This window comes from Myxocyprinus asiaticus, chromosome 6 (genome assembly GCF_019703515.2).
Source record: "Myxocyprinus asiaticus isolate MX2 ecotype Aquarium Trade chromosome 6, UBuf_Myxa_2, whole genome shotgun sequence".
Lineage (NCBI taxonomy): Eukaryota > Metazoa > Chordata > Actinopteri > Cypriniformes > Catostomidae > Myxocyprinus > Myxocyprinus asiaticus.
In genome coordinates, this window is record NC_059349.1 from 35,412,719 (window position 1) to 35,484,807 (window position 72,089).

The window sequence follows — 72,089 nt, forward strand, 5'->3', positions numbered from 1 at the left end:
GTGCAGTTCCGAGCAACATTGCAGTCATGACAGTGATGAGACATATACCAATTTACAATAAACATCAGATTTACACAACACAATTTACAAAACTAATATACACATAATTACACAACACAATAATTATATACAATGTACAGTATACAATACACACAATATAGAATACACATACACTAAAAATAGTATATAAAGTATATATAAAATATACAGTAGGTTGTATTGTACTGTATTGACATTCAGGCTGTCGGTATATATATATATATATATATATCAGTGGTATACATGAACGAGTAAGATGAAGGACTTTTATTTTACAACATACATTTCCGGTGACTGTCAGGAAATTCCTCTGGAAAAAAAATAAATAAAAGTGGATAGTGTCCTGCAAACCCGCTGGTTGCCGTCATATTATTTTATCAACTTTCGACGACTTAAAATTCACTCTGGACCGATTTAATGGACAAATAAGGTAAGGAAGCAATGCCTCTTTTCTCAGTGTGTCTCAAATGAGTATCGCCACTAATAAAAACGGCAAGAACAGTAAAAATCCAGCATTTGAATCAAGCGAAGCTAGTGCTTGTTGACACCCCGTTAGCAGCTGTGTGTACTGAGTCTCGCTCATAGATTAGTATATTTAGAGACTATGAATTTATGTGTACAGTTAAAGTCAGACCGTTATAGTTTAATATGTATAAAGGAGAATACATCTTCTAATGTTGAAGCCCTGCCAGATTGATTACCAGTATCACCAGATATTTAACATTTGATGAGCTATGATTTAACATTTAACTTAACATTTTTGTATAAGAGTAATTAAAAAAATAATTAAAGATTATTTAGTTGTCATAGAGCAGATTTTTTTCATCCAAATTGACATAAAATGTGCATTCAGCGCCTTACTCACAGGCACAGTTGGTGATAGCTCATGGCTTACTCCTTGCTGCAATCAAACCGAATCGAATTTGTGCGATGTTCTGTACAAATAATTGCTCCAAAGGTTAACCAGTTCTTGTTGTTAAATATTCCATTCCATTGTTCATGTTTATAAGGGGTACCAGTGCACGCCTTGATACCACAGGAATGGATATCACAAGTCGCTGCACCTTGGGTGACCCCAACAAACTCCCAGAGGGAGTGCCCCAGCCTGCCAGGATGCCCTACATCTCGGACAAGCACCCTCGGCAGACGCTGGAGGTCATCAACCTGCTCCGCAAGCATCGAGAGCTGTGCGATGTGGTTTTGGTGGTGGGAGCTAAGAAGATTTATGCCCACCGAGTGATCCTGTCTGCCTGCAGCCCTTATTTCAGAGCCATGTTCACTGGAGAATTGGCCGAAAGCAGGCAGACGGAAGTCGTCATCCGGGATATTGATGAGCGCGCCATGGAGTTGCTCATTGACTTTGCGTACACATCACAGGTATGCTCTTAACATTCCTATTGTTCAATAGTGCTGTGAACTAGAGTAGATTGTCTTACAGGGGCCCCAAAAAGTAAAAAAAAGTTCAGTATTAAAGAAGCTCTTGAGTGGTATAGAAGCTATTAAGACGTAAGCTCTTGGGTGGCCTGCAGGTGACTGTGGAGGAAGGAAATGTGCAGACTTTGCTGCCTGCTGCCTGCCTGTTGCAGCTGGCAGAGATTCAGGAGGCCTGCTGTGAATTCCTGAAGCGGCAGCTGGACCCCTCCAACTGTCTGGGCATCAGGGCCTTCGCCGACACTCACTCCTGCAGAGAGCTGCTGCGCATAGCTGATAAATTCACTCAGCATAACTTTCAGGAGGTAATGGCTGCTCTCCACACACCCTCCATTGTGTTGATTCTGAATGTCTTCTGACTTTGATCTTGAACCTTTCTTCTTGTTTTCATTGTTTTGTTTTTGTTCCCTTTCGGTTATGCAGCACAGGTCTAAATGTGCCCTCTCTGGTAACTATAAATGAAATTAATATTTTAATCTTGCATTATTTTTTATTACAAAAAGGGGACACAAATAAACTGGTTGTTCATAAGCTTTAAAGGGTGGTTTCCCCTTATTCCCTTAATTTTAGCCGTATATTCTATTTGATTTTCGTTTTCCATCAACTAGTTTAGGGGTTCTCTGATGACCATGCAGCACTGTTATTTTTAACTCATGGGAAGAGCCCTCTTTGCTGGTATCAAGTTTACACCTCCTTATATCTTTAATGTCCTCAGTACTCAAGAGCTTAAGAGTAGCTATAGCCTATATACCAGTGGTTCCAAAATGTTTTAAAATTATGGCACCTCAATGGAAAAAAAAAATAAAATAATAATATGCAATTGAAAACAGTCCTTTATTTAAAGAGTTGAATATTTATGTAAATATTATCAAATTAAATACAAATAATGTAGCATTCAAGAGTTTCTCCTAAACATTGCTTCAAGTTTTAAAAGTAATTATTCAAGAGCTAGTAATAAAAAATAGATCAATAATATAGAGAACAGAGTATACAGTGCTTTAAGTTTTTCAGTAATAGCAGCAATTAAACAAAAAAGTGATTTAAAACATTTAAAAAGTAATCTAATAAAAAATAGAACTACTTAAATTATTTAATTAATCTTTACTCTGTGGTTGTGTAATTATTAGATACATAATTACTTTTTAATTAATTAATTAGTGTTTGAAAAGCAGACTTGTTATTGAACTTTCTTGGAGTTAAAGCTAATAAAATTACCCAGCCAATGACTGTGAATGCTTTTCTCTACATTGTTGTTTGATTAAAATAAAATATAGCCTTTTAACAGCTGCAGCAGGTCTATTAGGCTGCATTTACACATCGGACAGATCAAATATTTTGATAAAATTTTTGCCCTGTCTGCATCACTTAATACATTAATGGCTGTGTCTACATGAATATTGCATCAAGACGACACATATTTTTGTCCCGGGTCATTGTGCTAAGACCACGTGTATTCTAAACTCAAAGTTTAAACTTCTGGGATGCCACCTGCAGATGATATCAAAGAGCTATCTATCACTTTTAATTAGGGCTGGGAAATTTAAAGAGTTATTTTCTGCGATTAATAGCTGACTGTTTAACTTCACTAATGTTTTTCCCCACTTTCTGTGGCTAAAATTGCCATACATTTTCAGGAGCTGAATGCTCTTTTCAACTGCTACTTCTAGCACATCCTAGAAACTGATTGTGTGGAGCAGAGCACGCTTATTCATTATGGGTGACGCATGTTCCGGGCATAATAAACATGGGAGCGGATTTAGTGAACGGAGAATAGAGAATTCACCCTCAAGTGCCAGCGCACAGCTCGACAATGTTCACTCACAGTCATCTGAACCAGTATCAAAAGCGAAACCGTGCGAGAGAGACCTAGCATATGCATACGCAATAGAGACTGAATGGCACCTAGAGAAAATAAGTTTTGAGTTTGTTTTTGTTTTTGTTTTTTTTTTTCACCCAATTTGGAATGTCCAATTCCCAGTGTGCTTTTAAGTCCTCATGGTCGCGTAGTGATTCGCCTCAATCCGGGTGGCGGAGGATGAATCTCAGTTGCCGCCGCGTCTGAGACCATCAACCCGCGCATCTTATTATGTGGCTTGTTGAGCGTGTTGCCATGGAGACATATCGCGTGTGGAGGCTTCACGGCATCCACGCTCAACTCACCATGCGCCCCACTGAGAACGAACCACATTATAGCGACCACGAGGAGTTTACCCCATGTGACTCTACCCTCCCTAGCAACCGGGCCAATTTGGTTGCTTAAGAGACCTGGCTGGAGTCACTCAGCACGCCCTGGGATTCGAACTAGCGAACTCCAGGGGTGGTAGCCAGCGTCTTTTACCACTGAGCTACCCAGGCCCCCATAGTTTTGAGACTTTAAACTTCAGCAGATTTACTGCTCTTATAAAAATCGGGAGTTCTGGCAAGCTTGCCGCAAATTCGGCACTCATTATTTTCACATGCAAATGAGTTTGCGGCAAACTCCTCATTGTCGCTAAAGGTTTGCTGCTGGTTTACCACTACAGGTGAAGAGCTGCATAGTTCTGGAAAACATTTGCGGCGAATCGCAGGCTCATTTGCATGTGAAAATAATAATTGGTATATTTGCGGCAAGTTTGCAATAACTTTTTTTTGTAAGGTTTCAGCATTCAATTTGTTTTGTTTTTTTATCTGTATGTATAGTGTCTTATAATGCATTGGCATTTACAAGTTTATCTTTCCAATAAAGCTTGACATAAATCTGTCACCATTTGAACCTATAATTATAGAAGTCCACTGGAACAGCAGAAGATTTTGCCCCACTTGGAAAATGGAATATGTAGAAGCAGGCGGTGCAAGAACCTCAGAATTAAATTGGACTTGTCCCAGCACATTAGCACTTTGTGTGCATGATTTCGCCAACCCACTTGCACCTATACATGGCACACCCTTGCATGAAAATATCAAAACTTCATGACCATGCCCACCATTGCGCGTATGATGTATTGCATAGTGCTTCACTTAAGATGTAGTGCTCTTAAAATAGGGCCCTCTATCTCCTCTAGTTTCTTTAGTGTTTAGGGGGAATAAGAAAATAAAACCGAGCTAAATTCGTTAAGAGAATTTTGTGGATGTAGTGCAGACTGATTATATAGGGTTTAGAGGAGAAATCTAGTTGGTTAGATAGAGAGATAAATATTATGTTCCCAGCAAGTGATACAGGTTAAACAATATGGGACCTGCAAAAACTTAATAGGACTACTATTCTTTTGCAGAAAAATGCCTTTTTGAATCCAGAAAATGTCGTTTACGTTATTTGTGCACATCCAAGTCCAAATTTTATTTGGGTTGTGTGGCATTCAGTTTTTACAGTAAGATTAAATTGTATTTGTGAGATCTCCGAAGATTTTATTTTATTTTATTTTTTTTGAAAGTAGAAGTCAATGTTAATGTCAACCTTGTGTAAAAATGCTCCCAGAGTTATTGCTTTTGCTTGGCCAATAGCATACTTGAGTAGACAAAAGCATGAGCACAGGTACTCGGTGTGAGATGTGGCACATTGTCATGTTTATCTGAGGAACATAGATGTTTAATATATAATGCCATTCGGGGGCCTGGGTAGCTCAGCGAGTATTGACGCTGGTTACTACTCCTGGAGTCACGAGTTTGAATCCAGGGTGTGCTGAGTGACTTCAGTCAGGTCACCTAAGCAGCCAAATTGGCCCAGTTGCTAGGGAGGTTAGAGTTATATGGGGTCCTCGTGGTCGCGAGTAGTGGTTCTCGCTGTCAATGGGGCGCGTGGTAAATTGTGTGTGGATCTAGAGTAGCATGAGCCTCCACATGCTGGGAGTCTCCGGTGTCATGCACAACGAGCCATGTGAAAAGTGCGGATTGACGGTCTCAGAAGCAGAGGCAACTGAGACTTGTCCTCCGCCACCCGGATTGAGGCGAGTAACCACGCCACCACGAGGACCTACTAAGTAGTGGGAATTGGGCATTCCAATTTGGGGATAATATATCTATATATATATGCCATTCTAAAATTTGCATATAAATCTGGAGTGTTGTCTTTACCTTTATGCATTTTCTATGAGGTAAATACACCTCCTAAGATTACCTTTTTGAAGCTGATTTGCCCATATTGTTTGAGTTGATTTTCTATACTCTGATCATTAAAATGACTTGAAAGGGGCACTTCAAGATTATACACTAAATTAAATTAAATCCCCAGAACACCTGCTGTGACTCTCTTATCTTTTTCACATCTCATGAGTTTTTTATCCATGAGATTTAATTAAATCCCATTATGTTTGTTTGTTCCTGGCCTTAGGTGATGGAGAGTGAAGAGTTCATGCTACTGCCAGCCAACCAGCTGATCGACATCATCTCTAGTGATGAGCTCAATGTTCGGAGTGAGGAGCAGGTGTTTAATTCTGTAATGGCCTGGGTTAAATACAGCATTCAGGAACGCAGGCCTCAGCTGCCACAGGTCAGATATAAAGGTTTTCAAAATACTATACGCATGCTGTCCATAAATGCTCATCGTTCAGAGGAAAATAAATGATATCTAATGAATTTAAAAATGTAAGCAGGTTTAAAATTGTTTTAACTGTATTTCTAAGTTGTTTACATGCAAATTAATGTTATGATTGCAGCTTAAATCAGTGAGATGAATGAGATTTGTCATGGCAACAGGTTTTGCAGCATGTGCGTCTTCCCCTTTTAAGCCCGAAGTTCCTGGTAGGGACGGTGGGTTCAGATCCTTTGATCAAGAGTGATGAGGAGTGCAGGTGTGTGTATACAGTTGCCTTTGCTATTAATCTGATGCATTGAAATGTTTCAAAGTAAAGTGGAAATTATCTTGCAAATCAACCTGATGTGCAACCATTGGTAGATTTAGCTTTTGTTGTAAAATATTAATGTAAAATAGCTAATTTAAAATGGTTAATTTTACCTCCTTACAATGTACCAGCAAAATTCATGGAAAGTAGACAATACTTTTTGTTTTATTTATAGGGACTTGGTGGATGAAGCCAAGAACTATCTCCTGCTACCCCAAGAGCGCCCTCTCATGCAAGGACCTCGAACCCGTCCCAGAAAACCCATTCGTTGTGGAGAAGTGCTATTTGCTGGTGGGTGTTTTAAAGAACCAACAGATATTTGATATTAGAATTTATCTTTTCCGTTGATTTTGTTTTATAGGGATCGTTCACCCCAAAATAAAAATGGTCACCTTCATGTTGTTTCAGTTTTTTCTGACTTTTTTATGTGGAACACATTGGTAAATGTCTAGCAGAATGTCAGCCTCAGTCACCATTCATTTTCATTGTATGGAAAAAAAGATGTAATGGAAATGAATGGTAACTGAAATTACATTCTGCCTAACATCACTTTTTGTGTTCCACAGAAGAAATCACACAGGTTTGAAATAACATGATGGTGAGTAAACAATGACAGAATTTTAATTTTTGGATGAACTATCCCTTTAATGATATCAGCCCTATTCCAGGTTTTTCCCATGGCATATCAGATTTCCTGCAGTAGTGAGTCCTGTTTGTGTGGCTGTATTGTCCTGTCTGTCAGTGGGAGGTTGGTGTAGTGGCGATGCCATCTCCAGCGTTGAGCGTTACGACCCCCAGACCAATGAGTGGAGGATGGTGGCGTCCATGAGCAAACGGCGGTGTGGAGTTGGTGTTAGTGTTCTGGATGACCTGTTGTATGCTGTTGGTGGACATGACGGCTCGTCTTATCTTAATAGTGTGGAGAGGTGTGTTGGAAATGAAAGTTTTATTTTTTTTCAAATTATTCAGTTCATCAATCTTAAAAAAAACAAAAAAAATAAAACAATGCAGAATCTGCTGCTACTTTTGGAAAAAATTTGTTACATTTTTAAATCAGTTGTAACAGTGTTGCCCTATGCTGGCTCTGTCAGGTATGATCCTAAGACTAACCAATGGAGCAGTGACGTGGCTCCTACTAGCACCTGCCGGACCAGTGTTGGTGTTGCTGTACTAGGGGGTTACCTGTATGCGGTGGGAGGTCAGGATGGTGTCTCCTGTCTCAACATTGTAGAAAGGTTAGTAAATTGTCATTGTACACTAATAGTCATTAGTAATCATGATTGTCATTAGTGTTCATTATTATTTCTGAACAAGTGAACTCTATTGGCTTTTTGAGCATGGCTTTATATTCTCAGTAATAGAGAATATAACAGCATATATTATGATGTTTTGCAGGTATGATCCAAAAGAGAACAAGTGGACTCGAGTTGCCTCTATGAGCACTAGACGGTTGGGTGTGGCTGTAGCCGTATTAGGGGGTTTTCTTTATGCAGTAGGAGGTTCAGATGGCACCTCCCCTCTAAATACAGGTAAATGCAAAACTCAGTTATACTGAAATGAATCCAAAGCATTCAAATGTTGCTATGCTTGCAGTTAATGCTGGACCTGTGTCCCTGTAAGAAAAAAATGCAGCAGAGGTGCATGGAATTTCTACCCGATTTTTGTTTTTATGAATGTGCAATTAACCATCTGGGGAACTTTGACTTTTGTGAACAAGCCTTGTTTTGTTAATACATTCACGGTGTCAAATATGTTATCCAGTTATGTCAATGTCCATATTCTTGTTTGAAGTCTAAAATGTTCAGTGCAATCAAATGTATTAATGTCCCACAAGATCAGTTTGATGTAGTCATTGTACATGGATTGCAAAATTTCAAGTGTTCTAAAGGAATGCAGAATGTTGTTTTTACAACTATTGCTGTATATATCCAGTGGAACGGTATAACCCTCAGGAGAACCGCTGGCATACGGTGGCACCAATGGGTACCCGGCGGAAACACCTGGGCTGTGCCGTGTACCAGGACATGATCTACTCTGTTGGCGGCAGAGACGATACCACAGAACTGAGTAGCGCTGAGCGATATAATCCCAGAACCAATCAGTGGTCCCCGGTGGTTGCAATGACATCCAGAAGGAGCGGGGTACTTGTTTGAGTTTCTCAGGCCACAGCTGTGATCTTATTTCAGCCTCATGTACAAGAATAGCCCAACAGTCAGACTCTCTCTTTGGTTTTTTTAGGTTGGTTTAGCTGTAGTAAACGGCCAGTTGATGGCAGTAGGAGGATTTGATGGTACCACATACCTGAAAACTATAGAAGTCTATGACCCTGATGCTAACACGTGGAGGTAAGTGTGTACTTGCAAAACTAACACCACTTTAAAGGGGTCATATCATGAGGAATCAAAATTCTTGATATTTTGGATAAGGGTTCATTGTACTATTCAAAACATTCTGTGACTGTCAGAGCTCAAACTTCCTTCCCAGTGAAAAAAGAACATTTATTGAAACTAAGCTGCTGACGTCTACAGATAGTTATAATAATTAGAATACATTTGTACACATGCACTCATGATCGCCTACATTTAAGCATTAACAACACCTATTTGGCATTCAGAAACTTGGCCTGCCAAATAAGGCTGTTTGTGAAGGGTGGATTGTTAAAAGATATATTGGACTCAACAGTAAACCTGCAGCTTGTGAGTAAAAGTGCATGAAAGTGCTGTATCACGTTCACAGGGAAAGAGAATGTTTACATTGTGTTCTTAAAGGCATAGCATCAAAAAAATAGCCCATTTAATTCTATGAGTCAGAGAGTGGGGTGGAAAATCATCATAAAGATCTTAATTATGACTTTTTGGTGCTAAAATCTTGGCTAGCATTTTAAATGGACCTCAGGGAATAAAGTTAAAGGGGTCATTTAAATCACATTGTAGTTGATTGGCAGATCACTAATTGTTTGTTTCTGTTTTCTAGGCTCTATGGTGGAATGAACTATAGGAGATTGGGAGGTGGAGTCGGTGTAATAAAAATGACTCACTGTGAATCACATATATGGTAACACACTCCGCATCCATCCCACAGATGCCTCACCATAGCTTGTGCCTCATAGAGACATCGGGCATCATGCAAGAGAAAAGACTGTTTTAAGACTGAATTCTGTCTCTGGTTACTGAGATGGCAAAGCCAAGGAATACCATCTTCTGAAGCTGCTCCGAGGAGACTCACCTGTACGGACAAAGACCACCACTCAATTTTTTTTAAATTCGGTTTCTTTAACATTTGAGCATATCCAAAGGCAACTTCTTAATGGATGGAGAAACAACCGCCAGGAAAAGCATTAACCCTCACTACTAAGCTATTTTACTTCTGTTACAAGGCCATGTGGAGGCCAAACTAAACATTTGTTTTCCTGGAAGGAACTAGGCCTCCGCTGGTCTGACTGCATTGAAGAAGAACTACAGTAACCTAAAACACATTGCTGGGGAGTGATGTGAACGCCTCTTGTTTTATGAGCTCATTAATGTTCGGTTTTTATGAATTGGATGCACTGTAATATCTCTACCATTTCTTTTTCTTCAAAGGGAAAGTTCGCCCAAAATAAAAATAAAAAAATCATTTACTCGCCCTCATGTTGTTTCGGACCTGTGCCCTCTGTGGAACACAAAGAGATGTTAGGCAGAAAGCCTCACAATTCACTGTCATTGCATTGAAAAAGATGTAATGAAAGTGAATGCTGACCTAGGCTAACATTCTTCTTAATATATACTTGTGTTTCACAGAAGTCACAGGTTTGGAACATGAGGGTGAGTAAATGACAGCATTTTAATAACATTCCTCTAATTTTCTTCTGAGTTTTTAAATTGAGCATTATATGTTCCTCTGCATTCTTACCAGATGTATGCAGATTAGTTGATCCAATTTTTTTTTTATTGGTGTACTGAAAATGCATTCCCTATTGCAATCTAATGAAGGCTGTGCAGAAATAAGTTTTTTTTTTTTTTTTTTTTAAGCAGTCCAAAACAGGATTGATGTATCAGTTTACTTTCTGTAACAGAATGCATCAATGAATCAAGTCCATGCACTTTAAACTAATAAGAGTTTGTTTTCTATTAAAGTTTGTAATTGTTTTCTAGGAAAAAATGGTCGGATGTAATGTCTTATCTATTTTTGTTCTTTATTGTTGTGGACCCATGGCAAATTTTCTTTAGTTTTTCTTAATCTGAAATGTGTAAAAAAAAAAAAAAAAAAATCGCAGTGGCCCGCACGTATGGTCAGAAACAAAATGTTGAGCTTGTTATTGAATATAACATGAAACTGCCCTAATTGTCAATTGAACACCATTATTTTCTCACAGGAAAGTTGTGTTCTAACCTCATGTTGATATATTGTTCCATATATCTTTCATGATCTTATTTAATTTTAAAGATGTTCATCAACTGTCATTTCAAAATTTTGAAAATGAAAAACAGGAAAGATAATCCAAAGGTTTGTCACTTCTGAAATTGTATTTGTAAGCGATCAACCTTTACCATGAGGTTTAGATACCTCGAACATACAAAAAAGTAAAAAAAATTTCTTAATCAAAATGTCTTTATTTTTTCCCCATACAAACTGGGGGATTTGTTAAAACAGATATAGGAGAACTCAACTTAGATTTATGCTTTACTGAAGCAAAGGTATTTGTTCTGCACATTCTTTGTCCTTTTATGATGAAAATGTTTAAATGAAGGGTGTGTCTTCAGTGATAATGAATCAAATTTAAATCCCAAACATAGACTGTCAAGGTAAATCAATCACAAAATGAGAAACCAACCTTTTGAAATTCAAAGCAATAGCTTTATCTACTCTCACAACACAAACTTATGCTTGCGAGATTCTGTAACACAATGGGGTAATTCCACAGGCCCTACTGAAATGACTTTGAAGGATACATAAAAATCAAAATTGGTGTCTTTCATCATTAACTGTGTAAAGATCACAGAACCTTCCCTAAGCGTTTTACATAGGGTAGAATGCGTCAATAAAAGAGCAACATGTTACAATATACCAAATTTGAAAGACAAATGTAAACACCAATAAATGTCTCAACTCTATTTATGAACAGCTATACATATAGAGATAACTATTTACACATCATAGACAAGTTGTTGTATCACATTAATCAAAGCCTTGGGGGCTAATATAATGTTATTTGCCAGGAAAAAACCTTTGGCCATTTAAAGGAAAGAAAAAAGGCAGAATAAAAACAAGACAATTACATTTTAAAAGTTTGAAGAAAGACAAACATTTTTTACAGCACATTTCAAAAAATAAATATGAGACTTCAGACAAAAAGATTTAAAAGTTAAGGGGCTGAATATATATCTAAAAAAAGGTATTTACAAATCTAAAATATGCTGCAGATCTTAAGTTGGCATTTTCAGAAGGGCACATTCCGTCAGTAGTGTGAGTAAGGTGGTGATGTAGTCACTGTTTCCAATCTAAAGAGAAAAATAGAAGTCACAAAAAGTTACAAAACATGAATAGTCAGAAAATAAGAAGCAACATTGGGTAAATATACAGAATTAATATAATGACAGTTGTATGATTACCTTAATTTTCCCATCCAGATGTGCTGATCCAAGAGCAGTAGATACTTTTACAAGTTTCCCAGCAGACAGGTAGATCTTAAAATGTCTGAAAAAATGAGTCTCCAGCCCAGCCATGAAAGACTCAACCTCCTTGATATCGATCCTGTCATCTGCACTCTCCTCTGGGTGAACACTGCTCCAGAGCTCCCACGCATCCTGTGGGTTTACTGTATATGAGATATCCAACGGTGGCTGTGTGGGCAGGCTCCAGGCCAACTTCAGGTATCTGATATTGCAAGTGGGATGGCAGCCGGTCCACAAAGCAGCCAGCCAGTTCAGAGTAGTGGAATTCAAACTCAAAGAGCCAAAGTTACAGTCAAAAGCTCTCTTGAACCAGGACTTAACCAGAGCCGTAAGAGACTCTGGTCCACTGGTGAAAAACAAAGGTAAGCTGACAAAATCAGGAGGAAGAGACCTCAGGTATTCAGGATCACCATTGACACACGTGAGCCAACCGCGCCACACCACTTTCGGCGCATCTCCTGCTGCAGCAAACACTGGTTTGGACTGGATCTGAAAGAATAGGAGAGAAATCAAAAACATTTATCACATTTATCTGCCACTGTTCATTGCACACAGAGTTACCGCAGATTGTGTGGGTTCACCCAAACATTGAACAAAACTAACAAGCCTGTCCTCTCTAAAGCTGTACATGAAAACATTGCATCAGGTTGAGCTGATGGGTCCTGCTTTAAAAAAAAAAATTCAAGTAATCACAAGTAATGTTAGACCAATATTTCGTCCAAGCCAAATACTCCTCTTATATTTGGCTATTTTGAGATTATCAGCAGTACCAAACTCTGGCAACAGAAAATTATTAATTGACAAGGTTTTTGGTAATCACATGAATAAATGCTACATAAAAACTTTAATGTCAGCAAAGTCATGTAATTTAAAGGAATAGTTCAATTCTCTCATCATTTACTTACCTTAATGCCATCCCAGATGTGTATGACTTTCTTTCTTCTGCAGAACATAAAAAAAGATTTTTAGAAAATATCTCAGCTCTGTAGACCCTTACAATGCAAGTGAATGGTGACCAGACCTTTAAAGCTCCAAAAATCACATAACGGCAGCATAAAAGTAATACATAATACTCCAGTGGTTAAATCTGTCTTCAAAAGCGATATGATAGGTGTGGGTGAGAAACAGATCAATATTTAAGTGCTTTTTTACTATAAATCTCTTCTGCTTTTGTTTTTGGCGATTCGCATTCTTCGTGCATATCGCCACCTACTGGGCAGGGAGGAGAATTTATAGTAAAAAAGGACTTAAATATTAATGTTTCTCACCCACACCTATCATATCACTTCTGAAGACATGGATTAAACCACTGGAGTCATATGGGTTACTTTTATGCTGCCTTCATGATTTTTGGAGCTTCAAAGGTCTGGTCACCATTCACTTGCATTGTATGGACCTCAGAGCTGAAATATTCTTCTAAAAATCTTCATTTGTGTTCTGCAGAAGAAAGTCATACACATCTGGGATAGCATGAGGGTGAGTAAATGATGAGAGAATTTTAATTTTGGGGTGAACTATCCCTGTAATGCACATAACATAAAATTGTAGTGTGACATTTGTTTATTTATGTGTAGATTATATATATATATAAGTAGGATTCGATTCCCGATTCCATTTCTAGTACATGTACCGATACAGGTTTGTTTTTAAAATTTTATTCTTCTGAATTTCATATTTAACAGTTTATTTCAATTTTATAAACAAAATGGTGTTTAAATAAATGAATTCATTAAAACTGCAATCAAATGAAAACAATAATTTTAATTTAACAATATTGGAGTTATTTTTGTCAAATAAAGTGCTGCACAACAGACCATCACAGATGTGAGATATTGCTTAAATATAAGATCATTATTATTGATTTATTATTATTAGTATTACAGTGAATATTACATAACTAAATACAGTAGTGATATATTTCTGCCATACTTTTTTCCATTTTGGCAGAAGCTTTTGTTTTTGACGGTAGCTTCTCACCTCCGGAAATGCAGGTCACTACATGACCCAGTGTTATTATTAAACCCCAAAAGGCTGCTATTTCATTAAATAAATATGTAGTCTGTATGTGCTGCATGCTATGTAGTGAATTAACATTCTGCAGCTGTCATCTGCTACAAACAGACCGTGCAATGCTCATGATGGTGTTTTAGAGCTCGTTGATATGATCAGTCTGCTTCACGTTTACATTCAAACATTCTTAAACAAGATCTATTTACTTTGAAGCGTGCAGCACATGCAAACTAAGCCTATATATTTATCTCATTAAATTGCATCCTTTGCGGTTAAATAATCATACTAGGACATAACGTGATTGTTTTTGCACGCTGAATGTTTATGCAATCACATTCATACGTCAGATGATATCCTTTTTGGTATCTGAGCATTTTTACAAGCACGAATACAAGTACATGAGCGCAGTATTGGACCAAATTCCTTTACCAGTATCGGGACATCCATATCAATATATAAACCTTATGTCAGCCATCATCAGACACCCTACTCTCTAGATATTGCCATTGGATGTTGAAAAACAATTTAGGTTGACCACTACTAAGAGGCCTTTTCAGACTCACCTGAATGAAAACCGTCTCAGCATCCTCCTCAGTCTCAGCCATTCCAAGAACTGCAGTAAATGTGACTTTGAATCCCAGCTCCAACCCCACTTCAACTGCAACTCCTTGTTGTTTCTCTGCCACGATGAAGGCTGAGAGATGTTTGGAATATAACTTTAGCTGTGTGTGTCTGAAGCCATGCAAAGGGGTGACGTAAGACAGCTTCCACTCATTTTTCACCAGGAGGGCAATGTGCTCAGGGTCAACCTTATTCTGTAGAAAGAGTACATAGAGAGACATTTAAAATTCAAGCCACAGTATGCTGATTACATTGAAATATTTTCAAAATATGGGACAAAATGGATAATCTCCATGATAGCTTACTGTGATGTTTTGTGATTTGGCAGCCCCTCTGCTGGTTGGGACCTTCAAGACTGTTAAATGTCCTGTTGTCTGCCAGAAATATGAGGGTGCTTCCAAACAGCTCCGACCATAACTCTTGCTTCTGCGAGTAACAGGCCTGCCGGCAGGAGTATTGACGGCACTGCAGGGACAATAGAATTAACAGATATATAATCCTGCTGAATGGAACAGTCCTCTGCCTTGCGATGCTCTACAATTTAACTGTCAATGAATCAAAGCTGTTACACATCGTAATTTCACGGTTAAAATATACTTCAAAGGTCATTTTGAGACTCATTAACCCCCTTAATCAAACACATACTGATCAGAAAACAAAGACAGCAGTTCAGAAAGTCGCTCCTAATAGCGGTTAGCCAAAGTGAAGACAGCCATAAAATACTGTTATTTCCGTGTAATAAATAAGAAGCTCATACAAATAGTGTTTAAAATACGTTTGATAATCAAGTCGTGTGGTAAAATCGTCTTGATGTTGAGTTAAACACTTATATTCGCCGTACCTGCCTCTCCCTTCCATGACGAACAAAAACACATCCGACCGAGCCAAAAATACCGGAAGAGGATTTTGAACTTCCCGCGTTCCCATCATACAAGGATGCCAAACAGGAATGCGAATCGATTGATGCGGGCGGATGAAAAGTGTATTATTTATTTCTTCATTAAGTCGACTCAAGATTAAATTTAGCAAGATAAATACATTGTATAAAAAAACTTTAATATTATCATATACACACGTAATATACACCATTAATTATAATAATTCAAAATTCTGAATCGATTCATTTGAGTTTGACTAGTCATGTCGAAGCGTTTCATGCTCCGAGCTAGAGCATGTTAATAACTGTAGTAATCTAAGCTAAAATTCAGTACATTACAAACGGTATTATAAATAAACATGCGGAAGAGTTTATTTCGATATGAATCGGTGTTTGTGGGTTCATGGAATTTGTGGTTAACTTCGGTGCACGTATAAGGAAATGAAAGAAAAAGGGAAGGTGACCGTCAAGGCTACATTACTACAACAATGTAACTTGATTTATAGATATAGATCACTCTTGGCTTTACACATGAACACACAAAACAACTGGATTGTCTAGAGACTTTTCCAAGTACAGTAAGCTTTATTGTAGCTAGATAGAGCTCGAGGCACCACGACCTCGTAGACTTGATAATGGCATACAAGTACAGATCATTATTTCTTAGATCAGCCCAGCAGGTCTTCAAGTACTCACACTGTGAGGTGTGTTTGAGTAGTAAGCGCTCAGTGCCTGCCACCAACCATTTGTATTACATAAAACCAGCTTTCCCCCCACTGGTGTGGACTTATAACTTTTCTAGAAGCTGCTCAAATTACATTTCAGGTAAGATGACCTTCAGTGAACAAGTGCATCCAAAATACTTTCCTGGTTCCATCGATTTCACTCATTTTTTCGATTTAAAAAATAAATAAATAATAATAATAATGGGAGGTAAAGTTAAATCTCATAATAAACAGCTCACTACAACATGTTCTTTGCACTATTTATAATAGCATGTACAACATTTAATAGGTCCATTCTAAAATTAAATCAGTGCTTACATACCAAAGCGCAATGTTTCAATGCCATGAGATAAATCTGAGGGAAGTTTGAGTAGATGCGGCTGTATTTAGAAGAACTACAGCAAATCATCTTGCTAAAAGCACCATTTTACCTAGGCCTACATTGAAATTGTCTGTTACCAGGGCCGTTGCAAGTAATTCTTGGGCCCCTGACCTTTTAAAATAATAAAATTTTGAATTTGTCTTGGGCCCCCCTGGAACTTTGGGCCCCTAGAATCATTACCACCTTTCACTCCACTAGCTACGGCCCTGTCTGATACCACTCATGAGTTCTTGTTTAGAAAGAGGTTTAAATGATAATGTACAGTAATTGTCCACTACCTTTTGTACACTGAATAAAATGTCCAAACAATACACTTCAGTTGAAGGTCTGGGGTTCAGGCCCAAGCACCGCCAAGATACCACTGTTGGGCCCTTGAGCAAGGCCCTTGACCCTATCTGCTCCAGGGGCGCTGTATCATGGCTGACCCTGCACTCTGACCCCAGCTTAGCTGGGATATGTGAAAAAAAAAAAGAATTTCACTGTATATGTGCAAATGTATAATGTGTGATAAATAAATATAATTATAATTATTTTATTTAACAATCCAAGTGGTTGTGGTTTATTTCGTACAGTAAAATATATATATATATATATATATATATATATATATATATATATATATATATATATATGTTTTTTTTTTTGTCTTGTAGGTCAAAGCAGTTTTTCTTTAAGGACCCACACATGTGGAGAATTATGTTCCAGTCATATAGACGAAGAGGTTACTTTATGCGGCTGGATTCAGTACTTGAGGTTTGAGACAACATGATGCTACATCTTTTCCAAAAATACATTCACATTTGAGCTACATGACTATGTAAGTGATGTTCTAATAAACACATTATGTATTGCTTTACATTGCAGACAAGATCTTTTTGTGATCTTGAGAGACTTCAGTGGATTGGTGCAAATTCTGATCCCACAGGATGAGGTAACAGCACCTCTTCTTTTGACTTTTATGAAATAGTTCACCCAAAAATGATTCCCAGATGTGTATGACTTTCTTTCTTCTGCAGAACACAAACAAAGATTTTTAGAAGAATATTTCAGCTCTGTGAGTCCTCACAATGCAAGTGAATGGTGATCAAAACTTTCTAGCGCCATCTAGCACTGGGCATGTGTCACGCACTAGGCAGTAACTGCAATGGCAAAAGAATGGTCTGTTCTCAGCCATAACCGATTGGATTGCTTCAGAAGACATGGATTTAACCACTGGAGTCTTATGGGTTACTTATATGCTGCCTTAATGTGCATTGTATGGACCTACAGAGCTGAAATATTCTTCTAAAAATCTTTGTTTGTGTTCTGCAGAAGAAAGAAAGTCATACACATCTGGGATGGCATAAGGGTGAGTAAATGATGAGAAAATGTTAACTTTTGGGTGAACTGTTCTTTTAAAGGTGCACTGCACAGTGTGTGTATATATATATATATAATATATATATATATAATAATAATAATAATGGGAGGTAAAGTTAAATCTCATAATAAACAGAGAGGTCCCATGAGGGGACCCTCTCCATGTAGAATAACACAACTTTTATAAGGGTACTGATATGACTGGAGTCTTCATCTCATGTGAATAGTCATGTTTTTTTAAAATTACAATTAATTTCTTTATGAGATGAACTGTTATTAATTATGAAATAATTACTGAGTGCACCTTTAATTTGCGTCTCATAGATTCATTTTAGTGCTGTAAACTGTAAATCCTGCCACATTTGTTCATGTTGTTGTTTTGGTCATGAATGTTTTTCTTCACCATTTTAATTCCTTAGTCCAAATCTGAATTGAAGAATGCTTTTCTTGGCCTCACATTGGAGTCCGTCATCATGGTCAAAGGAAGAGTCAGGCGTAGACCAGAGGGGCAGGAGAATAAGGTTATTATGAATATTAAAATATACATAAAGGGAAATGTTTGACACTGTAGATGTCACACATAATATGTGTAGAAGACCATTATGTCATGTTCTTTTCATTATTTTCAGAAAATATTTACTGGAGAAATTGAGGTCTATGCCGAGAACATGAAAGTGTTGAATACATGCCGAAAACTGCCTTTTGAAATTAAAGATTTTGTCAAAGTAAGTTTATATTATTTATTTTTTTTATATTTAAAGAAAGCATTGTATGCATTGCACTTTCGCATATTGCTTCTTCAGTCTGTGGCAGAATAGAAGATACACTACAATCTGGGTGAATCTCCATGTAGAACATGTTTGGATCATATTTCACCCCAAAATTAAAAATATGAAATTATATTTTGCACAAAGAAAATGAAGCCTATATTTAGGATCATAAAGATTATTTGCACTCTGACTTTACTGTCATGACAGTCACATTACCTCCCCAAGTCTCATAACCGTAATGCATCCGGATGTATTTCTCATCATTCTCAAAGACCATTCACATTAGATCCTTACTACTGTCATACATCCTTTCCACATGCAATGTTTTTTTTTTTTTTTATAATTAAAATCAGCATAAAATTAAAAGCAGTACAACAAATACTACCATGATGTATAAGACAAGTACTTTACTGCATAACAGTCATGAGAAATAGGAGGGTGACTGCTTTTAATTTTTACAATATGGTCACAATCAAAATAATCTAAGTGGTCCTATAAATAGCTTTCATATTCTTTATGTAAAATATATGCATATACAGTACTGTGCAAAAGTCTTAGGCACATAAGGTATTGCACAACAACGTTTGTCTTAAGATGGTTATTTATATCTTCAGCTTTAGTGTGTCAATAGGAAAAATACGTTTTAGACTTCTAAACATTCCTTTTGCAAATAGAATAGAATAGAAGAACAGGGAGCCCTGCAACAGATGGCATTGCCCCCACAGAGCCCCCCACTGAACACTGAGTCAGTCTGGGATTAAATGAAGAGACAGAAGCAATTGAGACAGCCTAAATATACAGAAGAACTGTGGCCAATTCTCCAAGACCTTGGAACCTCCTATCTACCAACAACCAAGAAAAACTGTGTCCAGGTGTACCTAGGAGACTTGGTGCTGTTTTGAAGGCAAAGGTGGTTACACCAAATATTGATTTAGCTTTTTTATGTTTACTGGACTTTGTTTGATGTTAATTGATAAATGAAAACTATTTAAGGCATTATTTTTGAAGACATCCTCACTATGCAAAAATTTTCACAAGTGCCTAAAACTTTTGCACAGTACTGTGTATATATATATATTAGTTTTGGTTAAATAAAACCCATAAATGTTTCTTGATTGTTTTTGTATGATTCTTCCACTGTCACTTGCTGAGACAATGAATTTCATTCCAGTGAATGGCTATTTATATGAGGTTCAGTGGCTAACACTGATCATGATCTAGAAAAAAGTCCCCTGATAAGATTCTATGTAAATATGTTTGCCTTGAAGAAATCAGAAGCCCTCCGAATGCAATATCGCTATCTTGATCTTCGATCATCCAGAATGCAGTACAATATAAGACTACGATCACAAATGGTGATGAAAATGAGGGAGTACCTTTGCAATTTGCATGGTGAGGATATAGTCTGATTATTCCATACTCTCCTGTCTGCTTATTTACAATGTACCTTAGTACTCACTGAACATTACTTGTCTTTTTCCAAGGATTTGTGGATGTTGAAACACCAACATTGTTTAAAAGAACACCTGGGGTAGGTTTTTTTTTATGTTACTCTTAGAATAAACCAGCTGCTAAATAAATAAACATAATTTTGTGTTCCATAGGAATCGACGCTGTGCTATATTTTCAATGTGGAAATGTTTAGAAAATGTATATAACTTTTACAGCTGTGCTTATGATTCAGTTACAAATGGCTGTTTTTCTTAGGAAAACAAAAAACAAAAAAACAACTAAAACCAACATAAAGCTGGCTGGCTGGTCTTTGGTGGTTTAGCTGATCCACAGCCAATTTGTCAGTACCAAGTTATTCAAATATGATACAAACCAGATTACAGAGATTCATATACACCCATCTATGTCTGTGTGTCATTTAGAAATTGGTGACTGACTGTGTACCCACAGATGACAGATTTGAGAGATTCGTAACAGAAAACAAGGATGTCTTGCTTTTCACAATTATTGCTTTAATTTTTATGTCCTAGAATGTGTTTTTTTTTTTTTTTTTTTTTTGTAATATTTTTTGCCGTGCAATATTGCCCATGTGGAGGGGGAGGTGGGTGCATCATTGTCGGAGGCACGTGGATACAAAAGCAGAAGGGAGTGGATACAGTGACACCCAGGACGGAGAGGCGCGGCTGTGAGTGGGGTGGCCAGGCTTCTCTCCCTCGACCCCCCCCTCTAGCTCCACCTCTGGTCACAACTGTGTCGAAAATAGAAAAAAAATTGTTTACCCAAATACCAGGTATAAAACTACATTCTGAAAAGGTGACAAAAATTCCTGAATTGTTTGAATTGTGTTGGAAGTCAATCTTAAACTGGAAGTGAGAGAAGTTGGAGCTTTCATAAAGCTCAGTTTGTAATTTAAGCACAATATCCTAATTACAATAACTTGTAATTAAGAGTTTAAAGGAATGTTCCGGGTTCAATACAAGTTAAGATAAATCGACAACATTTGTTGCATAATGTTGATTACCACAAAAATTAATTTCAACTCGTTCCTCCTTAAAAAAAAAAGCATAAATCAGTGAGGTTCAAAAGTTACAGTGAGGTCCTTACAATGGAAATGAATGGGGACAATAAAAGTGAATGTGGCCAATTTTTAGAGGGTTTAAACAGAAATGTGAATCTCATAATTTTATAAAAGCACTTGCATTAATTCTTCTGTTAAAACTTGTGTATTATTTGAGCTGTAAAGTTGTTTAAATTGGTATTTTTACAGTCATTTTGGTAACAGAGTTGTAAAATTGGCTATAACTTTACATAGACATGGTTAGTAAGTGATTTTTATCACACTAAAATCATTTTCACACACATATCCTTTATGTCTTGTGGTTATACTTTTGAAAAAGTGAGTATTTTAATGTTAAAAAATTGGCCCCCATTCACTTCCATTGTAAGTGCCTCATTGAAACCTCGATTTTTGCTTTTTTTTTTAAGAGGAGGAATGAGTTGAAATACATTTTTGTGGTAATCAACAGTATGCCACAAATGCTTTTGATTGAGCTTAACTTGTATTGAACTCAGAACATAACTTTAACAGAGATGGTGAAAAAAAGGTCATAATTAGCAGCACAAGCATATGTGAAGTACAGGTTGAGAAAAGGGAATTGTCCTCATGTTGTGCAGCATGACACTACACCACAATAGCTTCAATTTAACTTAACTGTCATTGTGCAGAATACAAGTACAAGGCCAAGTAAATAAAGTTAGCTTCTAGCTAGAAGTACAATATATTATCAGGTGCAAATGTTATAAGATATAGATTGTAAAAGGAATATAATTAGAGAAGGTGCGATGTACAGTGATAATGAAGCGTAAATTGCAGGTGATCATAGAGTGCAAATGATGTCATGTGCGTAAATGGAGAATAGTCCAAATGTGCAAAAAGGCAGGATTGATATGGTAAATAATGAGGAATAATAAATATGCAAGTAGCCATAGACCTTATTCACAGTAACGCCATATTTAATTTTTTACCTGAATGAAAACAAGACTGTTTGGTATAGACCAACTAGATCACATAAAATTTTCCACAGCTTATATTTTCTGGAGTTTTTTTTGTCAACTGAAATTTCTTGGAAAGGTGTTTTTTCAATGTTTCGTCAGCAGAACAATCCAAAACACTTTAAACAACAGCACAACCTATTGAATACCCTCAGCCTCATTGTCATTCCCATCAAAAGTTAAAGATGGCGCTATTGAAAATAAGGTCCATTGCATTGCAAATGACATGGTGTGAAGAAACCAGAATTGCATTGGATTCAAGTATATTAGGTGGGCCAGGAAGTTGCTGCAAGGTAGTGATCATAAGGGGCAGATGATCATCTAAAATGTTAGAATGTCCCACAGGCTTTTCCCCATTACTGTGACTAAGACAGAGAGAGACTATGCCCGAGGGAAGTCTTTGTTAGAGGAAAGAGGAGTTCAGTCTTGCACAGGTTGAGTTTAAGATCATGAGTCAGATTAGGGAGATATCCAAAATGTGTAGTGTTCCCTGCTGACAAACAGCTAAACATAGCCTAAGCTGGTTTTAGCTTGTCATTTCCAACCAGTTTTATAGGACCAAGTTATCTAAATAGGATACAAACCAGAATTACAAAGATCCATATATGCTCATCTCTGCCAGTGTGTCTATAATATATTAGCTGTTGATCGTGTCTATGCAGCAAACAGATTTAAGGGAATCATAACAGTCATGCTTTTGACAATAATTTGTTTTATGTCCTAGAATCCCCCCCCCCCCTTTTCATTTTTGCTTCCATCTTTTTTATGCAAGTGTTTCATGTATCATACTGTCTTGAGATATGCTGGCTGATTTAGTTCTCAGTAAGAGGCAGGAATTCACAGAGTTTATTCAGCCATAACTGTGTTTCTCAGGGTGCCAAAGAGTTTGTGGTGCCATCTGGAGACCCTGGGATGTTCTACTCTCTTCCACAGAGCCCACAGCAGTTCAAACAGCTTCTTATGGTGGCTGGCATAGACCGGTAAAAACAAATCACATTTTCTCACACTTTTACATTTCCTTGATATTCACAGATTTTTGTCAGATGCTTGGCACATTCATTAAACACTGCTTTCACTGACTGACAGCACATTGAAAAAAGATACATCTTTGTGGCCAACATACGCTCACATTCAAACTGTATTATTCTTCGCTTTTAGCAGCTCAAAAATATGCAGAGCTGCATTTGTTCTAATGCTATGCAAAATGCCAAAACAATGACATGTATGTGGAGTCTGTAGTCTGACATGGATTAGAATGCAGCTTTGGATTCTAGCCTCTTTTTGAAGATTTTTTCAAATTTGAAATTCAAAGCAAAGAATTGTGATGTGGTATTAGCTTATCAGTTACTGTGTAGGTTGGTGCTGTCATGTCTAGCTTTGTAGTTCATGGTTGTGTATTAAAGTGATCTGGGGCTGAAACGAATTGTCGACTTTGTCGTTAAAAACAAATTGACATTTTTCTTGTTGAACAGTTGTTTGGCCTCACTGTTCTCATCAAGTGAACTCTTTAAATACAAAATGAGTAACAATGCTTGCTTACACATTGTGGGTTCCAATATAGTTGTCAGATCCAATATTGTCAGTGCTGATCTGTCCTTCAGTAACAGAAAATGTGCAGCACAAACAAAAGCTGCTTAGACAAACTTTACTGTTGCTCACGTACTTTCTTCTGCTGAACACCAACAAATATTTTATACGAATATCTCAGTTCTGTAGGTCCGTACAATGCAAGTGAATAGAGGCCAGAACTTTGAAGGTCCAACAAGCAAATCGACTCCAGTACGACTCCAGTGGTTAAATCCATGTCTTCTGAAGTGATATGGGTGAGAATCAGATCGGTATATATGTCACTTTTTACTATAAATACTCCTCCCTGCCCATAGGTGGTGATATGTACGAAGAATGCAAATCGCCAAAAGCAAAAGAAGAAGAATGTGAAAGTTGAGATTTATAGTAAAAAAAAGGACTTAAATATTTATGTTTCTCCCCCACATTTATCATATCACTTAAAAAGATATGGATTTAACCACTGGAGTTATATGGGTTACTTTTATGCTGCCTTTTTCTTTTTTTTCTTTTTTTACCTTGAAAGTTTGGCCACCATTCACTTGCATTGTATGGACCTTAAGAGATGAGATATCTTTCTAAAAATCTTTGTTTGTTGTTAGCAGAAAAAAGAAAGTCAGTTTTTAAAAAAAAAAAAAAATCTAGTTTCTGTTAGGGCTGCCCTCGACCAAAGATTTTCCTAGTCGAGTAGTAGGAGTTAATTTAAGCCATTAGTTGACTAGTCACACATTTATGATATTAATTGAATTACTTGAATATATTTTTTGGGGGGGCATCAGAACATGGTTTGAGTTCCAGGGCTGAGAAAGAATGTTATAAGTAACATTGCTAACACTGTTCTACATTACAGAGAATGATTTGACAAGCGCACGCACGAAGCGAACCGCAACGACACCGGCAAAAGCGGTAATGATTCTGAATGTGTCGGAAAAACCAGCAAGGAGACTGTATGAATATTTTGTTAATTTATAGAGAGAAATGCACGTTAGGCTTATGCCAACAGACGATGATCTCGGGGATCGACGATGGTCAGAGTGATCGCCAATAAGCTGATGCCTTTGACCATGTCAAGACGATATTTGGCTCGTTTTCCCATGTATTAAATTATTATTTTATTATTATTAGGCTGTTATTATCAAATTAATATTACAAATAATTTGCCCGTACACACACAGACACGTGCTTGAAGAACACACTTTATTATATTATTAAGAACAGATGACAGAAAAGCTGTCTATGCGCATGTATGACACGCTGTTTCGTGGAACACGTGCATCTAAAAGGTTCTCACTCTTTGTTTTTGTCTTCCGATTTTTTTGTTTTTTTTGTTGCAAGAACAGTATTGTCTATGAGTGCTGCAAATGACCTCAGACATCTCAGCTCAGGAGGTGCTTTGAGTTCAGTTCACTTTATTTCCACAGAGCAGTTCACTGTGAACGCAACTCTGCAGACTATACATCTGTGATTAAAACATAAAATAATACAAAAACACGTTCACCTCGAACCATGATTTATATTTCAGTGATTATTATCATCATTATAATTATTATTTTTACATTTATAATTGTTTTTATGTCTTCATTTGTGCAAGTAATTTTCCGCCATGATGTTAAGACGGATACTTGCCTGACTGTAAAGGGAAAGGTGTATGTATGTATGTGTATATATATATATATATATATATATATATATATATATATATATATATATATATATATATATATTATTCTTTTATCACTTCATTATTTTAATTACTTTTTCGTTTCGTTTGGAGTGCAATTTGAATTTAGAAGTGTATTTGATTTAAGGTTTTATTTTTTTTTTCAAAATAAATTAATTTAATTTTCTATGCAAAATCACTAAAGCAAGAATATTCACTGATCCCTCAGCCCAAGGGTTGCCGATGTAATTGGATATATATCCGTGAAGGAGGGAACAAAACGAATTTATTCACACACATGATGTATTTTCCCGGATAACGAAATACCTGACCAGTAGAGAATGCACAGATGAAGTAGGTTCTTTGCCAGAGAGATGTTGACAACTGTTGTAACAACACACATTTTAATTGCAGTTATTTATTTTTTTTCCAGTTTCATTAGAATTTTTAGTTAAAATAAATAAAAAATAAAGTTCTAAGTTTGAAATCAAGGTGTCTTGCTTTATTGTGTAGGCTTAACCCTAACCCTGCTTAATGAAAATTACCCCATAGTACCACCTAGCGTCCAGCCAGCGCTAATACTGGTGTTCGTCATTTTTATATGGAGTTTTTTCTGTGACCAACTGACCAATCAAAACCTGGTCGACCAAGACTCTTCTCATCGACTAACGTTTGGTCGACTATCAGGGGCAGCCCTAGTTTCTATTATTGACCACAATAATCAAATTTTCATTTCAATTTTGGCAGCATGTCTCTTTGAATTAATAGTTGTGCAAAGCCAAGACTTCAAGCTAGTTTTATGAAAAGTCTGTCGGGAAAATAATACTGTATGCATGATTTAAAATTGTCAGTCAATATTGGCCCTCACTCTCTTACATGCTGGTTATCTCCTGCAATCTCAGGTACTTTCAGCTTGCTCGCTGCTACAGAGATGAGGGCTCCAAGCCTGACAGACAGCCTGAATTCACACAGGTAATGATGTATTAAAGGTTGGGAGGAAATATGCTACAGCACGTCTGACAATATCGCAGAACTGGAGGTCGGAGCTGAGGGGGTCCTGCACCAACCATTAGACTTAAAGGGATAGTTCACCAAAAAATAAAAATTCTGTAATTATTTATCTACTCAATCATTTCCCATCTTAAAATGCAGAGATAGATTGATTTCACCTAAAAGTGTCACACTGTGGGTCTTTGGTGCTATCAAAACATTCCTCTTTTTGAGTGACCTGTCAAGCCAGACATAGCAACATTGGGTCAACCAGTGTTTGATGACTGAAGGACTTTTATGGAATCTGTTTGAAAACTGTGGTTATTTTTGCAATTCTGTTCAATTGTGCAGAAATTACACACTTCAGCTTTCACCACTGTCAAAGAGTTGCAATTTTTCCTGGGTTTTTCCTGGGTAATGTCCTCAAGAACCCTGACACAATTCAAACACTGCCTCTGTGTTGACACATCTTCTCCTCACATAGGTGGATATTGAGATGTCCTTTGTAGACCAAGCTGGAGTCATGAATTTGATTGAAGGCTTGCTCCAATACTCCTGGCCAAAGGACAAAGGACAGATTAATGTTCCCTTTCCCACCATGACTTATGAGGAAGCCATGAGAGACTATGGAGTTGACAAACCAGACACTAGATTTGGGATGAAGGTGACCGCTCGTTCTTACTTTGTACACATCATCCTAGATTGGACATAAGACATTATTGAGGTTGTTTGCATGCTGTCCGTCCTTGGTGTCTTGCTGTGTTGGCATGCTGTTATCTCAGATTCTCATCACAGATTCTCATACGGTGCTCAACAATTAAAAATAAATCTCTCATGTTAACAAGTTCTCATGCAACACCTTGTGTCCTGAATTCATAACTAACTGTGATTTAGAACATTCATGTTTCTCATGCTGTTTGATGAGTTTCGCTGTTGTTAATTTCTATGTGTTTTCTTGTATTTAGCTTGTGGATGTCACAACAGCATTTCAGGGTACACAGATAGATTTCATCAAGGATGTACTCCTTCAGTCAGGGGGCTGTGTTCAGGCTATCTGTGTCCCAGAGGGAACGGTAAGTTCACGATGTGATGATTTGGATTCTCTTTTCACCTACAGTTGGGATGAATGTAGTCTCATCCTTAAAGGGATCGTTCACCAAAAAATGAAAATTCTCTCATCATTTATTCACCTTCATGCCATCCCAGATCTGTACGACTTACTTTCTTCTGCTGAACGCAAAGATGTTTAGAAGAATATCTCAGCTCTGTAGGTCCATACAATGCAAGTGAATGGTGACCAAACCTTTCAAGCTCCAAAAAGCACATAAAGGCAGCATAAAAGTAATCTTTAGAAGTGATATGATAGGTGTGAGTGAGAAACGGATCAATATTTAAGTCCTTTTTGCTATAAATTCTCCTCTCTGCCCAGTAGGCGGTAATATGCACATCACCAAAAACAAGAAGAAAATTTGAAAGTGGAGATTTATAGTAAAAAAGCACTTAAATAGTGATCTGTTTCTCACCCACACCTATCATATTGCTTCTGTAGACATGGATTTAACCACTGGAGTCATATGGATTACTTCTATGCTGCCTTTATGTGCTTTTTGGACCTTCAAAGTTCTGGCCACCATTCACTTACATTGTATGGACCAACAGAGCTGAGATATTTTTCTAAAAATCTTTGTGTTCAGCAGATAAAAAAAAAATCATGAAGATTTAAGATGGCAAGAGGGTGAGTAAATGATGAGAGAATTGTCATTTTTGGGTGAACTATTCCTTTAACTAGAAAACACTTTCTTAATCTGGAAAGCTCTGACCTGATTGGCTGGCTTCATGCAACTTCAAGTAGTAAGGGAACAGAGGGTTTATATATATATTTTTTTCCTGGAAACAAAGCCGTGTTAACAAGATAACACGATACAACAAACTCTTTTGAGGATGAAAAATTCACTGGATTAGCCAAAGTTTGCCAGGTTAGAGGCATCTAATCTTTGAAAAATTCTGATCATAGAGTCAATACACATTTTTTTCTTCTTCTGTACAGCTGTTTATCTTCACATGTTGGTCCGACAGTTGCTTACTGTCTTAAGTGGCCAATTCTTGACCAGAATAAGCTGCAATGTGGAGCAGACCATTTGCTGCTTTGTCAAAGGTCTGGCTACACAAAACTAGGCCCAGGGAAACATTTCCATACAAGTTTGGCCTCAGAAATTTGCTGAAGATGAGGGTGAAATAAAAAAGCAGCTGAAGCTACCTGTGTGTGGTGTTTTATCTGCAGAAACACCTGAAGGGTACAGACTTAGAGTTCCTCAAACAAGCAGCCAAGACACAGTATGGCCAGGTAAGTTCTCTCTCTTTGTCCTTATGTTTGCTCTACTCTGCTGATGTAATTCCACCAGCAGTCAGTGCACATCACGGGAAGGCTACTGAAATATTTATCTGAAAATTGATCAATAAGTAAGAATGATTTAGCAGTAAAAAAGTCAAGTTTAACACACAGCATACTTACCCTGAGGCAGGATAGCCTTTACTAGAGGGACTCAGCTCTGTGTTTGTGTTGTACGCCGTCTATGGAGTCTAATAAAGGGAATATTAAATATATTCCCATGTGATGTAGTACATGTAATAATATAGTTGATCATTTGAAATTGTTAATGAACAGTGTGTAATATGAACCCATATTAATTTAAGGTTTTGTAATGAGATGAAAATGAATACTTAAGAGGTAAAGAGGCATCTTGTCTCACTTGTTTTGCTTTGAGTCTGCTCTGCTAAAGCAAGCATCACTATAACTGTTGCACACAAGGCATGTATGCCACGATTTTCCACATGCCGCCAGTCGTGCACATATGTCGAACACATCCGTACGGTCTCATGGTCTAAAGAGTATACTTTGAAAGGTTAGAGCGCTCGAAAATATTAGAGCGCCCATAACCTTAAGTACTAAAGGTCTGGCACGTAACGCATCCCATTTCCTTCATAGAATGTAACAATAAAACTCTCTTTTTCCTGTCTGAAGGGAAAGTTGTGTTAATATGGTGTTTTATATAAATGTCAAGAGTAATTGTAATAATGAGGAACATAACTTATTGATTGTATTAAGTGATGTGTTCATTAATACTTCTGAAAACTGGCGGTTCTACTTAATATTCATACTTAAAATATTGTCTTCTGTCTGATTGTATAAATGGAAATTGAACTTTGGGCCAGTGTCCCAGGCTTGAACTAAATGGCATTGTCAAAAGTGATTCTCCATTGTGATCAGTTTTAGTCCAAGACTTGGCTTTGCTTGTGTCTGGGAAACCATCCCGCAGCGTTCAAAAGACTGATGATTGCCAGAGAGTTTGTGCCCTATTTTGTCTATGGAAATTGAATATGGGCTAGTGTAGGTAATGGGTGATCATTGCTGTGTATCATACAGGAGGTGAGTGTGGCTCCTGTAAGGGCAGATGGTTCAGTGAAATCCCCTCTCAGCCGGCTGCTCTCGGACACGGCCAGACAGCAGCTGCTCCAGATGGCCCAGGCCAATGCCGGGGACCTGATGTTCATCACGGCTGGACCCCGAGAGAATGTGGTGCGTAACGCCCCCATCATGTTTAATAATGTACAGTTTTGAATTTTTAAATTTAGTTTTTATTTTCAGTTTTTCAAATTCTATGTAGTTTTTACTCCATGATTGTTAGTTTTAGTATAGTTTTAGTTTTAGTTTTATTTATTTATTTATTTTTTTACTTTTCTATAGGGATGTCCCTATACCATTTTTTAAAGTATGAGTGCCGATGCTTCCTTTTCGGTACTCGCCGATGTGATACCAGTTTTTTGGTTTTGTTTTTTTCTGAATTTCATATTCAACAGTTTATTTCAATTTTATAATCAAAATGGGGTATAAATAAATGATTTTATTAAAATTGTGCTGCACACCAGTGCATCACAGATGTGAGATATTCTTTTAAATATAAGATCATTATTATTGATTTATTATTATTATAGTAAATATTACATAACTAAATACAGAAGTGCTATATTTATGTCATACTTATCCATTTAAATTGAGCTTTTTTTATTGTTTTATTTTGAAGTGAAGCCCTTTCCGTTTCTGTGATTTTGACAGTAGCTTCTCACCTCCAGAAAAGCAGGTCGCTACGTGACCCAGTGTGATTACACTATGTAACACAATTTTTGTTCCTGGGTAGTAAGTGTTATTTCCTAATTGCATATGCCTTAAAATTATTTTTGGCTATTGTTCCCCACAAAATTTGCTTTTGTGACCAGGACAGTGATATTTTGAAGTGTACCTATTTCCAATGAGAAAACGGGCAAATTTGGTCTTTTCGTTTACATAAAGTCAGAAAAAAACAACAAATGAATCCAAATTAACATGTATTTATACTAAAGTAATACAAAAATGACTACAAAATATTTAGAAGTGAGTAGTTTTTCGAGATTTACGATTATACTGTAAATCACTTTCACGAATCAGCCCCTAAATGTAGTCTCCCATCATGTTTTCGTTATACTGTCCTTGGTAGCGGCGTTCAAAATCCAGTATATCCTGGTGGAAGTGCTCGCCTTGCTCCGAGTATGCTCCCATGTTCTCCTTGAATTTATCAAGATGAGCATCAAGGATATGGACTCTGAGGGACATCCTCCAGCCCACTGTGCCGTAGTTCTTCACCAGAGTCTCAACCAGCTCCACATAGTTTTCGGCCTTGTGATTGCCCAGGAAGCCCCGAACCACTGCAACAAAGCTGTTCCAAGCCGCTTTCTCCTAATTAGTGAGCTTCTTGGGGAATTCATTGCACTCCAGGAACTTCTTTATCTGTGGTCCGAAGAAGACATCGGCTTTCACCTTTGCCTCAGACAGCTTAGCGAAGAAGTCTTGAAGGTACTTGAAGGCTGCCGACTCCTTATCTAGAGCTCTGACAAATTGTTTCATAAGGCCCAATTTGATGTGCAGTGGTGGCATCAGCACCTTCCGGGGGTCCACCAGTGGCTCCCACTTGACGTTGTTCCTCCCCACAGAGAACTCGGTCCGCTGTGGCCAGTCCTGCCTGTGGTAGTGCGCCTTGGTGTCCCTGCTGTCCCAAAGGCAAAGATAGCAAGGTAAAACCGCCTTGGAGACCTATCAGGAATGCCACCATTTTGAAGTCTCCTATGACCTCCCAGCCATACTCATCATACTTCAAGGCGTCCAGCAAGGTCTTGATATTTATCCACTTAGGCAGCTGGAACTAAACTGAACTGGTGGGCTTAAGGCCCCTGTATTTATACTACTATTTATATTACTGGAAATTTCTAGAAAGTTCTAGAAGTTACTCCAAATTTACTCAGCACTGAATCTATCTGGAATGTTCTGGAAAATAGGTAAATTTCAAAATATCACTGTCCTGGTCACAAAAGCAAAGTTTGTGGGGAATAATAGCCATTTTCTATACTTTTGAGGCATAAGCTATTAGGAAATAACACTTACTACCCAGGAACCAAAAAATAAAAAAAAATATATATATATATATATATATATATATATATATATATATGTTACACGGTGTTATTAAACAGTAAAAGGCTGCTATTTCATTAAATAAATATGTAGTCTACATGTGCTGCGCGCTACATTGTGAATTAGCGCTCTGCTCGCTGTCATCTGTTACAGACAGAGCATGCGATGCTCATGATGGTGTTTTAGAGCTCCTTGGTATGATCAGCCGGCTTCACATTTACATTCAGACATTCTTAAAACGAGATCTATTTACTTTGAAGCGTGCAGCACATGCAAACTAAGCCTATATATTTATCTCCTTAAATCACAGCCTTTGGGGTTTAATAATAACACTAGGATATAGGTGACTTTAATTTGTGTGCTGAATGCTTACGCAATGATATTAATATGTCAGATGGTATCGGTTTTTGGTATTGGAGCATTTTTACGAGCACGAGTACAAATAGGGGGCAGGATTGGACCAAATTACGATACCAGTATCGGGACCATTCTACTTTTCTAGCTTTACTTTTTTTTTTTTTTTTAAGGGTTTAATGTACATTTTACGTTTAGTCATTTAGCAGATGCTTTATCTAAGGCGACTTACAAATGAGGAACATAGGAAGAAATTTGTCATACGAAGTTCAACAACATCTACAGTGCTGTACTGCCAAGCTCTCAAGGTGGCTGGAGTAGTATAGGCGCTAACACAGAAGAAAGAGACAGAGAAGGATTTTTGTGTGTGTGTGTGTGTGTGTGTGTGTGTGTGTGTGTGTGTTCAGTAAGTGCAAGTGCAGATGTGTTTTCAGCTGGTTCTTGAATGTTGAGATGATATCACAGTGGAACTGAGTGAATGATTGTGAAATAGACTTTGAGCCCCTTTGTGATGGGACTACTAGGCGCTGCTCGTTTATAGACCAGAGACAGAGAGCGAGTTGGAGCATAGACCTGGAGAAGTGAATTGAAGTAGGAGGCTGCGGTTCAATTGGCTGTCCTGAAGGCAAAGAGTCAAAGCCTTGAATTTGATGCGGGTAGCTACAGGTAGCCAGCAAAGTGAAATCAAGAGTGGGATGACATGAGCCCTTTTTGGATGATTGAAGACCAGACACGCTGCTGCATTCTGGACCATCTGCAGTGGCTTAATTGTGTTAGCTGGGAGACCAGCCAACAAAGCATTACAGTAGTCCAGTCTTGAAATTACCAGAGCTTGGACCAGGAGCTCTGCAGCATATTCAGAACAGAAAAGATTGGATTTTCCTGATGTTTTAGAGCATGAATTTGCATGTAGTGTAATTAACAGTTTTGAATTTTTAAATTACTTTTTCTATTTTATTTTCAATTTGTAACTCTAGTTTTTTGTTTTCATTAGTTTTCACTCTGTGATTGTTATTTTTAGTTTCAGCTTTTCTAGTTTCAGTTTAATTTTAGTATATTTAATTATTATTTTAGTTTTAGTATTTTTGGCAGCTGATGTTTAACTTAAGATATTTAAAATGTTTTGCACTGTATTCAGTTTTATTAAATTTTTATCTACATTTGACATTATGACTGACACTTTAATTCTGTTCTGTGGCATGTCTTAGAAGGATATATAGATGTAGGGTTTTCAAGGTTTTTAAATTTTTATTTACAATGCATCAGAAACTGAAACTAAAAAAAAGTTAATTTTTTATTTTAAATTTTATTTTAGTTAGTGTTGGAGCCATGACAAATATTTTAGTTAAGTTTCAGTTTTTCCAACTCCTATTTGTTTTATTTTACTTAATGAAAATTAACATTTACAATTAATTTCAGTTTTTGTGTATTAAAATAACCCTGGTTCAACACCTACACAGATCTGTATCATAAACTCATCGTACAGGCTCATAGAAGAAAAACCTACATTAAACTACAGATGGACCACAAGTACATCAAGCATTTTAGGTTCTTTATCTTTTCTTAGTCAAACTGGGGTGTATAAATCAATATCCACCATCCCCATTTAATATCCTCTAGTCCTCAAGTAGCTTACCATCAGTTCAATCATTTCGAAAAGCATATTGTACCCTAAAGTGATTGATGACTAAGGATTTTCAAAAATATGGCTTCGGAAGAATGCTGACATGATCTAATCACTTTTAAATGAATATTCATCTTTTCCTTGCCTCAGTTTGAGCTTGGCACAAAGTGAGACTGTTTTTAAGTCACAATGCAGAGATGTTGGTGATGGCTGGGGATAACTGACAAGTTTTGTTTACCAAGGTTGTGGGATGAATGGTGTAGATAGTGCAGAAAGCGAGAGAAATGATAGCTAAGTGAGATTTTCCCAAGAGATCATGGAGTTCATTTACATGTGCCTGCCTCCAAGCTCTTTACTTCCTGAGCCTGTTTTATACACTATAAGGCCAAAAGTATGCAGACATCCCCTTCTTTTTAATAGATTTGGCTATTCCAGTAATTCCACTGAAGACTAATTAAATGCTACAGAAAACAATGACATTCTTGAGAATTGTGTATTTTCGAATTTGTGCCAGCAGTTTCCATTCCAGCATGGTAATGTCCCTGTGCACAAAGTAAGGTCCATACAGAAATGGTTTACTGAGTCTGGTGTGGAAGAACCTGACTGGTCTGCACAAAATTCAAACCTGAAACCCACAGAAAACCTTTTAAATTAATTGGAATGCCAACTATGAGCCTGGCCCCATCGGCTAACATCAGTGCCTCACTGATGGTTTTGAGTATAGAAGAGAAAATCCCCACATCCATGTTCCAACATCTAGTGGAAAGCCTTCCTAGAAGTGTGGAAGCTGTAGGGGAAGACCAACTCCCCCATTAATGCCAATGTTTTTAAATGAAATGTTCAACAAACACATCAATGGGATTGGTGTTTGACCATATCGTGAATGTGCAATCCACCACAGTAAAATAGCCTCTTGTGGTTTTATTTTTTGATATTCCATGAATTAAGAAAAAGAGAGTGACTGTATTCAGCTTTATTTAGATTTTCTCATTTTCGAATCCAAGTCTGTGTAAATGTTAGATGTTACCCTCAAGTAATCAGTGGCGCCTCAGTACGTGTTTTTTCAAAGGCCATGCTGGATTTTCTGTTAATAAAGCTGAAACATTCATAATCTTTTAATCTCATTGGAGCCGCATAACGGTTATTTTATAAGCTCCAGTCACAATGAGCTGAGGTGATTATGTGGGTGACGGAGGTTCAAGTCCAGCCTGCAACATGTCCCGATCCCATTCCCCCTTTCTCTCCCAATTATTACCTGTTGTTCTTCACTATCTACATGTTTAGTGAGAGGCAAAAATATAATAAAATCTCCCTTTCGTCATGCTAAGCGCCCTTTGCTGGGGAAGATGAGACTGCAGTGTGCAGAGCTGCTTGAGGGCTATGGCGTACCTGTTCGTGACCCCTCAGTTTTTCACTTCCTGTGGGTGGTGGACTTTCCCCTCTTCTTGCCCAAAGAGGACAACCCAGAGATGTTGGAGTCTGCCCACCATCCCTTTACTGCCCCTGTCCCTGAGGACGCCCATCTTCTGTACATTCAAGCACACAAGGTATGCGCATGTTCATTGTTTCTTTCGTAGAGGAAATTTATGGTGTTTCTGAACTCCACACACTTCCCCCACCTGTTTATCTTCTCTCTCAGGTGCGTGGCCAGCATTACGACTTGGTGCTGAATGGCTGTGAGATCGGAGGAGGTTCTATCCGCATCCACAATGCCTCTCAGCAGCTGTATGTCCTGGAGACCATACTCAAGGTAATGGAACAAGAGTGAAAGATTACACACTGAGCAGAGAACATCATTTAATTCTACTCTGACAGGGAGTAAAAGCACTTGTAATGGACATGTCTAGATTTCCCACTGAAGCATTTACTTATTTGTGACTCCTAACACCCCCGCACCTCAGAGTACCCACTTGGTTGCTGTGGCAACCCATCAAGCTATATTTAACTATCTTTAAAGAAAACAAATGCTTAAGATCCTAAGAGCCAGGGAAGAGGGTATTTTTACTTAAGTGTGCCCTGCTGTCTCTACAAAGGAAATTGTTTTGAAGATCTATTTACTCTCTTGACATTGAAGTAAATGTATGGATTAGTACAATTTATATCTATTGAGACTATGAACAATTGCCTTTTAAGCCAAGTCTGTGAGTTATCAACTGGTGGGTCACAGGCCTGTTATGATGGGGTCGGGGACAGCAGGAAAAAACATGTAAAAAAAAGCAATTAAACATATATAGTAGAATAATTGTATAGTGAATATTAACAATATTTAGTTTATATACAGTGTTACAATATTTAACCCAGTATTTATTCCATGTGTTACAAGGCTGGTAAATTACACTGCTTTTGTTTATGCATTGTAATTCTGCTGTTTATGCATTTTGAAATGTATTAAATATTGAAATGTATGTAAATAATTTAGCATATTATTGGGGTAACGCAGTTCCTGGAAACGTTAATAAATGGTAATGTTTGATTTGAATGACATTTTTATTTATATTTTGATTGATAAACAATTTTGGTATTGTGTTGGGTTGCTACTTGATATCTAGGGCCCTATGGACGGATTTGCGGAATCCAGTCATAAAAAACATAATTAACTATAAAATGCGGAATGTCATGGAATTAATAAATACAAATAAAGTGAATGTATGAATGCAAAAATAATCAAATTAAAATCGTGATATGCCCTAGTTTAATGATTAAACCACAAAAGGCTGTGATTTAATGAAATAAATATGCCATCTGTATGTGTTATGTGCTTCAGAATTAATGTGTGAAGCCGGCCGCTCATATACTGACTACACTGCATCGGTCTCTTTCAAGGCTAAATAGTCTCTGATCATAAGCATCACTCACACTCTGTGTGTAGCAGATTACAGAAAGCAGAGTACTCATTAACCTTGAAGTACTCAGAAACTGCAGACTATATATTTATATAATTAAATCGCAGCCTTTCGCGGTTTAATAAACACATTAACCCATAGAGCGAAATGCTTACCCGGAGGTGAGAAGCTACCGTCAAAAACCAACAGAAATTAAAAGGGCTTCACTCCAAAATAAAAGCTTCCACCAAAATAGAAGCTCAATTAAAAAAAAAAAAAAATTGAATAAAAGCTTTTATCAATGAATTAATTAATAATGAGATGCTCTGCTGTGCAGCACTGTATTTGACAAAAAAATAACTCCATTGTTTTGTTTTGGAGTTTGATGTGGGTATCTGTGTACTAGCACTTAATTTGATAAAAAATAATGCAATAGTATGTTTAAAAGATTACATTTGATTAAAGTTCTAAAACTTCATTTCATTAGACAGTTTTTTGATGATAAAATGTTATTTAACATTAAAACATGAAATTCTGAAATAATAAAATGGGAAACACAGAATTTGGGGAAAAATAAAAGTATTTGGAAAAAAATTAAACTGATTTCATATGGCCCTAGATATATAATGTAAAATCTGGATGTTAAGGCACAACCAGTTGTGAACCACTGCAATATATAATTTTTCATTGTTGTTATCGGTGTTGTAGGAAGACCCATCCCTTCTTTCTCATCTGTTAGAGGCTCTGAACTCCGGAGCCCCTCCACACGGTGGAATTGCATTAGGTGAGCAAGCATTCAACACATGCCACCTTGGATGTTTGCAAGGTTGTAGAGGTACCACTGTGACTGAAGGCCTTGTTGATTACATTCTCCAATTGGTTAAAGTGGAACAGTCACGCTCAAAAGCTGAAATTGCTGGTCCAGCCAGGAATGTTTGGCAGCTTTGTTTCTGTCTTTAGACTGTAAACTAAAGCATGAAGTGCCCTTGATCATTCAAGAACTTCTGTTTGGGTTTGTTTCAGTTTTTTGTAGCATTGGAGCATTTTGCATATTTTGTTATGAACACAATTACTTTAAATTTACAAATAATTAGTAAATGTTAAAATTACTAAAATGTTATTGTTTAGGTTATGCAATCTAAGGAGTATAAAATATATCCTTTAAGGTGCAGAGTGTGATTTCTGGATCACCAAACAAAAGCGCAAAAATAATGACACTCCCTCGTATTCCATTGGGTGACAAAACAGATAGTCACGCCCCAATCTTATGCCATTGGTTGAGGCATTGTTGCTGGTTCGGACTGGTTGGGATGCTCTTACAAACACAGCAATGTTTTGATAGCACCACAGAGCCATAGCCTTTACACTTTTCAAGGGAATTAACCTAGGAATGGCTTACTTATATTTGTCACTGCATATTAAGCTGGGAAAGGAGAAAGTATTTAACATTGAAAAAAACCCCCGACAGAAATGTGTGTCTAAAATGTTTGTTTTTATTTTATAGGGCTGGATCGACTGCTCTCAATCATTGTAGGAGCTCCCAGTATCAGGGATGTCATAGCTTTCCCAAAATCATTTAGAGGCCATGACCTCATGAGTCGCGCCCCAGACTTTGTTTCTGAAGATGATCTAAAGCCATACCATATTTCGGTGACCTGGCCTAACAAGGATACAGAGGGACAAGACAATATAAGCGCTTAAATGGTTAGGGTTAGTTCACACTAAAATGTAAATTCTGTATTCGTTTACTCACCCCAATGCCATTCCAAACCGTATTAATTTATTTCTTGAGGGGAAACAAAAGATGTTTAGCAGAATGTTTACTGTGATTTTTTTTTTTTTTACATGCAATGAAATTGAATGGTGACCAGAGGCTGTCATATTCATAAAAGTTTACCAGAAAAATAATCCATAAAGATTAATTCATTGTATTTCAGATCTGCTGTCGCCATACAATAACTTTGTTTGAGGAACAGATTGTAATTTAAAATCTTTAAATTCTTGTTGGACAGCCCTGGTCACTATTAGCTTTCATTGTATGGAAAAGAGCAGATTTGCCATTCTGCTATAAATAGCTCCTTTTGTGCTCCACAGAAGAGAGGACGTCATACAGGTTTCAAGAGACATGAGGGTGTGTAAATGATGCCAGAATTTTCATTTTTTGGTGAACCTTTCCTTTGATATGATGTTCATGATTTCCATTGGGACCATGTGATCACCATCTGTGCCCATTTCTGGTGATGGATTTTTTTTGCCTTCACAACAGAAGAAGCAGGATTACTTTCGGTCCTGTGAGAATTGAGCTCCATCCTCTGAGTGAAGGCAATATCTGAGTCCCTACTGCTTCATGATCCAGGTCGTCTTCTCTGCTACATCAGCACATGAATCATGTACATTCATCATCAAAAACATGCTATATAATTAGTGTTTTCAAGTATAATTTTTAAAAATTAAATTAATTCATTTTGTAAAACGTGTTCTGTTCCAAGACTCCATTCTATGCTTTAGGTTCAGAGAGAGATTGGATTGTGAGAGTGGCTGAATATTTCAGTAGGGGGCAGGGTTGTTCCATTGCAAGTGTTTACAATACCCCCCCCCCCCATCCAGATAGCCTGCGGCAGAGGCAGCATGCACGCATTCCATATCTTACATTTTTCCCACCACCAGACATACCGAATAAAGCTATATTTCAGTTTTTCTCAGTGATGCCTTATCTGCAAAAGCAGATGCTAATTTTTCATGCCCAGGTACAGCTACTCATTACAGCCAGTGTTATTTTGAAGCAGACCAATGTGTTGGATTGGAAAAAGGCTGCCAAGCTGTGAACACAGTTCTGTGTATGACATACTGCTTTTGCTGTTCATCTAATTACTTTTTTCCCTTAAGTATCCACTCATTGCTTATTTCCGGTACATGAACATGTTTACTTTTAAATAAGTGACCACATCCAAAAGCGATACAGTTTAATGCTTTAGAACAGGGGGCTTGAATCTCTATCAGTCCAAAGTCCACATGGTGGATAGAGAGACAAAGCATGGACGTATTACACATTGTATAAAGTTGTGTGTTGCATTTTAAGACTGGCTTATAATGTGTGTACAGTTCCATATTAATGTATTTATTTACGTACTTTGTGATGCTTACATTGCAAAGCCATTAAAAAATCATTATTGATGTACAGAGTTGTATGTACATTTGGCCTTTTACTTAATGCATTTTACTGTTGGTGGGACAATGAAACTTTAGCTCTGGTTGAAGGTAACTTAATATTGTATATTTGTTTAATGCTTATTTTATTATTACCTTAAAGTTTAAGATGATAAAGTGCCGCTAAAAAAAAACAAAAAAAAAACAAGATAAGCATGCTTATCACAATCAGTAAGCCAGTCAGCAGTGCTTTCGTTCAGTCACTTTACCTGTTGATTGCCTGGAGTTTTTGGCAACATGTCCAAGTTCAAAAAGGGATAGTTCACCCAAAATTTAAAATTCTCTCATCATTTACTCACCCTCATGCTATCCCAGATGTGTATGACTTTCTCTCTTCTGCTGAACACAAATTTTTAGAAGAATATCTATGCTCTGTAGGTCCTCACAATGCAAGTTAATGGATACCAAAATTTTGATGCTCCAGAAAGCACATAAAGGCAACATAAAAGTAATCCATACAACTCTAGTGGTTTAATTCATATCTTCAGAAGTGATATGATAGGTGTCTTTTTTTCTTTCTATAAATTCTCCTTTCTGGCCAGTAGGTGGCGGTATGCACAAAGAACGCAAATTGCCCAAACAAAAGAAGAATATGAAAGTTGAGATTAATAGAAAAAAAAAGGACTTTTGTTCAGTTTTTCACTGACACCTAAATGAATTTTCATTTTTGGGTGAACTATCCCTTTAACTATTCATGTGTGACTACCCAGCAAACACATATACATTGTGGCGACGTTGCTGCAACGTTTTATTTTACTTTGCAACATTGTTTGCGACGTGTTCTCCATGTTGTGACAATGTAGAAATGTAGATGCAAGAAGACTGTGACAATGTTGTTGCGCAACTTTCAGCAACTGCAAGAGGACGTTCCAGCTACATTTGTTTATTTCTTATGCCATAGCAACACATTACTCTTGATTACCCATTATTTAACACATTAAGCCTCAAAATAAAATAACACATTATGCAAAAACATTTTAACATTGCTTTCTTCTTCGAAAGTTACGTTTACAGTAAAATATTAAATTATAATCAACACGTGCCAACTTTGGAGAGTAAAAATGCAACACGGGGTCATATCATGATTTTATTAATACATATTACAATGGTATTGACATTTTTGTAATTACACTACCAAAAAGTACATATTAGTAAAAGTATATACAAAACACGTACAGTATAATACAGGTATAATTAAGAATAACAACTTAAAAAATAAAGTAAATAAAAATATAAAACTTCACAACCGTAAACCTAAAATACTGAGCTTATTGTCTCCCTCTCCTTACTGACAGCTCAGACAGTCTTGAGATCACTGAACAGCTGAAAAATAGATACATAACATTAATATAGTGTTGGCATAATAATGTTCTTCCCCTTACAGTTGCACGTTCTTTTAAAGCTTGAGACATTTATACATCTTTTATTTAAACTTCTACAATGTATCAAATTTCAAGTAAATAATTATGTATTTTTTATTTAATTTTAGGCCTTTAATGGGACAGGAGAGAGAAGTGACAGGAAATGACAGGGAGAAGAGTGGGGAGTGACACAACAAGCTGGATTTGAGCTTGGGTCGCCCACACAAGAACACTACCTTGTCAGAGCATGTACCAGCCACGTCAGTGACTACTTACTTTTATATATAATGAGAAGAGGACAAATAAACAATCCTGTATGTCAAATAGTTGGTCACTGTAAAATTAATTGTCAAACTTAGTGTTGTATGAACTTGGGTATTTAACTTAATTTTAACTTGTTGATGCCTTACCTTAAATGTGCCATAATTCTTCACTCTGGACATCCAAAATTGGTGTGCTGCAGAAATCTAAAAATAATATTTTGCTTATATTAATATTGTTAATACATTGACGGTTTTGAGCATTTGCTTTAACTATATGGCTGTCCAATCCAGCTGTTAGATGGCTAGTAGATGGCTTTCCATCTGTGACATGAAGAAAAATGTAACATATATGCATTAAAAAAAAAAAGGAAAGCATTGCCTTCCAAATGTTATGGCATGACTGAATGTGTGCTATTTGTGTGTATAGCTGCTTTATTGTACACTGGCATATATAGGCCAATTATATAGTAAATTATTTGAACCTGTGGTGATGTGGGCATGGCCGAGCAAAGGAGAATGGTAAGGATTGACACCTGAGGGTAATTATCTCTATCAGCTGTTCTGTGTTTCAGTGAGAGCTGGAGGGGGATAAAAAGGGTGTCCAGACTGCCGGAGGGGAGAGAGAGAGAAACGCACAATGCTGACTCTGGGCTCATGCATTTTATGTTGTGCTGAAAAGCAGTTTGTTGATTGACGCTGAAAAGTGTAGAAATAAAACTCATGTTGGATTGTCGTCCGGCTCCCGCTTCCTCCTTCAGAAAGAACTCAAAGTCAGAGACTTTATTACAGTGGTGCTGAAACCCGGGATTGTTTGGAGGAAGGATACGTTGTCATGGAGTCCTCGCCACTGGCCGAAATCTTCAAGACCCTCGCCGGCATCCACCAGGCTCAACATCAAGCCCGCTTGAGCTATGCATGGAACAGTAGTGGCGATTCCAGGCGCTGGTCCAGGCTTAAGCAGAGGACCAGCAGGTGTTACGGAGCTTAGTACTCCAGGAGGGATCTTCCACCGTGACTACAGCCACACTCGCTAAGATGGGACCACCAGATGACCCAGAGGCTTACATCGAGTTGTTCGAGTGGACGACTGAGGCGTGGAAGTGGCCGAACTCCCAGTGGGCGGTCCGCCTACTGCCTTTGCTGACTAGGGAAGCCCAGCTCATGGCCTATCAACTTCTGGTCAGCAACCTCCTGGTGTACGAAGATCTGAAAAGAGCCATCTTGCTGCAGGTCGGCCGTAGCCCGGAGCAGCATCACCAGCGCTTCCGGTCACTGACGCTTGGTGAGCATGGCCGCCCGTTTACCTTCTCCCGACAGCTCCATGATGCCTGCCGAAGGTGGATGCTGGCTGAAGATCATGACACGAGGAGCTACTCAATCTGGTGGTACTGGAGCAGCTACCGAAAGGGACAGCGGAGTGTGTCCAGTGCCACTGACCGGCGTCGCTGGATGGGGTGGTCCAGCTGGCTGAGGACTATAAGGCAGCGTATTCAGGGGCCAGCGAGCCCTCTTCTCTCTCTCTCCTCCCTCCCCCTTCCCTTCTCCTTTCCCTCATTCTGTTCCTGTTCCTGTTCCTCAGAAACAGGGAATTCCTACCCCAAAACTGGTTCCCCGGTCCTGTGGACTGTTCATCCCGCCGGTTTCCCCTAACCCTCTCTGCTCTCCCCACAGGCTGGTGAATCCGCTGCCACGGGTGTGGGCGTGAAGTCTGGGCCGGTTTGCTGGAGCTGTAGGGAACCTTAACATTTCCAGAACCGATGTCCCACAATGGAGGTGTAGACATTGGTCCGACATCGCTTTGTGTTGGTTCTGGTGGACTACGCAATGAGATATCCGGAAGCAGTGCCTCTGCACAATATCTCAGCACGTAGTGTTGCGGAGGCACTCTTCAGATTAATCACATGAGTGGGGATTCCGAAAGAAATCCTCACTGATCAGGGCATGACGTTTATGTCACGTACACTTTGCAAACTGTATGAATGATTGGGGATTAAATTGATTCGAACCAGCGTTTACCACCCCCAAATGGATGGCTTGGTCAAACGATTTAATCAGACACTAAAGAATATGATTTGTAAGTTTGTGCATGAAGACACTCGAAATTGGGACAAGTGGCTCGAGCCCCCATTATTTGCAGTTCGAGAGGTCCCGCAAGCCTCCATGGGGTTCTCCCCATTTGAATTATTGTACAGGCATCAACTGCACTTCGTGCTCGATGTCCTATGGGAAAATTGGGAGGAGGGACATTCAAACAGTAAAAACGAAATTCAATACGTTCTTGACCTGAGAGCAAAACTCCACACTCTGGGGCAATTAACACAGGAGAATTTGCACCAGGCTCAAAAACTTCAAAGCTGGCTGTATAATAGGGGTAATCGACTACAGTAATTTATACCGGGAGATAAAGTCCTTGTATTACTAACCACATCGAGCTCTAAATTACTCGCCAAGTGGCAAGGGCCCTTTGAGGTCACACGGCGTGTCGAGGAAATCGATTATGAGGTTAAACAAATGGATAGAGGCAGAGCATGTCAGATTTACCACCTCAATCTCCTAAAACCATGGAGAGAAGTGGTCCCTGTGACTTTGGCGACAGTGGCTCTGGAGAGGGAGGAGCTCGGACCGGAGGTGAACTTAAAAGCCACTGATCGAGTCATCCCGTTCACTTGCGGAGTCCACCTCTCACCATCACAAGTCACGGAGGTTGCCAGGTTACAAGGAGAATTCTCTGATGTGTTCTTGCCTCTTTCTGGTCGTACGAATCTCATAGAGCACCTTATCGAATGATCCCAGGGGTAGTGGTACGCCGTCGTCCCTACTGATTACCCGAGCACAAAAAAGAAGGGGTTCGGGAAGAATTAAAGGCCACGCTAGATATGGGGGTAATAGAAGAATCCCACAGTGACTGGGCCAGCCCAGTGGTGTTGGTTCCGAAGAGTGACAGCTCGGTCCGGTTCTGTGTGGATCATTGAAATGTCAATGCAGTGTCTAAATTTGATGCGTACCCAATTCCCGCTCGATCGGTTAGGCGCGGCTCACTTTTATTTGACATTGGATTTAACAAAGGGATATTGGCAGATCCCCTTACCTCCCATGTCCTGTGAAAAGACGGCATTTTCCACACCGTTTGTATTACACCAATTCGTGATGCTTCTGTTCAGTTTGTTCGAGGCCCCGGGTACATTTCAGTGGCTCATGGACAGAATCCTTAGACCGCACGCTGCATACGCTGCTGCCTATCTAGATGCTATCATTATTTACAGTAATGATTGGTAGTGGCACGTGCAGCATCTGAGGGCTGTCCTGAGGTCGTTGAGATGAGCAGGACTCATGTCAAACCAAAAGAAGTGCGCAATTGGGCAGGTGGAAGTACGGTATCTGGGCATCCACTTAGGTCATAGGCAGGTGCGGCCCCAAATTGATTAAACCGCAGTGATTGCAGCCTGCCCGAGACCTAAGACCAAAAAGGAGGTAAGACAGTTCCTGGGGCTGGCTGACTATTATCGTAGGTTTGTGCCTAATTATTCGACCGTCACCAGCCCGCTGACCGATCTCACTAAAAAGGGGGCACCAGATCCGGTCCAGTGGACGGAGCCGTGTCAGCAGGCATTGATGCAGGTGAAAGCTGCACTTTGCGGCGGTCCGCTCTTGCATTCCCCTGATTTCTCTCTCCCTTTTTTGTTGCAGACGGACGTGTCGGACAGGGGGTTGGGGGCTGTATTATCCCAGGTAGTGGAGGGGGATGAGCGTCCCATGCTAAACATCAGTCGGAAGCACAGCATGATTGAGGAGTGCCTAACCATCAAATAAGCAGTCCTCACCCTCCAGTACTACCTGCTTGGGAGGGCCTTCACCCTCTGTTCGGACCACAGCTCCATCGCATGAAGGATGCCAATGCGTGGATCACCCGTTGGTATCTGGCTCTCCAGCCTTTTAAGTTCGAGGTGGTCCACAGGTCGGGCGCACAGATGGCTTTGGCGGATTTCCTCTAGAAATGGGGGGGCGTGGGAGTAAGTCACAGGCCGGATGGGTGTATGTGGTGATGTGTGCATGGCCGAGCTATGTCTGTGGAGAGCGAGGCCGGGAGAAGGAGAACAGTAAGGATTGACACCTGTGGGAAATTACCTCTACAAGCTGTTCTGTGTTTCAGTGAGCACTGGAGGGGGATAAAAAGGGTGTCCAGACTGCCGGAGGGGGGAGAGAGAGACGCACAACACTGACTGTGTGCTCATGTATTTTATGTTGTGCTGAAAAGCAATTTGTTGATTGACGCTGAAAAGTGTAGAAATAAAACTCTGCTTCCTCCTTCAGAAAGAACTCAAGAGAGTCAGAGACTGTGTCACAAAACCATTTGTCATATGTTTTTTAATTGTGTGAAAATGCTTTTTTAAATTATTACTTACACTTACCACAAAATCCAGCAATTCTTGTCAAATTCTGCGAAATTGTGCAAACTCATCTTTGGTTTTCCATTCTTGAAGAAAAAGTTTTGAATATTATTTTTGAAAATGACTGTATTTAAGAATGACTTCAAATACTTTGACCAGCTTACCTCAACCCGAGAATATTAGGCTGTTGAGCAAATAAAAAGAAAAACAATGGCACTGGTTAATTAATTTTATTGCAACATTAGCAAAGTAATTGGTATTGTTTTTTTTTACCCAAAGTTTTTAAAGACCCTGCCAATTGATACTAATGTCTAATAGATTTTTTTTTTTTTTTTGCATCATTGTTTTCCATTATCTGTTTCTAATGATAAAGGCTAATTATTATGCTTCTGCTCCACACCTTCACCTTTTAAGACATTATCTGAGAGAAGATTGATTTAAAACACGTAAAACTAATTGCTACAAGTTGTAATAAGCATACACCGATCCAAGCGATATGTCAAACTATTCAACAGTTTAAATATAGTGGAAACTTAAAAGTTGGGACGTTTAATCAAAAACAACAAAAAAGTCACAAGTCATGTTTAATCGTGTTCTACATAGGCTAAACGGGTCATTCAGACATCCGACTGAAAATGTCAAAAAACAAATCATTACACAAACAAATTGAGATCACAGAAAAGGCTGAATATCCACTTTAAGATACACCATCAATAACGGTAAATGTTTATTACTCATAAATTCAATTATCATCTAAGAAATGTCATAGGTTTTGTTTCAATATTGTTCAAATCTTATTTCGCAGAAAAATGCATTAAAATACTCACATATCATCGGTGAATCGCAGCAATTCCACTTCAGACGGCCCATAACTGTCAGTTGAAATTTAAATGATATTCGCATTTTAGGACAGTGACATATACAATATGTCGTACAGTCGTAGTAAACGTTACGTAAGCACAACCTTCAGCGGTGACTCTGAACAATGGTATAACAGCAGCATTGTGACAGCGTGGTGACAACCTTCACCATACAACGTAAAATTCCTGACCTTTTGGTCACGTTGTTGCAACGTTGGAAGAAGATTGGCAACGTTAAGCCAACGTTCTGTGTTTGCAGGGTGGCAGTAGCTAAAATGTGTAAATGTACTGTAAACATCGACATCTTAAAGGGATTTCGCAAAGTTTACTTTAGAGAAAAAAAAAGGTAATTGTTTTCCAAGTGTTTCCAAAACATGTTTCCAATAACCTTTGCACTCAGAATGGAAAGATTGTGATGGTAGTCATTGCTGGCACTGATTTCAAAAGAGAGGTGATCGAAAGTTAAACAAGTAGGGGACTTTTACAACAGAGATGTGCATTCGCAAGGAGAGATGCATGGTATTTGTGTTCGAGTAAAGGTAGGATAACACGTTTATTATAAATCTGCGTTATGGATAATACTCCACAGCGGTCGCCTGCATAGCATTGTTTCCGTTTAGATTTAAGGTGTCTTGCTTTTGCCTTGTGCGTTGTCCTTGGCAGTTAGTTATTTGCTGCTGTCCATTCCAATGGTTCTGAACAAATAAGAGTGACTTGTGAGGCCTGTGATGTTGAAACATAGTAACTGGGAACATTTCTATTTTGTGTCTGTCAAAATAAATAAATAACTCATCTGGCACTATGATTCACTGTATAATGGACATAAACTTGCTCAGTTCAATATGTGCCTCTGTAACCAGTGTTGCAAAATGTTAATATCCCTTCTCCAGTGTTGGAGTGAAGCTAACTAGAGTACAAGTAGTGACACTGCTAATGCAACTAAATTTTTCAGTAACAGTAGCTCATTCTTATTTAGAATAAGCCATCTTTACATTGCAAAGGTGACACAGAAGTTGCATCTGAAGTGGCATATATATATATACCAAGAAAAGGTGTATTCCACTACAGTTACAGTTTAAATAATTGGTTATTAGAATACATTATAATAAATTATGCAATCCATAGTGCATTTGAACAGCGGTGAAACACTTTCTTATGATGTGTTACATTCATACGAGCAGACAGAGAAGTAAGTTTGAAGTAAGTTTGGAGCAGAAGAAATAGAAATAAACCTTGTGTAAATTGTCAGCTTTACGCTAAGCTAAAATGCTATTTCTAGCCGTTTTACATGCATGTTACCAGGCACGATCATATTTTTTTTATTTTTTATCAAGAAAATTCACGTTAGATCATAATTTCCTTTTTTCTAGTAAGACCTTTGATATTAGGGCAAAAATTGTATTCTTGATAATCATTTTTGTATTGTTTTCCTGTGAAGATATCTAAAAATCATTAAAACAAGATCAGTTAGATTTATCTTGTTTTAGAAACAACACTACATAAGATATTTAGGTTTTTCAGAGAATGTATTTTTAACATGTGTATTTTGTCTTACTGTACTGGCAGAGTTTTTATAGTCAAAACAAGTGAAAAAATCTACCAGTGCTGAAGAAGTAATCCAAAGTATTTAGAATACATTACTGACCTTGAGTAATCTAACGGAATACATTACAAATTACATTTTACAGCATGTATTCTGTAATCTGCAGTGGAATACATTTCAAAAGTAACCCTCCCAACACTGTGTATATATACAGTATACAGGTGCATCTCAATAAATTAGAATGTCGTGGAAAAGTTCATTTATTTCAGTAATTCAACTCAAATTGTGAAACTCGTGTATTAAATAAATTCAATGCACACAGACTGAAGTAGTTTAAGTCTTTGGTTCTTTTAATTGTGATGATTTTGGCTCACATTTAACAAAAACCCACCAATTCACTATCTCAACAAATTAGAATACATCATAAGACCAATAAAAAAAACATTTTTAGTGAATTGTTGGCCTTCTGGAAAGTATGTTCATTTACTGTATATGTACTCAACACTTGGTAGGAGCTCCTTTTGCTTTAATTACTGCCTCAATTCGGCGTGGCATGGAGGTGATCATTTTATGGCACTGCTGAGGTGGTATGGAAGCCCAGGTTTCTTTGACAGTGGCCTTCAGCTCATCTGCATTTTTTGGTCTCTTGTTTCTCATTTTCCTCTTGACAATACCCCATAGATTCTCTATGGGGTTCAGGTCTGGTGAGTTTGCTGGCCAGTCAAGCACATCAACACCATGGTCATTTAACCAACTTTTGGTGCTTTTGGCAGTGTGGGCAGGTGCCAAAACCTGCTGGAAAATGAAAGCAGCATCTTTAAAAAGCTGGTCAGCAGAAGGAAGCATGAAGTGCTCCAAAATTTCTTGGTAAATGGGTGCAGTGACTGTGGTTTTCAAAAAACACAATGGACCAACACAAGCAGATGACATTGCACCCCAAATCATCACAGACTGTGGACACTTAACACTGGACTTCAAGCAACTTGGGCTATGAGCTTCTCCACCCTTCCTCCAGACTCTAGGACCTTGGTTTCCAAATGAAAACTTGCTCTCATCTGAAAAGAGGACTTTGGACCACTGGGCAACAGTCCAGTTCTTCTTCTCCTTAGCCCAGGTAAGACGCCTCTGACATTGTCTGTGGTTCAGGAGTGGCTTAACAAGAGGAATACGGCAACTGTAGCCAAATTCCTTGACACGTCTGTGTGTGGTGGCTCTTGATGCCTTGACCCCAGCCTCAGTCCATTCCTTGTGAAGTTCACCCAAATTCTTGAATCGATTTTGCTTGACAATCCTCATAAGGCTGCGGTTATCTCGGTTGGTTGTGCATCTTTTTCTTCCACACTTTTTCCTTCCACTCAACTTTCTGTTAACATGCTTGGATACAGCACTCTGTGAACAGCCAGCTTCTTTGGCAATGAATGTTTGTGGCTTACCCTCCTTGTGAAGGGTGTCAATGATTGTCTTCTGGACAACTGTCAGATCAGCAGTCTTCCCCATGATTGTGTAGCCTAGTGAACCAAACTGAGAGACCATTTTGAAGGCTCAGGAAACCTTTGCAGGTGTTTTGAGTTGATTAGCTGATTGGCATGTCACCATATTCTAATTTTTTGAGATAGTGAATTGGTAGGTTTTTGTTAAATGTGAGCCAAAATCATCACAATTAAAAGAACCAAAGACTTAAACTACTTCAGTCTGTGTGCATTGAATTTATATAATACACAAGTTTCACAATTTGAGTTGAATTACTGAAATAAATGAACTTTTCCACAACATTCTAATTTATTGAGATGCACCTGTATATATGGGTAATTGACAAATAAGGTTGTCTGAGTTGATAAAATTAAGAAATCTTTTAAAAATTAGTTTAAAACGTGCCAAGATCGTAGAGTCTTTGTGTCCATGTTGGTTTTACACATTTTTGAAAAATATTTAGGCCTACTACAAAAACTTTTATTTAATGACTTTAAAAATGTCATGTGGTGTAACCATCAAGTAGAAGGTATTTAAATACTTGTCTTGCACCATGAATACATGAGTGTACGCAACTTAATTATAAAAAAAAAAAAAAGAAATCTCTGTCTCCAGACAGTTACACCACATGACATTTTCGACTTTAAGCCCCATAAAAAATATCTAAATGACTTTCAACTCAGTAATTGAAAACATGTTACTCATAGTAGAGGTGTATTCAAGTTGTTTTGTGTGAATTGCAGTTGTCATGTATTTTTAAATAATTTTATAGATTTGGACAAAAATGAAGCATCACGTCATTGACCCATATAACTAACTAACTAACTAACTTTATTTAAGAAGACATAAACATTATTTAGCCACTTTATTTTGCAATGTGGAAGTAATCTGTTGAATTTCCAGCAAGTGGTGTGGGCTTATAAACTTTAGCACAACCACAGGATGTACAACAGAATAATATGCTAATGTAGGATAATTTTTTTACATCAGCATTTGTAGTAAAAAATTATGTAAATAATTTACTTGTGGCTGTGTGTTGTATTGAAGAGAAGATAATACAATCTGTTTCTTACTTTGCAGAGAGCATGATGATGCAGTCTCCATGTAAACCTCCATTCATATTTAACTTCAAAAACCTCCTTTATTTCCAAAGGCGATGTTTTCATAAACCATGCTGAATGAGAAATCTGTGTGTCTATATTTACTATACACTGTAAAGAAAGAGAGCATGTTCTCTGACAAATAAGGAGAGAGTGAGTTTATTATTTTGACAAGAAACAAGATGCAGTTTTGGTGCAATTATAGTTGAAGAAGCAATAAGTGTGCACACACACTAAGTTGAGCTGCTTTTTTATTCCAGCTGCTTTCTGCTCTCTCTCCCTCTCTCTCTCTCTCTCTCTCTCTCTCTCTCTCCTGGTTGTGGAAAGTTTGTGGTAGCTGTGACTGACATTCTGTTCATTTCAGCACCTGATGTCTCATTCATTGATAGTTCTCATGGTCATCTGCCTCTGCAGTGTGTGATAAAACGATGCCAAAATGCATTAAACTGTAAAATGATATGTGCTCCAAACCAATGTATTTATAAAAATAATAATGAATGAAAATAATATTATGAAATATATTGCCAGCCTACAATACAAAGCAGCATAATTTAGTTTTTTTGTATCACTAAAATAGCTGGCGAAGGATGATACCGCAAGCAGCCCAGATTCAAATCTGAAAATGGTGTCGCCCTAGTTACCTTGAAAAATAAGGTGTTTAGTCCACACAACTATATTTATATGGACTAAACTTCAGAACGTCTGGCAGCATTGTGTGTGGACGTTCCCTCTTAGTTAAAATGGGCATGACGCTTCTGATCTTTCCATCTGCTGTATCACATCTTCTCTGATTGCCTAAATACAGTACGTAAACCCAGAAAAGGTCACATAAAGGACAATGAATTTCCCCTCCACACTGAGTTTGCAAGTCTTGTAGTACTGTGACTGTCTATGACTACAGAAGGACGGTAATTATAATGGAATCCAGCTGAGATGCTTTTAGGCCACCCTAATTTGTTTCTGTGTAATTCTCCCTATTTTGTAATCTGGGGACCACACTCTGTTGAGAATAAACCAAGTGATTTGAAGGGAAGACCCTTTAGGTGACTTGCTAACATGGTGGAGAATAATGAGCTCACTGCCTTTATACCTTTTATTTTCAAACTGCTGTTTTTCAAAGCACTCAGACTAGATCCAAAGTAAAATAATTGGCTTCTGCTTGTTGCTGTTCATCAGTCAAGGAATGCAGGTTCCCTTGCCCATGAGATTCACATAATTTTGTTTCTATGAAAGTGTGACTCACTGGTCTCATTGGTGTTGTTTTTTTTTGGTTTTTTTTTGAACAACACACAAGTAGTGGCTTCAGAAGGCAAGGTTCATGTGTTTTGGCATGCACTGGAAATTGAGTTCCAATGTTCAACCTCTATTGTACAGAATAAATGTAACTAGTCTTTATTATTAGCTTTGCATATACAACCCCAATTCCGAAAAAGTTGGGACAGTATGAAAAATGCTAATAAAAACAAAAAGGAGTTATTTGTAAATTATATCCACCCTTTACTATATTGAAAGCACTACAACTAAACATTATATGATGTTTGTTTTTTTGTGAAAATGTACAGTAATTTCAAATCAGATGACTGCAACACACTCCAAAAAAGTGGGGACAGTTGAGTGTTTACCACTGTGAAACATCACCATTTCTTCTAATAACACTTATTAAGCATTTAGACACTGAAGACACAAGTTTAAGTTTAATAAGTGGAATTTTCCCTCATTCATCCATTATGTAGGTCTTCAGCTGCACAATTGTAAGGGATCTTCGTTGCCATATTGTGCGCTTCATAATGGACCACACATTCTCAATTGGAGATGGTCAGGACTGCAGGACATTCAGAATCTATGCTGAAAATTCTCTCATTATACACATACCCTGATGCCATCCCAGATGTGTATGATTGTTGTTCTTCAGCAGAACACAAATGAAGATTTTTAGAAGAAGATAGATCTCTCTCAGATCTTTATAATGGAAGTACACCAGTGCCAGCACTTTGATGGTCCAAAAGTCATATTTAGGCGGCATAAAAGTAATCCACACAACTCCAGTCGAGCAATAAATGTCTTCTGAAGCAAATGTATACGTTTGTGTAAAAAATAAATTGATAATTAAAATGTTATTAACTTTTAAAAAGCGCATCCTGCAAGCAGCTGACGTGTAGCGTGACGTAAGCACGTCGGCGCGTTCACGTGAGAATTCGGAAGCGGTGCTTATTTACAACAGAAGAACGAACGTCACATGAGAGTTTGGCCATTTCAAACAGCATCAGAGCTAGGACTGGGCCATTAATCAAATTTTATTTTCAATTACGATTTTGGCTTCCAACGATTATGAAAACAAGATAATCAAGATAAAACGAGTATTGTGCAGCATTCCGTTTCGCAATGAAACATCGCAGTGTTATATCTTTAAAGCATCCTTTATTAAAGTTCAAATAATAAGGAAGCGGGTTATGAAAATAAACTCAGAAACTGGCATTTCTCTCTGTGGTTTAGCGCCGTGTCTATGAGTTGTGTGAAGTGACCAGAGAAGAAATTGAATCTTCTCGTGGCTGATGCACACTCTGGCACGGGGATGCTCGTCACTCACGCGTGTTTGCTGCAGCTAGATTATAACATGATGGCTCACGACGTAGTGAATCATAATAAATGTGTCACCTTCACTGTGTGTATCGTATCATGAAGAAAATTGCCGATTCAATCTTTATTAAGAAGAGAATGTTTGTTTTTTGTGAGTTATAGATGGATCGAAGTGAACATAAAGGTGAGAGAGTGTAGTCTTAGCCCATTATACACTGGAACAAAATACGTATTTGATAAGTCTTTTTTGGCTTGTTTTCCAACATAAATCTAAAACTTCTTTAAAACAACTTACATTTACTTTAAGAGCTATATTGCAGAAGACATTTTTTTATTTTTATCGGAGAATGTTGAATAGAATGTTTAATCAGGGCTTGACATTAACGCTTGTCCGGGACAAGTGGATTTTTGAAAGGGCAAGTAAAAGAGAATTTTACTTGCCCGACTGGACAACCAGACTGATTAAAACGTCAATAACGAAAAAATAGCAGGCAGTATTTGTGATAGCCTAGGTCTGTGTCACTTATTAGAAAGTTCATATTATTATTCTGCTGTTGAAAGTAATCCAGAGCACGTAATTTTATAATTTGCAAGCGATTTAGTAACAGCTGCGTCCTGTTTGATTGACAGGCGGCGTATGTGTGTGCTGAACATTCGCGTGTGTTCCGAAAATGCTGAATGGTCAAATACATTGGTGAGATATTCATGTAAATACAGAGAGTGATGTCTAAAGTGAATGTAAACAGCGGAGAAAAAAGCAGATTTGTATTAAAATGTCGGACTTGTAAGTATAAATGTAAGCTAATAGACCTGCTGCCGTCTAGTGTAGTGTGTCATTATAATAATTAAACAACCATAACAAGAAAACGAGAAAACACTCACTGCTCTTGACTGAGTAACTTTAGTAGCTTTAAAAAGTATTAATGTATTGTAATCATACAGTAAAGACCAGTTGTAGTTTTATGTTGCATTTCCTTCTGAATGTTTCCTTGAATACTTGATAGCCTACTACTTTTAAAAACTTTTAAAGCTGTTAAAAAAGCACTGAATTTCCTTAATTTGTATTTTTTGTTCTATTATTTTTAATCTTTTTTTATTCATAGCTGTTTTTTATTACTGACTGTTTACTAGTCTTGAATAATTACTTAAGAACTTTCCATTCTTCCATAATTAAGATATTAGTTAGTGTTATTATGTGTTGTGGTTTTGAAGCTGGTATTGAAAATACACTAACGACCACTGAAATTTTGGTATTGTGATAATATTATTGTACATGGTAGATCTTGCTGCAATAACATGATGAAAAAGTAGATCTCATTCCATAGAAGTGTGAGCACCCCTGCTGTAAATGATGGCGATGGAGGCTTTCCTTTATTTGACTACATACGTAACATAAAATAATTATCATATGACAATAGCCTCCTCCCCTACCCAGTGCAGTTTTACATTTCAAGTTCAAGGAAATCCAGTGTTAAAAAGACAAGTAAAAAAAAAAAAAAAAAAAAGTTCAATAAATGCATGATGTTTCAAAAGTCAATGGGTAATCGTGTTAAATAATCGTGATCTCAATATTAACCAAAATAATCATGATTATGATTTTTGCCATAGTCGAGCAGCCCTAATCAAAGCCTTTGATGGAAGTGCCGATTAAAGTTAAAAATGTTTTAATTATCAACTTGTTTCTTACAGACACCTATCGATTCGCTTCAGAAGACATTCATTGATCGACTGGATTACTTTTATGCTGCCTAAATGTGACTTTTGGGCCGTCAAAGTGCTGGCACCCATGTACTTGCCTTATAAGAATCTGACAGAGCTCTATCTTCTAAAAATCTTCAGTTGTGTTCTGCTGCAGAAAGACAGATATACACATCTGGGATGGCATCAGGGTACGTGAATAATAAGAAAATTTTCATTTTTGGGTGAACTATTCCTTTAACCTTGTCTGATTACAACACAATTTCACTCGCTTTTGGTGCCTCTCGCTGGAAATTTCACTGGGAAAGCGCAGCGAAACACGTAAAGAAGCATATAATTTCGTTTTGCAAAAATGTTGCCATGGTCATGCCATTTTCATGAGATCAGGCTGAAAAAAGGAAGAAGTATGCACTTTCTACCATACAGAATAACAGTTTCCAAAGCAGCTTATAGTTAAGAAAAAGGCTTACCTTAAAAGCTTTTTCTGCTGCTTTTGCAAGACGTTCTTGATAATGTCGCTGAAATCCAGGGATCGTAGAATGTCACTTTCCAGGGACATAAAAGCTAGATGGTTTAGTTTGTCTTGCACTAGTTTTGAAGAAGAAGTACAACTGACATTAGTAACAAGCAAGTCATGTGTGAAAATCTATGATGCAAAAAGCTATGTCCACATTAGGAAACACAGACTGCAGATTTTTCTCCTCAGGAGCTGAAGCAAGGCTACGGTACTTTAGTTATCCTTGTTTTTTGTATACCCTGCTACAAAGACCAGCTTAACCAGCATTCGATTCCCATGTTGGCCTAGGCTAGTTTATGCTGGTTAGTGCTGGTTCAGTGCTGGTCTAGCTGGTGGACCAGCATAGCCATGCTTTTCACCAGCAAAACCTAGCTGGTGAAGCTGGTTTACCAGCATGGTCTTTCTTACAAAGCTGGTTAAGCTAGTTTAAAAGTCTGATAGGGTCACCAGCACACCAACATCCCTTGTTGGGGGACTAGCACCCAAAACACAACATAAGCTGGTGACCAGCAATGCTAGTCTTTTTAGCAGGGTAGTCCTTGAATTGGACAATTTCATCTGGAAAATCCCTTTGCAAATCAGTAAATCGATGTGGTATTTCTCTTGAAGACACAGAGCAAAAGAACGTGGTTCTTCAGAAGTGATTGCATGCATATTACTCAGAAATCCAAAGCTTCGGTCAAGATCCTTATATGATTTGTAGCGCAGATCAACCTGATATTGAACTCTGAAAATCTGGCACAGACAACTCATATGGTTGCTTTTTACAGTGTCTTTCTCTTTGTGTGTTGGTTTTGTATGTCTGTGATACACATAATGATATGTTTTTGGCTACTGACTCAAACCTCTCAAACTAATCACGTAGATCTACAATAAAATCTGTCAGCGACCCCACCAAACCAACAGCATAAAACAGGTCAAGGGCAACCATTTGGTTTTGGGTGCTTGTTGTTTTTAACAAGTTGCAGTACTATGTTCGATACATTGCACAGGATAGTCATTTCAAGCTTCTTCATCTGCCTACAGAGAGACATGACCTCATTACTTGTGGGCAGGTTTTGATTATCATCTTCTGCTACTGTTTGAAGCAACTGCTGAATGTTGTCATAATTCAGATAAAGTGTGCTGGTTGCTTGCGCATGAGCGCACTACCTTGTACGCCTCTTCTCATTTTCTTGTAGGTTGGACATAACAATCTGCCATCTACAGGTGGATTTTGAGCAGAAGTTAAAAACAGACTGTACAAACGTGAAATACTCAGTCTAAAGACAGCAGTTAACAGTATTTATTCCAACTAAATTCAGAGTATGTGCAGCACAGGAAATTCATTCAGCTTACAGGTTGATTTAGCATATGCGAGATTGCACACCTTTATACACACCAGACATGTAATGGCTGTTGTCAAAGCATTGTCCACGACAACTCTCAATGTTTAGGTCCATCTCCATCAGAACTGAAATAACTGAATTAGACAGTGACTTCCAGTGTGACTGCTTATGGGTAGAAACTTCAGAAAAAAACCCTATATGCTTCCCTCTTCTGATGCATAGGGCAAAATAAAATTAAGCTGGTCTGAATGTGAAACATCTGGGCTGGAGTCAACGATTATGGAATAATATTTTGCCATCCTGATTTTATTCACGATTACAAAGAGCCCTTTTTCACCCATCAAATGAATAAATTCGTCACCTACAGTTGATGAAAGATATGAAGGAGTCCCCTTTCCCGCATTTCCAAATCATGCTATATGCTCTCTAAGAAATGGATCGCACTAACTAATTAGCTCAAGGCACCTCGGGTAATTTCCATTATGGGGGGATCCAAAGGTTTGTGTGTCTCCTCTGAAAGCAAGTCCTCGCTCAGGTATAAATTTAATTGCTGCAACTACTCTTTTAAGGACCATTGACTGATACTGGCACTCAGTTTCGTATTGTTGTCTAAGTCCATGTTCAATTTTACCCTTCTCCGCAATTCTAGTAATCCATACAAGCATGCATTTGCGGCGTGACTCTGAGCCCTTATGCTCTACAATCCGGTAATTTGCATGCTTCCAATCATTAAAGCCATCACCACTCCCAGATTTTAAATGGACATTCTTGTCTATTCCACCAAATAGCTGGCATACAAAACAACAAACTAGGGATGCACCGATATGAAATCTCTGGGCCGATACCGATAATTTACAGCTCATAGTGGCCAAAACGGATAACCGATATTTAAAAATAAATTAATTACGTTTTAGTTTTTAATCCTTTAACCTGGAACTTCTAGCTAATTCACTAAAAGCTTTTCATTTTAAAAATAGGTGTCATGCAAAATCTTGGTATTTGGACTTGCTGCTATTTAAGGGTTGGTGGATGTAACATGAACCAGAAATGTGCCTATATTACAGATGTATGCTGATTTGAATGAGAAATAAATGACAATACACTTGCATAAAATATTGTGCCCATTTATATTAGTGTTTACAGTAATCCTGATGACTCGCTCACAGAGAGAGAATAATGAACTTCTAACAGCCATAATAATGCATTAAACCAAAATGAGGCGATAAACATCATGTAACGAACATTAAACACAATACAAACCCTAATCTCTGTATACATGGTGTAATATATGTGCTAGCAGCCAGACTGCGAGTGCAGCAGTGGCTTAAGTGCGTTATGGATGTGCAAGTATTGTGTTCATGCGTGTCTCATTCACACTAGCTTGGCTCTCACTGTCAGACACGCTGTGTGTTTGCGCACGCCAGGGTTGGGAGGGTTACTTTTGAAATGTATTCCACTGCAGATTACAGAATACATGCTGTAAAATGTAATTTGTAATGTATTCCGTTAGATTAGCAAGGTTTGACCCTCAGAAGAAAATCAGTGTTATCTTTATGGATGATGATGGTCAAAGAGAGGGAGATCCTTGATGGTGGACCAATGCGTGAGTTTTTACATCTCTTGCTAATAGACATTAGAAGATGCGCAATATTTCAAGGACCTGACAACCAAAAACATTTGTCATTAGATGTAAATGGTATGCATTTATAGCACTCACTGATCCAACATACTAAATTATTTAATACATTGTATAACCATAAACAAATTATTACTTTGGACTTATTGGTATGTTATCCGCCTACTAAAAAGTTATTATGGATCCATGTATAGACTGTGTATTAGATGAAAGACTAATGTTTTTTCTCTCTCTGTGTTACAGCACTGCATACAGGGCTCTACAGTCTTGTAGCGAAGATGACTTCTGTGTGCCTAAATCACGGAGGGGTTGCTCTCCATTTCTTCTCAGACAGGCTATTTAACTGGATTTCCGGAAAACCCACTGCTAGTCTCACAGATATTGGAGACCAAGATGTCTGAGAAAGACTGCAAAAAGTAAGGGCATTTTGATTACAAATACTTTGTATAGGTATATATTGTCACTTACAGTTGTTGTTATTTTGAAAACTTAGATAAAGAATGCAGAGACAATTGTTAAAGCAAGAGAGGCCACTCTTTAGGCTTCTGAGACCCTCACAGTCCTGGGGACAATGCACCACATTACCTCCATGGAGGAGAGGGGCAGCTTAGTAACACACTCTATCCAGCAATATGTAGAGAGATGTGTACAAATGGGATTTCAACAGTAAGAGATTACAAACATTGTATTTTCCCTAATGATTTATAATGCAAAGTGAGTGCTAATACATAGGTTTTGTCTTTATGGGTTATGTTTCATTGTACAGATTCATGGAAGGTCTGGGAACACTCGGACTGGCTGAGGCCATCAAAGCCCATCCAGCACTATTTAAATTAAATAAATTATATTTTTTTTGCTTGTCAGATTACACAACTGCGTCTGAATTGTCGCCAATGGAGAGAGATGCTTTTTGCCCACATAATGGTGTAGTTAAAGCTGCACTATGTAAGATTTTTTTTGGTTATAAAAATTAACAGTTGTCATTATTGATTGAGTACATATACAATCAATGTTCAAAACAATGTCCTTACCTTACCCCGATACACTACGGTAAGCCTATAAAAATTATTTGTATTTTGAGCTGTCGGGTTTGATTTGGCCGAAATCGCTGTCTTATGACGTTCATCTTTGCGTTATTACGTTATATCCGCACACACAGGAAAGAAGTACCGGCTGTCTCATGTTCCAGCTGGAGAAACTAACTACGCTGTTCAACTCAGTTCAGTAACACTCACACAGTTCAGGACAGCATTGTTGCAGTCTAGATGGATGTTTATCTGTTATCCATTTGGAAGTTGTTTACCTGCTATAATGCTTGGATTTGTTTTCTGGTAGGGCTGTTAAAGCTTATATTGCTTGTCATGCTTTTATAAATTGAACATTACTTGTGTGTTAAAGCTACACTATGTAACTTTTTTAAAAGTAACTAAATGTTTTAAATGAGAGAGTGCAACAAAAATTCATCTTCCAAACCATGTCTTTACCCAAATACACTTTGATAAACCTATAATAATGATTTTTATTTTAGAGCTGTTGGGATGGATTTTGCAGGAAATTGCATACATACGTCATTAGCCCTTATGTGTTGACGTCATATCTGTACACAGAGAAAATAAGCTACGGCTACTGTAGTGCATGTATGGTGATTGAGTAGCATGAAGCTGAAAGTTTGTTGTCACAACGAACGAGACAAATTGACCATAGATCATTCAAAACAGCAAATCTACAGGGAATTACCGGTTGTAAAAACAAAGTCTCTCTGTGTGTAGTGAAATACAATAATTATACTGTAACTGGTGCAGAACTTTTCACTTGCTAGCACACGTGTGTATTTTTCTTAATAACAGCAATAATTTATATGAATAAATCCTTTAGTCCTAGGCTTGCCAAGGACATGTGAGTCTTTAAATGATGTTGACCACTGGTTGGTAACAATGACAATCTATAAATTAGTTCTATCGTGGTCTATTTGGCCAGAATATCCTGTAGTTATAAAAACTTTACCTGGTTTGACCTTATCAGACTAACAATTGTTATGTCTAATGTTAACGAATGTTGCCTAACTTTTGTAATGTAATTTATTTCAAAACATCAATGTATCCAATAAGTCAAAACAACAGCATAAGATATGGCACTTACCTGCTCAGATGACATGTTTTCCGATATCCGTCTTTTCCTTTCTTTCGTTATTTATTTGCCCATTCGCTCTGATAAGATGTTGTGTATCCATGTGTACACTGGTGCGTCAAACCACATTCATCCACGGAGAGGAGCAGAGCCGATGCACAACCAAAACAATGTTCTTCCGCAAGATGCATGCAGTTTTATTTTTTAACCGCTAGAGGGCCAAAAGTTACATAGTGTAGCTTTAACCGATCGCGATGTCTCTACGTTGTCCGGTGAAGTTACTGTGACATGTATGACTTCTGAAATTGACTTCTTGTAATTGTTATATCGCATATTTAAGCTTATTATTTTTACATTCAGTAAAGTATATTTTATGCCCATCATTATTGAATCCTCATTTTATGTTTTTAGTTTATGGTGTTCTTCTGTGCATTGCATAGACATGCTATTGTAGTAAATGAGGCTGGACAATATAGTATAAAAATAATAAAGTCTTCTATTGAACTCGTATCAGCCAAATCACTAGTTTAACCACTTAAATTGAAAACTGTAGTACAATTCAAACATGAACAGTAGAAAAAACACTTGAATAATCATATTAAGATATACTGGTGGTGGCTGAGGAGAGTACCCTGTTCTCTATTTAAAAGTGCTTTGAAAGTAGTGTCAGAAAAACGATTTAAGTGTAAAATTAATTCAAATATGTGAATAAGAGTGTTATTTATCTTCATTAAAGCAAGAAATATTTCCGTTTCAAATGTTTAATCGTATAACATAATATCAACATGAAAATAGCACGTTATGACTCCGGCTCCAGTTATGATCACACACAGGTGATGTCCAGTTAAGCTCAAATTGGGAGATTCATCTGCCACAAGAGCAGTGCCAGAACATGACTGATGCAATGTGTTCTTCCGCAAATTGCTTGCAATTTTAAGTTTCAACCACAGATGTTGCTTGAGAGCACAAAGTTATGTAGTGCAGCTTTAAAGGTACTGTAAGCGATTTTTTTCATGGAAAGGTTGTGCAGAAAATGTTCCTACTTCCTGAGAGATATTACTGAAATAAGTGTTCTAAGATCTGTCTCATCTGTCTCTGTGACAGCTCTAGACTCTGTAAACAGCAAACAAAATGTGTCCGCTGTTTGCGGACAATGACGCTTTCGACCTGTCAGTCGTTTTGCACGTTCTCATAGTGTTGTAGTTGCAGTGAATTATTGAGACTTACTGCCATTTTAAAGGTATGTTGTTCATAACAATTGTCAGTTGAGGGTGCTATTTTGCTGCTGTTGTTTTTAACAACCGTTTCTGCACAATGTTGGTCTCAATAGACCTTTTTCACACTCCGGGTTTTGGAACGCGGAAGTAAACATTTGCAGGGTAAACTTTGACAGCGGTAAATGGGAGATCACAGCAAATATTATTTTCACTTACCTGTTTGCTCCAAGAGCAAAAGAAAAAAATCCACTATTACATTTGAATGACTTTCCAGAAGAGGAAAAAAATAGAGAGCGGTGGAGTAAGACTGTCACTCTCTCAGCAGCTGTAGTAGAAACCCCCTCTCAGCTGTGGTAATTCATTTTTTAAAACTAATTCCAGGGTAATATAACACTAAGCATAATGTTATAAATTTACACTCAATATTTAAAAAAGTGTTAATATGAAAAATTTTACTAAATAAGGCGGAAACGCATCATCACAGTTTGTGAAAAAAGTCTATAAAGCTCCTTTGGTATCTTTGGAGTGCGGGGTTTTGAAAAGAGGGGGCGTGGCTAATCCAATGGCTCAGTCTCGTGGAAGTAGAACGACTACTTTAAAGGTACACTCAGCGATTCCTGAGAAACACAGTTGATATTTGAACTCAACTGCCAAAACAAACACACTCCTCCCTTCAGTGCTCCTTTGGAAGCTCCGCCCCCCAAATTCAAGCACCCAGCTCTAGACACTCACAACTCTTCTGCTACTAAATCTAACATCACAACAGCAGCATATATGGGTTCTGTGAAACATAGCAAAATTTATGTTACCCACCTGTCGAGAAGAAAAAGAGCAACATCTGCATCCGTCTTCAAGCCTTTTACCTCTCGGAAGTCTCTCCACCACTGAAAAGCCTTGCCAATGTTGACACGGCTCCTAGCCCTCGATTTATCATAATCCTTCTTTTTTAGTTTATATTCATCTGACCTTTTTCTCTTGGTCTGTTTCTCAGCCATTTGTCCTCCTTGGAGTTTAAAAAGTTTGCATTAGCCAGATTTGCCATTGCTCTTCTAATTAATTCCCTCTCACTCTGCCCCCACCCCCCATCCTGTGCATGTGCAAGAACCACTACCTGTTGCTGATTGGCTGGAGTAGTGTTGTGTGGATCGTCTGTTCCACTTTGTTTTTATTCCATTTACAGAGCCAGGGCTGTACAAATACTAGATTTTTTTTCAGCCCACCCACAGAACGGAAAGCTAACAGACTGTGAGGAGATATTTGCAGAATTTGACAAAAAGTGTTTTGGATTAGAATTAGTAAGTGCACCTTTAAGGCATCTACCCACAGGAGATCACTGCTGAAGCTAAAAAGCCAAGCCCTGACCCCTTGGTTCATTCAGGCAGGCATTCTTGTTATCACTGAATTGATCTTGATGTAAAAAAACAAGGGAACATATATACAGTACAATTTTCTAATATTTCTTAATTGGCCTTCAATGTGGTGTCCCTGTGGATTTTTTTTTTTTTTTTTTAATAAATAGAGATTAGATAAATGTGGAGTTCTCTGAGGCTGATATCTCAGATTACTTCAGGGGTTTACAGTGTGGTTCAGCTGAAATCATTTCAGTGCTGTGAGCAGTAATAGTGTATTACAGATATATCAGGCTGCAATCATGCATCTGACAGTCAAAGAAATTCCCATGATTTAATCTGTGTAATCCTAAAAAACTAGCCAGCTCTGTACACTTAAATAATATTCTGAACAAGCCTTTGTCTTCTTTTCCAGTAAAAATTTATAAACATCCTTATCACAAGATAAATTCACCTGATAAGCAAATATGTGCAAGATTTTAAGACTTGTTTTCAGAGAGTGTTTTTTGAGTTGTATATTGTATTTGTGTATTTTGTCTTAGCAGATCTTTTTTCCACTTAAATTTTTGTAAAAATTAAATTTATTTTGTCTTACTGGACTGAAGCCTGCCCTTTTGCTGCATCCAACAAATGACATTTCAAATGTAGTGTCGCAGGGCGGCTGTGTGGAGTTCCGACCATCTGTAAAGGCGAAATTTCGGATCTGATTTGAGCTTCAGAAACGTTGAAATATTAGACCCTATTTGACCACCTGACTGAATGTGATGTATTCATTCAAAACTATGAGCACGAAGAGAGAAGCACTGACAGATTTTGTCCTAAACTTTATTTTAAACGCCTGCTACTTCTACAGATTGGACAGTTGTGAAGTCAAAAATGATCGTTCATGTTGCAAATATATATATAAAAACATATATATATATATATATATATATATATATATATATATATATATATATTCTTTTTTTTATTTTTTTGTCTTATTGTGTATTCTATATATACTTTATTTTCTATCCAATTTTTATTTTTATTCTATTTCTATTTATTTTATTTATTTATTTTTTCTTATCTTATTTTGTCTTATTGCTGTATTGTATTGTTGTGCACTGGAAGCTCCTGTCACCAAGACAAATTCCTTGTATGTGTAAGCATACCTGGCAATAAAGCTGATTCTGATTCTGAAAATCTTTTGTAATTAAATGTGTATATGCCATTTTTTTCTCCATTTGCCTTCATATTTAAATCATATCTATGAATTTCTACTCCATATTTGCTGAATTATTGTTTTTGTTGTTATTGTTAGGCAACTATTATTTATAATAATAACGATAAAACCAGCAATGATAATGATAATAATATTGATAATAAAAATAATGTAGTCTGAGTAAATATTAATTATTAATTTGATTGAATTCATTCATCTGCTCAACAGCAGGGTTTGGTGTTGAACAGATGGATGAATTCAATTAGATGCATAATTAATATATACTCAGATTCCATTCTTTTTATTATCAGTATTATTATCATTATCATTGCTGGTTTTTGGTTTGGTAGCAAACCTCAGAAAACAATTCACAAAACAACAACATTACTAACTTTCTTCAAAGCTTCATTCTATGTCTCAAGGGGCTGGGTGCTCTGACATCGCAATTTGTGAGTGCCTTCTCCCATGCAAGCAACATTGTGTGACTGTGACAAAGTTTTTGAAAAATACAATTAGCTATGTGGTTTCACATCTCAGGGCAATGAAATGTCCACTGTGTGGCGCTAAAAGCGAGTTAAATGTTCTCCCGAACAGATGAGGTTTGAAGTTAATGTTCTATCGAGATTTAAATCAACAAAACTGTCCTCCCTACCCCAAGCCTTTAATCTAAACCTAACCAATAGTGTCATAAAAAGCAAATGTGAGATGAAAACCACAATTTATGAAGCGACCACGTCATTTTGTGGTGCCTTTACACTTTAGGCTCACATGCTGACACGCGTGCTATTCAGGAATCGTACCCCGGTCCTTTGTATCTCAAATGCAACACTATCGGTTGAGTTACGCAATTTGATCACACTTAAACAAGCTTGTCAATGTAGTTGGTTATGTAATGCAAACAATAAAATGAGTCATGCACTATAGTAAAAGTGTCATAAGATAGCATCGTGTGAGGAACAAAGAAAAGTACGTGTTTATGAACTGATAATCTGTTGTTTTACTTGTGATTTATGAGAAAGTGAATAAAAGTCATCGTTGTTTTAGCGCCTCTAGGGTTCATTTCACCAGGAAACTGTCGTGATATGTATAACAGGCCACATAAAAATCATTTAGCAAAAATGTTGTTATTGTAACATGATTGTATGACCAGATTGCGAATGCCACTGGGGGATAAACATGACAGTCCTTGGAGAGAGTAAAAAGGTGACTTAAACCATTAGAATTTAACAACATCCTCACTCACACAATCTCCTCTCTTGATTTCATTCTACCTAGGAAAAATGTTTTTTTTTTTTTTTAATACTTAAGTATAGTTTAATGTGAATACTACTTTACTTTCACTCAAGTATGTTTTTGGGTAGATATTGGACTGTTAATTGAGTAAAATGTTCACTTAGTATCCATACTTTCTCTTAAAGGAATAGTTCACACAAAAATGAAAATTCTCTAATAATTTACTCACCCTTATGCCATCCCAGATGTGTATGACTTTCTTTCTTCAGCTGAACACAAATTAAAAGATTTTTAGAAGAATTTCTCAGCTCTTTTGGTCCATACAATTCAAGTGAATGGGTGCCAAACTTTTGAAGCTCCAAAAATCAAAAAGTTCAGCATAAAAGTAATCCATATGACTCCAGTGGTTAAATCCATGTCTTCAGAAGCTATATGATAGGTGTGGGTGAGAAACAGATCAAATTCTCCTTGTTGATCAATTTTCAATGTTGAATCAACATTCACTATTTGGTAGGTAGACCTACATCAGAACGTTGTTAGGTCGAAAACAGAACATATATTCAATATTGAAATGAGGTTGATTGATCAACATGTACCGCCGACCGATTTGGTCGAAATCTTAACGTTTGTTCTATGTTGAAACTTGGTAAGAGAAGTCGGAGATCTGCTCATGCGTGTCTTTGAATCTACACCGGGCCAACCGTCAGTGGATGCATCGCTAGAAAAAAGTACGAATAAATGTATTTTTATTCACCATTTTACACAATGGTTTGTCAGTCTATCATTAAATATCACTTTAGATTTTATCCCTCAGTGTTTTAAAAACATTCCCGCTCGGTAATTTTGTTATTAAATGCTATATTTGCACACTGCAGTCTTCTGTGAGGCAGCCGATAACTGAGGTAAATTTAGATAATTCACCATGTTGGACTCATTTCAGTTGTTGTAGATTGTCAACTTAAACATGACCAATTTCACTCATAGTTTCTAAACTTTTTAGGGATGGGCAGATCTATCCTAAAGTATTGATACTTCCGATACTGATGTTGTATCAAAAATATCGATCCTCACACAGAAATATTGATTCTAATTTTGTTTTTAAACTAGGGATATTATTATTTGGTTACCATGAACATGAACAATAATCATAAGCTTCAAAGTGAAATAAAAAGGATTAGGCTATATTAGCAAATACTTGTGCAGGATGGAAACTATTTCTTCTTCCGCTCATCTTAACATGCATTCTGAAAGACACAAGCAGACAAGCTCTTGCGCTGTCACAACGCTCATTCAAACAAGAGGGATCAGTGTCTTGTAGAGGTAATGATAGAAAATCAGAGAAACAGCTTCTGGACAGTAGTGTTGTCTATGGCATACCCAGGCCGATGATACCTATGGCCGCCAGAATGAGTAGTCTTTTGACCCGGAACTTTTTCAATCTAATAACACGATGCCGCAGCACCGTTGAGTGAATTATATATATATATATATATATATATATATATATATATATATATATATATATATATATATACACTGGTGGCCAAAAGTTTGGAATAACATACATATTTTGCTGTTTCTGAAGGAAATTGGTACTTTAATTCACCAAAGTGGCATTCAATTGATCACAAAGTATAGTCAGGACATTACTGATGTAAAAAAGGACAGAAAGAGATGTGGAAGGCCAGATGTACAACTAAACAAGAGGATAAGTACATCAGAGTCTCTAGTTTGAGAAATAGAAGCCTCACATGTCCTTCATTGAATTCTACCTGCTCAACTAGGGTGACCATACGTGCTCTTTTTCCCGGACATGTCCTCTTTTTCGAACCTTAAAAAAGCGTTCGGCCGGGATTTCTAAATTTCCGAAAATGTCTGGGATTCGGCTTTAGTTGCATTATGATGTGCATCTGGTCTAATACTTCACTGTGTGTGCGTGAATATTTGCATTGCTTTAACCCCTCTTTGTAAGTCCCGCCTTCTCGCACACAAATTGGTCGATTATAAGAGGCTTGCAGCAACTATTGGCCAAAATTCCTGCCTGTCAATCTCTCCGCAAATGCGCGAAGCACTGTTGTGTTCGGTATCAAACAGTTGCTTGACAGTAGCAGCAAATGACAGCTGAGCATAAAACATAAAGTGTCAGCAAAAGGTGAAAGTTCATCAGGTAAATTAATGGACTACGTTTTGTGACCAGGTAAAATGATCACATTGCTTCATTTTCCATGGCCATTCAAAATAATAGTAATAGTAAATGAAGGTACACTCATGGCATCAAATATTTTATTTTAGTACATGGACATTCAAATTTTTTTTGGAAATTTGTATTTATTTATATGTTATGTTAATAGAGTGTCTTTTTCACTGTATTAAAGTTTGCATTCGTAGTAACACTGTTTTGAACATTATTACCCCCTCCCAAACCCCCCACCCCCCCACCCGGTGAAAAAAAGTGTCCTCAAAAACCAGAATATGGTCACCCCAGCTCAACACCAGCTTAATGTACAACAGTAAAGAGAAGACTCAGGGGTGCAGGCCTTATGGGAAGAATTGCAAAGAAAAAGCCACTTTTGAAACAGAAAAACAAAAACAATAAGGTTTGAGTGGGCAAAGAAACACAGACATTGGACAACACATAATTGGAAAAGAGTGTCATGGATCTTAACCCCATTGAGCTTTTGTGGGATTAGCTAGACTGTAATGTGCCTGAGAAGTGCCCGACAAGACAGCCACATCTATGGCAAGTGCTACAGGAAACGTGGGGTGAAATGCCACCTGAGTCTATGACAAACTGACAGCTAGAATGCCAAGGATCTGCAAAGCTGTCATTGCTGTACATGGAGGATTTTTTGATGAGAACTCTTTGAAGTAGTTACATATTTTCAAATTGTAATAGTAATTTTCACGTTATTAATGTCCTGACTATGCATTGTGATCAGTTGAATGCCACTTTGGTGAATAAAAGTACCAATTTCTTTCCATAAGAGCAAAAGCTGTACATTATTCCAAATATAGTTCAAAAGTGTTTAAATATTGAACTTTTTCGCACCAAAAGTGATCGTGTTTCTTTAGAAGACATTAATTTAACTTTTGGAGTCATATGGATGAAGTTAATGCTGACTGTTTGTGATTTTTGGAGCTTCAAAAGTCGGATCACCATCCAATTGCATTTTAAGGACCTACTGATCTAAAATATTTTACTATTTTTCTTCAAATATGTTCTGCAGAAGAAAGAAAGTCATACACACTTGGGATATCATGAGTGTGAGTAAATTATGAGAGAATTTAAATTTTGGGGTGAACTATCCCTTTATTATTGCTCCCTTGCAATAAATTATCCATGGTTTTACTTTAGTAAAATTGTAGCAACCATGACTTTAGTAACCATGGTAAATCTTGCAGTAATGGTTTTCAAATACTATGGTTAAAGGGATAGTTCACCCAAAAATGTACATTCTCTCATCATTTACTCACCCTCATGATCTCCCAGGTGTATATAACTTTCTTTCTTCACCAGAACACATTTGAAGAAAAATAGAGAAACGTCTCAGCTCTGTAGGTCCTTATAATGCAAGTAGATGGTGATTTCTCTTTTAAAGCTTCAAAAATCACAGACAGTCAGCATAAACGTCATCCATACGACTCCAGTGATTACATTAATGTCTTCTATAGTGACACAATCGCTTCTGGTGTGAAAAAAGATAAATATTTAAGTACTTTTTAACTCTAAACCATCACTTCCGTTAGGCTTCACGAGAGGGTGGAGTCCAAGCTCCATGTTTCAATGACTCAGAAGTAATCACACGTTCCTCTCGGTTGAAACATCCAAGATGAGAACACAAATGCACCATTGTGAGTAAAGAAACAGATACAAACACAAATCTAAACTTCTGTATAGCGTTCCTCCTACTCACTTGTAAACAGCACTGCTCTTCCAGCTGTCACACGTGCATTAGTTCTCGCACTTTTCAAATGCCAATGCGTTTACGTCACATGTGCATACCGCTGCAGAACAGAAGCATGAATTAGAGTTTAAAAAATTACTTAAATATTTATCTTTTTTGTCCCTTTAGAAGACATGAACAAAGGAAGTCATACACACCTGGGATATCATGAGGATGAGTAAATGAGAGAATTTTCCTTTTTGAGTGAACTATCCCTTTAAACAATGGTTTCTGTAGTAAAACAAGGTTTAATTTTTATAATGGTTAAATGTTTTTTTTTTCAGTAGTAACAATAGTTGAATTATAGTAGTAAGACCAGAGGAACCACAAAATTCAAATTGTATTACCATATTTTTCATTGTCCTGTGTTATTACAATGGTTTCACTTCAAGTATCATGGTTAAAAAATGATTACTACTAAAACCATGATAAGTTTTGTGGTTATGGTTTTACTACAAATACCATTGTTCAACTATGGTTACTGTTCTAATACCACTGTAATTTTTTGCAAGGAATGCAAAACTATTGCAAGGGAATGCAAAATATTTCAGGGGGAAACATTTTTCTCCATCTCTGTCCTCTTAAGGGGCTCCGTATGTTCCAAACCTGTGTTATTCTTGTGTGAAACACAAAAGAAGATATTGCAATACTGAATTTCAGTCAACCACTCACTTTTAAGAAAGATGCACTGAAAGAAAATGGTGAATGAGAATGCCAGTCTCTAATGTTCTGCCTTTTCTCCTTTTGTGTTTCACAGAATAAAAATGCATAAGGTTCAGAACAACATGATGGTGTGTATATGATGACAGCATTTTAATTTTATGGATGAGCTAACTTTTAAAATCTGTAAAATTGAAACTACCTTTAAATTAGCCTGTAATTTGTTATTATACATCCATTTGTGAATACAGCAGTGTGAAGGCATTTTTTCTGTAATTGGCTGTTAAGTATTAAGATTTATATACAGTAGAAAAAGTGGTGTGGGCCTCTCAGTTTTTAATCCATCCTTGCTTATGATGTTACAATAATTTGGAAGATTTCATATCTTTCATATCCTTTGGGAAAGAACAAATTAACAAAGTTTCAATTGAAGAGAATTATTTAAAGGTACAGTGCAGTTTGAAAACATCTAGTACTTATTAAAACTCATTAAAAGAGGCTTGCTGGCAGAATCCCAAGGGTTTGAAGAAGATTGCATTAATGATGTCTCATGAAGCTACTGTAACTGTAGCCTTGAAAAGTCCCAGATTAGCTTTAACCTACTGTTATTCTGAGGTAGTTCTCAGAAATTAAAAGGTCTAACACATTACTTGTTGATTAAGATGCAAATGTTGATGTGTACTTATATGAATACAGGACTGAATGTAATTTCTAAAATGTTTGCAGTCATGATCGTGCTTCCCAAGTGACACTTGACTCTACTGTAACAAGACTAGCGGCCCTGCTGTTGACATGGAGTCAGTGATGTCAGCTGTGTATCTTTCTGGAAAAAGAGATTGAGTATTTGTCTTCTGTCTTTAAATCCATCAAGTTGCATAGTGACCTGAGTAATAGATCGTCTGTCAGGTCTCCTGATGAAATTTATGTCAATATTGAAGCAGTTTGTGTATCGTGGCACGCTAAAGGAGTTGCTGCTCAGTACAAGCCTGCTGAATTATTCTGAGCACAAAAATAAACACATCCAAAATGTCTAATTTGTAGGGATGCTGACTGGTTGGGTAAGGAAGAAGAAATGTTGATCAATGGGAGCCATGCTACCAAAATAGAATGAGGATCAATAAAGCAAGCAAATTTTTGCTTACAGAGACTCGTGCACAGTTTTCCGATGCAGTTTGAATACATTATGTCAAAAATAGGGGGATGGAAACTGAGTTTCTTCCATTTCTTTATGATGTTTGCTTGATAGAATTGTGAAGGTCAAAATACCTTGAATGGTTGTAAACAAGTACTCTAGATGGAGAGCTATGTTCTCTACTCAGACCAGAGCTGGATCCAGCCAGCCACTATCTCTTTGTAATATAAAAGAGAGAGAGAAACTGAAAATCTAACCTCATGAGCAACATCCATTCCAGGTGCATGTTAAATTTATTCACTCTGCTGAATTTGTAATTTCGCTTGTACATTTGAACTGATAATACCTTGAGCTGTCTTGCTTTTTTTCTCAGTCTTAGTCCCAAATGCCTAGTTGAGGGCTCAGCATTAAGCATTGTCATGTGTTGTCCTCTGGACAAGTAAAAAAGTCTTGTCCGAGTAAAAAAGTTACTTGTCCGGAGAGAAAAAAGGATATTTAAGTTACATGCTCAAGTAACATATCAAAGTTTCTGTTGTATGTTTCCTAAAATTACGACCGATGCCCAAC

At 37.5% G+C, this 72,089-nt stretch overlaps 3 protein-coding genes across 3 annotated transcripts; 2 read left to right on the top strand and 1 right to left on the bottom strand.

Annotated features, from left to right (window-relative positions):
* Positions 1-353: 353 nt before the first annotated feature.
* On the top strand, positions 354-10,778 carry LOC127442565 (kelch-like protein 20). The gene is made up of 12 exons (XM_051700698.1): positions 354-469; positions 1,050-1,416; positions 1,569-1,775; positions 5,777-5,935; positions 6,142-6,236; positions 6,463-6,578; positions 7,030-7,213; positions 7,379-7,522; positions 7,683-7,816; positions 8,220-8,428; positions 8,526-8,632; positions 9,261-10,778. Exons 2-12 carry the CDS (start codon positions 1,081-1,083, stop codon positions 9,343-9,345), a joined length of 1,776 nt encoding a protein of 591 aa, XP_051556658.1. The 5' UTR covers positions 354-469; positions 1,050-1,080; the 3' UTR covers positions 9,346-10,778.
* An 81-nt stretch (positions 10,779-10,859) lies between these two features.
* On the bottom strand, positions 10,860-15,485 carry LOC127442567 (centromere protein L-like). The gene is made up of 5 exons (XM_051700699.1): positions 15,414-15,485; positions 14,878-15,037; positions 14,515-14,766; positions 11,879-12,430; positions 10,860-11,767 (listed from the first exon to the last, which is right to left on the bottom strand). The coding sequence occupies exons 1-5, from the start codon at positions 15,428-15,430 to the stop codon at positions 11,693-11,695; spliced, it is 1,056 nt and encodes a 351-aa protein (XP_051556659.1). The 5' UTR covers positions 15,431-15,485; the 3' UTR covers positions 10,860-11,692.
* A 239-nt stretch (positions 15,486-15,724) lies between these two features.
* Positions 15,725-41,343, top strand: LOC127442548 (aspartate--tRNA ligase, mitochondrial-like). Its single transcript, XM_051700660.1, has 17 exons — positions 15,725-16,274; positions 17,210-17,309; positions 17,421-17,487; positions 18,335-18,436; positions 18,545-18,640; positions 19,954-20,077; positions 20,170-20,216; positions 23,063-23,169; positions 26,318-26,387; positions 26,890-27,069; positions 27,371-27,478; positions 28,687-28,749; positions 29,830-29,982; positions 35,215-35,433; positions 35,526-35,636; positions 37,417-37,492; positions 38,213-41,343. Exons 1-17 carry the CDS (start codon positions 16,085-16,087, stop codon positions 38,407-38,409), a joined length of 2,010 nt encoding a protein of 669 aa, XP_051556620.1. The 5' UTR covers positions 15,725-16,084; the 3' UTR covers positions 38,410-41,343.
* The last annotated feature ends 30,746 nt before the right edge of the window (positions 41,344-72,089 follow it).

Bases quoted from the DNA above. Each gene is read 5' to 3' on its own strand.
- LOC127442565 (XM_051700698.1), top strand. From the start codon at position 1,081: ATGGATATCACAAGTCGCTGCACCTTGGGTGACCCCAACAAACTCCCA. The intron at 7,523-7,682 runs GTTAGTAAATTG...GATGTTTTGCAG, and splicing joins TGTCTCAACATTGTAGAAAG to GTATGATCCAAAAGAGAACA. The intron at 8,429-8,525 runs GTACTTGTTTGA...TGGTTTTTTTAG, and splicing joins TGACATCCAGAAGGAGCGGG to GTTGGTTTAGCTGTAGTAAA.
- LOC127442567 (XM_051700699.1), bottom strand. The intron at 12,431-14,514 runs GTGAGTCTGAAA...CTATTCTTTCAG, and splicing joins CTGAGACGGTTTTCATTCAG to ATCCAGTCCAAACCAGTGTT. The intron at 11,768-11,878 runs GTAATCATACAA...TTTTCTCTTTAG, and splicing joins ATCTGGATGGGAAAATTAAG to ATTGGAAACAGTGACTACAT.
- LOC127442548 (XM_051700660.1), top strand. From the start codon at position 16,085: ATGGCATACAAGTACAGATCATTATTTCTTAGATCAGCCCAGCAGGTC. The intron at 27,070-27,370 runs GTGACCGCTCGT...TCTTGTATTTAG, and splicing joins ACACTAGATTTGGGATGAAG to CTTGTGGATGTCACAACAGC. The intron at 37,493-38,212 runs GTGAGCAAGCAT...TTTATTTTATAG, and splicing joins ACACGGTGGAATTGCATTAG to GGCTGGATCGACTGCTCTCA.